Below are 72089 nucleotides of genomic sequence, written 5' to 3' on the forward strand. Positions count from 1 at the left end.
AAGTATTCCTCCCACCCCATCCCCTCATCATCTCTCTGTCCCCCGTGGCACCAGACAGTCACAGGAGTAGTGACTTTGTACGACCCCGTTCCCGTCTGCAAGTGCGCAGCTGAGGGTGGCAGTTGGCAGGGAGGGCTGGTGGGGGAGCGCCCAAAACGGTGTGTCTGCCAAGTAGAGGGGCTAGGGGGAGCCCCAGTGGCAGCTGGGAAGGGTGGGGCGGCCAGCTGTGGAGGAGCAGGATGGTGCTGGGGTGACTGGGAGATGCCACCAGACCTTGAGCACTGCACACATACATGCGTACACACACACACACACACACACACAAACAGGCTACATGCAGATCATTATAAAGGAGTGCAAACACATTTAAGATTTCTCTCTTACTGTCTTTCTCTTAGTGTCTGACATCTATAAACACCCTCTCTAACACACAAACACATCAGCACCAGGGCAGGGTCAGGCAGTGGCCCTCTAACCCCATCTCCAGTCTGGTCATGTGCTCCGGCCACACATCTGGTGCACCATCTGTAGCTCTCCCCCCTACTGTGCGTGACAGGTAGTACCTCTGGAGGGGGAGCTGAGCGGGAAGGTAATTTTTGGTGCAAATGTACCTGGGACCTCTCCTGATACATCTGGAATGCAGGGTGTGGTGGGAACTTACTGAGCTAATAGTGTACAGTAAATACATGAAAAGATATTCAAAACAAGAAAATCACAAACAGACGACATTGTCTATGTCGTTGCATTTGAAGAACAGACATTTGAAGAAAGACAATTGCATAAAAATCCAACACAAGTGTATTAAAAAAAATTCAAGCTATTTATTGTTGCAGTTTTTTCAGTGACATACTGTACAGTTTCACATCACAATGACACTTACAGTAACATCATGTTGGCTACAGGGTAAATGAAAAACAAAACATTAATTACAAGGTATGTACTAAAGCATACCAAGGTTAGTATCTTTGAGGGTGACTGGAAACCAATCACCATACTTCTATCTTCTCTATAATATGTGCATGATGTATGCATATTGTACAAATGTATATCAAGCCCAAGGTTTCATAAAATAACACAACCACAGTCTGTACAAGAGTGAAATGTTGCATGACATCATAGGAAATGTATCTCAAATCACTACAGCAAGACACTCAGTTTAGAGTATAACGTAACACTTTTATGTTATACTCCACATAACTCGTATTATTCTGTTGGTGGTTACTTACGTTATACTCCATAACTCATATTATTCTGTTGGTGGTTAACGTACAACATTACATTTTCTTAAATGACAAAAACATAAAAGTTTATTCAGGGGAGAAATGTCTTCCAACATTGTAAAGACGACTCATTCGGTCTGAAACAAGCTTATGTGGGGCTGAACATACTGAATGTACGACAGTCTGACCGGACAGTCTGTGGTCAATGCACTCCCTCAGACCCATTATGGGAATATTAAGCACGGGCAAAATGTTCAGAAAGTTGCAGATAAAAATGTAATGTATCGAGCAGACACTATTCTCCAGAGAGCTGTGTCCGATGCACATTAGACATGTTTGGAATATCCCCCAACTGAATTCACCTCTTATCCAGCTGTCAATAACAGAGCACACTGAAGCGCCAAGCCCATAAGATACATGCTTCTAAATTAAACTTTTAGGAGAAGCAGGGGGTACTGTAAGCATTCAGGGGCCCTATTAATAAACCGTCTCAGAGTAGGAGTGCTGATCTAGGATCAGGTCTCCCCATCTATTTATTCTTACATGTTATCTAAAAGGCGAAACTGATCCCAATTCAGCTGTCCTAATCTGAGACACTTTATGAATATGGGCTCAGTGCTTTGTGTTACACATAGGTTTGCAAAGGGAGGGTGTATTACTTGAAACATTCAAAGATGACCTGTAAACGACCAGACTTTTTTAAAACAATCTGTCAGAAGACATCTAGTGGCCCATTTGTGTAATTCAGATTATGACAAGTGTCTAATAATCTCTGGCCCTCTGTGTGGGTAATAACATGTAAAATATTTTTATCAGATGAGGATCGGCCTATTTTCTTTAAATTTCCACCTTAAATGACATACCCAAATCTAACGGCCTGTAGCTCAGGACCTGAACCAAGGATATGCATATTATTGATACCAGTTGAAAGGAAACACTTTGAAGTTTGTGAAAATGTGAAATTAATGTAGAAGAATGACACATTAGATCTGGTAAAAGATAAACAAAAAAACATGCGTTTTCAGAAAATTATAATTGTTCCATCGTCTTTGAAATGCAAGAAAAAGGCCATACATTCATATAGGAGTTTAGGTATAATTTAGATTTTGGCCACCGGGTGGCAGCAGTGTGTGTGAAAAGTTTCAGACTGATCCGGTGAAGCATTACATTAGTACACTATATTTTGTATCAAGTCTGCCAGGAGTTTGCACAAATGTGCCGAATTGGTCATTTTCAAGTACATAACTACAGAGAACACACAAAAATGCTATGGTAATAAAAAATTAAAGTTTACACACATCCAGGAATGTCATACATGATGGATAATTAGCTTCTCTACAGAATAAAAACACTAACCTTCACACATCTAGATGGCCGGGCGGGGTGTGTGCGGGGCCAGAGACAGAACCCAGTCCCCACATTTGAATATAAAAATGTATTTTATCAAACAAAACTATACTACATTTTATCTCTCAGACCCTCAGGATGACAAATCAGAGCAAGCTTACTAAATGTAAGTACATGATTTACCTTCAGAGGTGAATGTATCAAACCAGTTGCCATAAGTGTTTTGTTGTTGTGCACTCCCCAAATAATAGCATGGTATTTTTTCATTGTAATAGCTACTGTAAATTGGACTGCAGTTAGATTAACAAGAATTTAAGGTTTCTGCCCATATAAGACATGTCTATGTCCTGGAAAGTTGGCTGTTACTTACAACGTCATTCTAGTCACATTAGCGCACGTTAGCAACAACCGTCCCGGTTTAGGGACACCGATCCCGTAGAGTTAAAAAACATATGACAAAGCTGTTAAACAATTCTAAATATAGATAAACTAAATGAATACCATTCATTGGTGTTTAATATGAGGGTTTCAGCATGAAATTTCCTTTTTACGAACTTTTATTTATTTTATGTCAATATGTTTGATTAATGTTTGGGCATCAAACTGGTGGCAGTTGTGAAAAAAGTAAATCATTAGATTAGTGAAAAAATAATGTAATTGTTGATTAGATGCTTTTTGTCATTAATTAGGTTATTTTCTCTTGAAAAATATGGTAAAATAAAAAAATGTCATACACCAGATAAGTCCAGAGAAATGTGGTGTTTGACATGGTCAGCCATGGTGTTCCTGGAGCAAATTAGGGTTAAGTGCCTTGCTCAAGGGCAAGTAGGCAGATTTTTCACCTTGTCGGCTCAGGTATTCAAACCAGCAACCCTTCGGTTACTAGCACAACGCGCTACCTGCCGCCCTACTATCTAATATAAAACTCATGGACAATATGGTCACAGATATAATAAATGAACACTATAAACGAATACAGTTTTTAAAAGTTATTCAAGTATTACCAAAGTTACAATAAATTCTGTTAATTACTAAAATTACGCAATATTCCGGTAACTTTGGTAAATTACCGGTAGCTTTGCAACCCTAGTTACACACATACTGTAGATCTCAAAGTCAGAATACAGCCCCACTCACAGGTCATGTTCTGTTTCCCAAAGAAATAATGTTTCACCACTGATGCTCCAACACAGATAGGTGTTCTCAGTTTGTTTGAGGGCTTTCTATGTACAATCCATTCATAAAACCAAAGCCTCCGATTTGTTCACCCCAAGCACATATTCAATGTACAGGTCATTGAAGAAGCAAAGGGAAATCAGGGGGTACAAAGAACAAACAAAATAGCAGATGAAAACAATGTTAATCACAGCTTACATCAAGAGACATAACACTTCAGGAGGAAAAAAGAAACAATATTCAACAGTACTCCAAATTCTTATACAAAATTAGCTCCATCTAAAAAGCATAACATACATGTTTACGTCATCATCACATATGTTGACCTTGACAAAAAACATAGCCTTACAGAATTTTGTTTCTGGTGTAAAATCTCCTCACTCCATCCTCGTCCCACCCCTCCACTTCCCATTGGCATTATTGCTTCTTATGAACAGGGAGCTATTGGATGGAGAAACATTGCCCTACAAGAGTGTGAAGTTCAGTTCTGTACACTTCTGTCCTCTGTGATATAGACAAAATCAATTTTACGTGTAATTTTTTGCCCTTTTCGCAATCTGCAGTGCTCTGGATAAGGCAGCTCTGTTTGGTTTTAAGGCAATGCTGCTTTGAGACTATTAACTCAGACCAGAAGGGGAGAAATGGAAGTGAACACAATCATCTCATTACATAAGGCCCAGACATAGGGGATACAAAGGGCAAAGTGTGTGTGTGTGTGTGTGTGTCTGCAGCCGTTATAAAAGTCCAGATAACAGTTGTACAGAGGTCAGAGGTTAGAGGTCAGAGCAGGGCTCTTGGTGACTGACTGACTGCCATGACCATCTTTCATTGCTGGTAATTTCCATATTGACCCTGTGGAGGGAGGAAGGGAGTACTGTAAATGGACATCTTATTTACTTTTCATCCGAACATCTGAACAAACAGGCATTTACTAGGGAAATGCTAATATTTACATATTTAAACAGGATGCAAACAAGCACATCTGTAGTAGCTAGTTATGAACCTTTTGTTACAGATAAAGATGCAGACTATTCCTGTGTGTGGCTGCATTGGCTATATTTAACCAGCAGGTGGCAGCATGGCCTCAGAAAAGCTCAACAGGAGGGAAGTAACTTCATGTCAGTTATACTGTAGCAGTAGGCAAAATGCTACTCTCCGACTTGCACATTTCACATAAGAGGCCCATGTTTTGTATTTTGCAGGAGCATTTCTAAACAGGGGTCGAAAGTGGCTGCTCTTTAGGAATAAAAGTTTAGTTACACATTGATTTATTTTGCTTAAATTTGACTTACTTTGATCATATACTATTCTACACAGTTCATAATTACATTTACGCATAAAAAAACATTTAAATGCAGTATATTGCATGAAATGGGATGAATAATAACCCAAGGCATGAGGAGTTGTACTTTTGATTGATTTAGTCAATTCCAAACCATCAACATTTTATTTTTAAGTTCCCCTACAGAATATGCTTGATATGTTTGAAGACCTCAAGAATATAATTCGACCCCTGGTTACAAAAAGAGGTAAAGGTGGAAATCAGATGTTTAAATAGAAGACAGGAGGAGAAACATGACAAATGCAAATCAAGGCTAGGCGAACGGTCACACGTCCAGATTTTACCATTACCTTTGCTTCTTACAGAACTAGTCAGGGGTTCAAATCCCTGGGTCTTTATTTCCTCATGTGTCCCTGAATATTCAAAGATAAAGAATCAAAGTGTTGCTGTGGCCCCCGCAAAGGACCACAGAAAATACAGGGCAACACGTAGCTCTCCCCTCCCCTTCAACAATCTCAAAAGTCAGTTACGTTTAGGGAGGAGACACTACATTGCCCTCGCATTGCACTGCTCTGGTCTGACTTGCTGTATTATCCAATATTATTCAACTCGTCTTAAACTCCCCATACAACGTCAGCATGCACAAGACACCCACTCTCTTGCTTATGGACACGCCCTGAACAAACTTCACGTTACATTTTTAACTAAATATCCATCTCTAGCCAACATATAAAAGGACACAATAAGAGTCACACACAGATAGAGGTTAGGCCTGCCTACTCATGGACTCATACTCACCTGATCATAGCCTGGGTATGGGCGTTGCTGCTGGGCCTGAGGGGGGCCGGGCTGGGGGCCCCGGTAGGCTCCGTACTGCTGCCCCTGGCCCTGGGGGTAACCCTGGGGGTACTGGCCTGGGGCTCCCTGGGACGGACCTGGGGAGGGAGGACAGAGCAGAGAAAAAGGTTATGATGTCTGACTGAAACATGATGCTACAGTTCTTCACACCATATAGGACCAGTTAAGAAGACTAGTCTGTTCAATAACAAAAAGCACACAGTCAACCTGGGAGTATAACAGCGCGCTTGATTCACTGACTTTGTTCTGTTTGATGTCCATTATGCCACGTCTTGTTCTTGAACCATTGAGTGTCAATTAACCTTCATCTCCCCAATAGACATATCCACTGACAACCAGACAGCCAGCCAGAGGCATGGCAGAAAGAGACTGGTGGGTAGTAGTAGTATTAGTTGGGCCCTGGCCCATTTGCTAAAGTTTGGCTCCACATTAACACTGGTCTACTCTGCTGTGTAATGAGAGTCTGACTTGCTGGAGCTAGGTGTTAAGTTTTCTAATGAAAGGAGACATCAAGGAGATTCAGTGGGCCCTCATTAGATAAGCGAAGCCTCATTAAAAAACACTCCATCAGACAGCCTCTGTATACTACCACTGCACTGCAGCTACCTTACCGCCGCGTAGCGCCATATCAGGCATTTTAACAGCTGATCAGTGATACGATGACTGACTGACTGGGCCAAGTCAAACGTCATTAGGTGCTCGTCGCTGCCGCAAAGCTTAACCTTGTGTGGCCCGCCTGCGAGAGCGAACAAGCGTGAGCGCATGTGAGCCAGATGGCGCCCAACTCATAGCCTCTGCCTCTCTCCACCAGCTCATTACTGACATGAGAGAAAGGCCTCTGGTTCAGAGAGAAAGGAGAGCTGACAGGATTTTAAAAACGAAAGAGGGGGGGCTGTGGTTCCCACACCCACAATGCCAAGGGTTATTACCCATAAGCGTGTCCTATTCCTTTCACTCTCTCGCCATCTCTAGCTTTCAGAGAACAGAGACTTTCTATCACACAGTAACTAGGCCTGTACAGTGACCCACCATAGTACGAGAGGAACACCGAACACAGCGCCAATGTCTGCCAGCTACCGCTTTTGATCAACGTGCCAGTATGTGTAGCCTTGATTGCGCTGCTGCAACATTGAAAGTGCACCATTTCAATTAGCAAAACAGTGGTGTGGTTCAGTAAAACATACGTGAGGCTCTGGGTGAATGCCATTTGTAATCTTGGACTGATTTTTCAAGATAATGAAAAGGAAAGTAAATGGTGAATCCTACAGGATGAGTGTGGACTGACTGCCAGAGGTCATCAGAGTAGTGGCACACACCAACATCTTTTTATTTCCCATTTCAGTAAAAGAGAAAGTGTACAAAGTAACAGGCTATGGAAAAATAAAACGACAAAGAAAGAACGAGAGCGAAAAGAAATAGAGCGAGAGAACAAGATGAGTAAGAGAGAGAGACCGAGATAGCAATATCACTGAATCTGTCTTTGTCTTATGTTCCACCCACCGTAGCCCTGTTGCGGTCCAGGGTAGCCTTGCTGTCCGGGGTACTGCTGCTGTGGTGGGTAGCCCTGCTGCTGGGGAGGACCTTGCTGGTAGGCCTCCTGCTGCTGGCCATACTGGGCATTACCTACAGGGGGAAACAGAGCGACATTACGGTATCTATGACATTACTGTACCTGAACCAGGTTTGACGACAACACAGCAGACATCAGTGCTTAGAGTGGCCAGAATCAGGCTTGGGGTCCATTTCAAGTCGAAAGGTAAACTGAAATTCCAATTCCAAATTTTTCCAGCATGATTAGAATTTCAGTTTACTTCCTGAATTGAACAAGCTATTGACCCCAACCCTGATCAGAATTTCTTTGAAAACACTGATTTTGGCTGTTAAACAAAGTTAACAAACCATGATCTTTTTCATAGGGGGACTGTTGGTTGGCTGCTGGGTCTCGCTCTGGCAGACATAACCCACAGGAGAAAAGAACCAACACCATGATTGGAATTTCATTTTACTTCCTGAATTGAACAGGATATTGACCCCAATCCTGATCAGAACGTTTTTTGAAAACACTGATTTAGGCTGTTAACAAACAAAGTTAACAAACCATTATCTTTTTCATAGGGGGACTGTTGGTTGGCTGCTGGGTCTCGCTCTGGCAGACAAGACAAGAACCACAGGAGAAAAGAACCAACACTGTGAGCATGCCCATTGAAACATTAAGTTTATTTTTGTTTGTTTTTATATGCAACATGGTTGTTATAGACTCTTTTTTTAGCATCCTTACCTGACACCGGCTATGAGCCATTAATAAAACAAAGCTGGAGCGACAACATTTATGAGAAATGAAATATATGTGAGTGAGAAATCATCAACGATTAAAAGTAGTCACGTGCATAGCGGTGAGGGACATGAAGCCAGAAAACAGAGACTAGAACAAACTCAGAAAGCTTCAGCTGGCCAGGGAAGGCTAAACAGAGGAAATAACACCGGTATAGAAAGTGTATTTGAGTTATGTTATTAATTGTAAAAAGCTAGCATTTAGGCTACTGCAGTTATCAAACACAATAGCCTTTGTCACATTTGGAAAGAAGTCTCAGAAATGTCTCTATAAAAGCAGAAGCAACACAAAAGTTCCATAAGTCATGTGTTTTTAGCTTAGCTTCTTCCTGTTCCCCTGTGAGTACATTTCTGTGAAGCTACATAGATACCTCCTTGGTAGTATTGTTCTGAGGGATCAAAGCCTTGATCAGGGAACGGTGGCTGTAGTAAACCACCTAAAGCATTATTTCACAAGGAGATAGGAAGACATGTTATTTCATGTCCATGTTTGAGGTGATAAGTCAATGAGGGGGAAAGTCAGGTAATTAAAAATATACAGATTGTTAAATATCAGTACATATTTTATATTGCTTCAAGCAATGTCTCTGTGTGTGTGTGGGTATCAAAGTTCATAAATATAGGTTTTGCAAAAGTGATAAGTAAACATTGGAATATTTGTTTCACTTTCTTTTGAGAATATACAGCTTTACAAGAGAATATTTAAATCCTGTAATTCCCATTAGAGTACAATTTAGCTATGAGACTGTGTCAAAGTTTGAGAGCACTGTGTCAAAGTTCGAAATAGAATGTAGACATCTCAGAAAGGTGTAAAAAGTGAATGATACATGCAAGAGAAAGTTATTAATTTAAGAATAATTGATGATGGGGATGCTATGATGCAAAATCACTATGGAGGGGTGGGAAATCAGTGGTGAAAAATCCCAGTCCAACTAGTCTCCTTTTCCACCAGGAGTCTTCAACACAACATCTGTCAACTCGTGTGTGGGGCTTCTGCTAAAGTAGGACCTCCACTTCTGCTAAAAGCACCACCTTAGATCAACTTCCTGGATTGAATCGCGCTACGCATTTGGAGCCACACCTCCACAAGAAAACGGTTCGACAGAATAACTAGCTATTTGTTTATCGAAGACGCATAGCACCGGTGGGATGGTGGGCGGGCAAACCAAACATTAGCTTCCTTCTTGCCAGGCTTACAGAGCACCATGACTGTCCAACTGACATCTTCCATTCTTTATTTCCACAAATGTTCTAGATAACTGCGGTGGAACCAAGATAAACCATTGATGATTCGTCTCGAGTGTAAAGTGGTGCTGAGCAATTCACTGGCTTTATCTGAGGGATGGTGTCACTGTCATACAATGTTGTTTTGGTACTCGCTATCCTCCTTCCTTCTACATGCCTCAACACAGCTTCTCTAAGTGAACGTTAGACGGACGGAGAGGTTTGGTTGGTTCTACGAGCGGTTGGTTGGAGGGTTGGTTCTCCTACCTTCTGAGGCTCCCTGTCCTGCGTGACTGTACTGGTCCCCATAGTAGTCTTCCTGCCCTGGGTACTGCTGAGGGGGTCCTACATACACACACACAACACACACAGGTTGATTCAAGGTGTTGTTGGGGCGGGAGTGGGGGGAGGGGGGGTAATTTCGGTGTGGAAAGGGGAGTGAGGTTGGAATTTGGGCCGCTTATTCACTAGAGAGCTCCTGGTCCTCAAACTATAGTTCAGTTGTCTGGGGCTGACAACAACCTTCAGGACACCTGGGTATTCCTTCTATGGTAATGGGGCTACCTGTGTCTACAAGCAACGACAGTAAGTGAAAGATAGTTCCACTTAAAAGACGAAGTGGAAAGGGGGTTACGGACAGGAGAAGAGGTTTCAGCCCTGTGTCAAGTCAAACCAAGCGCCTTGGCCCAGTGCCCACTCTGTAGAGCAGAGCGTACCTTGCTGTGGGGGTCTGTAAGGGGGCATGGGCCTTTGCCCCATCACGTGGTTCCCCTGGCCCATCATGCCCATGGGGTTCTGCTGGCCCTGGTAGTGCTGCCCGCCACCTCCAGGGGGTATGTTGTACTGCTGGGAGGGAGGCTGCTGGTGCATCATGGGGCCTGGGGCGGGAACAACACAAACACACACAATATGCCATTACAGAAATCAATTTGAAAAAAAAACTCAACAATAAAGCATCCATGGGTGGATGTCATCATCAAAAGATGTGATTGGGTAAAAGAGAAGGTCTGTCAAGGACACATTTGTTTTCCTCTTTCCTGTACCTTGGTTAGGCTGCATGTTCATGTTGGGCCGGGGGCCGTAGTTACCCATGGGTCCTTGGGTCATGTTCATCTGGCCTTGGGCAGGCATGCCCTGAGAGGAGGGCACAGCGTGGTTGTAGCCGCCCATAGAGCCATGGCTGCTGGGGGGCATGTTCATGGAGCCGCTGCCCGGCATGTTGGGGGGCTGGTTTGGACCCGGCCCAGGGCCCTGCATGGGCATGTGATTAGGCCCTGGGGGGAAAAGAACGACAGATCATTCAACCTTTAGGAAGATATTAGACCATACAGTACAGAGATCAAAGATTTTATTATTTAATTAAAACATTATTAAAGCTTTCCTGAGAAAGTATTTTCTCCCTATTCTAATATTTACAAGCATGTGCGCTGCAGAGCCTTGACAACTGGTAATAACTGGTCAATCTACCCTGCGGCAGAACAATGTAGACTAAATGTTAACAGTCTAGCCCGTAGGGCTGGGCGGTATACCGCTTCCCACACCAAACTCTGCCCCATGTTACTCAACGAGAGAGCAATTGCTCAACCATGGAGTCACAAGCACTTTCTTGCTGTTCACTCTGCAGTCTGCATGGTTAGATAGAACAAGATGTTGGTGACAACGATGCTGCTTTCCACAAATGTTCTATAATTACACTATTAGTTTGTGTATCTTACCGTCTGCAAACTACTACTAGTTTGTCTTTTCTTAGCAAGTTGTGGCTAAAAGAATGTGCATTAGCTGCTAATGCTAATCACTAGTTAGTACATTTAACAAGCCAAGAATCAGTGCAAACGCAGCTAGCTAATACAGCCTGGTACCAGTGCTGGTGTAGGCCTAGATAAGCATGTTGTTTGTGCATGGTATATTCTAAATCAGAGGAATAGGCAAAGCATGAATATGTTAGCTAGCTAGCTACATCAAGGCTGCGGTTCAAACACTATCCCCTCAGCCCTCAAATTAAGTGAACACTTCTGATGACGTATCATGACGTCTGACGAGTATACACTTGCAGGTTGAGGTAGGAAGGAATGATTTTAAATAGACCACCCTTGGCTGGAAATTCGTCACTCGTTCATCCCACGATGATTGTGTTATTGACTGTACGTTTGTTTATCCCATGTGTAACTCTGTGTTGTTTGTGTCGCACTGCTTTGCTTTATCTTGGCCAGGTCGCAGTTGTAAATGAGAACTTGTTCTCAACTGGCCTACCTGGTTAAATAAAGGTGAAATAAATAAAAATAAAATGGTGTTTTCAGCCACTGGTAGCTTGTGATTGCTTTATATTCGCTAGTCATTTATGAGTGCATGTCTACTTAAATTAAATATAGAATTATTAATATACGCCAACTGTACGATGGCTAGCAAATTAATTAGCTAACTAATATTAGCCTGCCTTGCTGGAACTTCTGAAGGAGGAAAATGTTTTATTTCTACAAATTCCAAAAGATAACCAAACAAAAACATATTTACGAGACGGGTTTGTGCCGTCATGTGCATTACTAGCACAATTTCTAACTTATTTGCATTCGTTTTTACTTACACTTGTATGTTGACTCCTCCATTGATGTTGTTTAAGTTTTTGCTGACTTTTCTTAGCGGATGTACAATCTTCGCAAATTGAATTATGGGGAGTTTCAGGCCCCGGAGTGAACATAATTGTACACTCGACTAAAAACAAGGGCTGAGGGGCTCACGTTGCAAACTTCCCTTGCTTGGCTAATCATTTGGACCGCACTCCAAGATGGCGACGGGGCTTTCCCCAAGGGCATAAGGCGAGGGTGTCTTTTAAGTGTTTGGACCGCAACCCAGGTAATAAAACATCTAATGTAACACCTTATTAGGGTCCCCTGGAAACACTGACCAACACTTCGGTTCCTACCCTGTCAATAATGATTCGAACAGTTCACCAATTAAGTAGGTCTACATTTTTCCCCCATACCATGCAACCTTGCAGAATTTTTTGGGTTTAAAGTTGGATTGAACAGTATAAAACAATCAAGGTCATGAACTACTCAAAGAACATTTTGAACTTTTATTATTCAAAAACATAACATCTTATCAAAATATTTGAAAATATGATTTTATATTTTGGCCATGTTGCCCAGCCCTACTCTCCCCACGCACAAACAAACAGGCATACAAACACAACCACAGTGAAGTGGAGTCCAAGACAACCAGAGCTCAGACGGGTGACATTGTTTAACAGAGCACCCTCCCCTCCTCTTCCAGCTCTGTGGTGTTGCTAGGCAACCCTAGTGAGTGAGACAGGGATAGAGGGAGGACGGAAGGTCACTTACCAGGCATCTGCCCGTTCATCTGGCTCTGCATGTGTGGGGCTGGGGGTCCGCCACTGACCATGCCCTCAGAGGCCATGTTGTGTCCGTGGGGGGGCTGGGGGCCCGGCGCGCCGCTCTGGTTCATCCCACCAGGGCCCATGGGCATGTTCTGAGTAGGAGGCTGCAGACAGACATCACAGAGGAGAAACACCAGCCGTGTTAAGATACATTTCTCAGCCATGTATAAGAGAAAAAGCGGTGGAAGAGGGAGGAAGACTGATGGACGGATGACCATGGGATCTTAAATGTAAGAACAGAAATGATCATGTTCAAAATAAAAGCAAATTATATTGAAAGTACAATATTTAAAGACTCCGGCCTTTCTTTGGATATAATATGTTATATAATCTCTGGATATGACATGTTATTCTATCATCTACTTCACAGCACCAGATTGCAGCAACAAGTAAGCCTATATAATAAAGCAAAACCTATCAACACAGAGTATACCTTTACACAGCACTGTACAATACTATTGCACTATTGTAAAGGCCATCAATATTAGCCTATCACCAGCAGTGTATCTCAGAGGTATCACATATGAAGTTTCACAACAAAAGTCCCTGTGTTTGAATATCAATCATATAGCCTCCAACGCACAGTATGAACATTGTGTGAACCAAGACACCCTATCATAAATTAACCCCCACTTCTCCACCCATACTCACTTCAAGCTTTACCTCTGGGGGAGTAGGGGAGTCACACTTCTGAAATCAAGTACAGAGCATCTAGGTGAACATTATACACCCCTTTGACCAACAGTAGGGGAGACAGGGCAAGCTTCCATTGGTGGCATATGAGGCATATATTATTACATTCAATCTCACATGCACCGCACAATCTATCGTCAGAGCTTGACAGGGTTAGATATACTGGAAAAAGGATGGGAAACCCCTACACTGGCTTCATTTCCTGTACTGGTGGATTTTGGTGGAGTTCCTGACTAGCAGTGTAATGCATATAAAAAGGCTTGGCTCTTCTTCAATTGCATTTCTATGCCCTTACTTCAAGTCAGGATCTGTAAATGATGATAACAGAATACATGATAGTTAAGGAGGGAGTATTGTTAGACCACTTCATCAAAGAGTCATGTTTTGGGCAGCCGGTAGCCTAGTGGTTAGAGCGTTGGACTAGTAACCAAAAGGTTGCAAGATCGAATCCCTGAGCTGACAAGGTAAAAATCTGTCGTTCTGCCCCTGAACAAGGCAGTTAACCCACTGTTCCTAGGCCGTCATTGAAAATAAGAATTTGTTCTTAACTGACTTGCCTAGTTAAATAACAGTAAAATATTATTTATTTATTTTTTTAATTTAAAAAGCCCTATGCTTAGTTTGAGATTTAAAATCACTGAACACAATCCTTGAACTATCGGGAGCCAAGAACAACACCGTATTTCTAATTGTACAGTGTCTGTACAACTTTATGAAATGTGTCAGAGTGAATCCAATTCAGCACCAATGAATTGTCCCTTTCTTGTAACATCACTGCCCTTCTCCGCCCTGGACCCATACTCACAGCAGGGAGCAGAGATTGCATGTTCTGATTGGAGTCTGCTATTGTGGCCAGGTAAACTAAATTTCTGTGGAGCATCTGCTGGTACCTGTTGACAGAAAACAGATACAACACATGTTAACATTTAAAAAGGCAGGGAGAGGAGCCATCAATACACTGCATAAAGTCAGATACATGATAGTATGGAGCCTGAAAGCTCATCAGGTATGGTGATTTTGTACATAAAGTATAACTTACTGTGAACATTCTGCTGTCTTTCCTTTGCTCTGGAAGTCCATTATACATTGAATCAGCTGATTGTTTTCATCCAGTAACTGAAACATGCCAGAGCAAAACAGGAAGAAAACTTAAAGTGTTCAAATGCTAAACAAACCATACAACATGCACAAGGACTACTTTTAATTTCCACTGAACTTCACAAAAACCCATTTACTTGAAGAACAGTGCAGATACAAAGTTTGGTAACAGAATGATGGTTTCTGCTGTCTGTTAGCAAACTAGTCATGTGTAATTGTTAAAATTTGTCTATGTGCATAGTTGTATGGGTTGTCTAATTTAGCAATCATTGGTTTTTGTTTGGCATACATTTTAAAGTGAAAAATTATTTATGAGAATACAGTAAATACAATGTAAAAAGGGTTGGGGAATTGTGATGCATACATGGAAACAATGTTACTTGTACTAACGTTTTTGAACCATAGACAGTAAAACTCCAGAGGACAAACTGTTGTTCCAATCCAGACTACTCATAAAATCATATTATTTTACTTGAGAGTAGAGTAGTACATGAGGTTAATGACAACATTGTAACTAACTAGTTGGTGAAACTGCCTTTGCCTTTTTCTCTACCTAGTAACAAAGCATTTGTCAGCTAACGTTACTGTTCTGTGTGCCAGCTAACAAAAGAAGCTAACAATCCAGCTAACAAAACACTAGTAGGCCTCCATTCATATCAGAAACAAATGTAATGTTAGTCCATCGAATCGACAAAAAAGAAAAATCGTTATTTTTAGATTTGCTGACTCCCGCGAAGTTCATATTGACCGCGCTTTACCCTAGCAACATTGTTACCAATCTATTTCCCTTTACTTAGCTAACGTTAGCTGCCTATAGTTCGACCTGTGCACTGGCTAGGCTAGGTAGCTAGCAGCAGCTGGTACTATCCGCATCCATTCTGTTGTCGTGCGTGATAAAGATGAATTACCTTTTGAATTCCAGTGGGTGTTATATCACCCTTTGCACGTTGTCTATGAGGTGCAAACGCCACCGACATGGTGATCTGCTATTAAGCGAAATAAACTAAAACATAGAACTAAACAGCTAAAAAATATGTAGAAATCAAACCAGGCAGTTTCGAAGATGAACTAGTATTCTGCCAGCAGCACAAACATTGACGTCACTTTCGTATGGTAATGAGGAACCTTCAAAATAAAATACCGCATTTCAAAACATTGCAAGGTGAATAGTAACCAATTCAAATGAAATTGCATTTTTTATCAATGTCTTTGATTAATCTGGGTCTTTGATTAGTCAAAGACCCAGATTAGTCATTCTTTGTGGATTTGTCAGAGCACAGATTACTTTTGTCTTTCTGAAGAAAATGTAGTACCTTTTCACTGTGTTTCATTTCGTATGATAGAACACAGCCTGCTTCAGGAATTATTGGACCTTCTTTAAGGTAAAGCCCACACTTGATTTTGATACTTGAGTGCAGTCGAAATACCAGTGCTTTACATGTAGTGTGTACGATTTCCCAAATTGATAATTATCTGAAAATGCTATAATACTACATAATTCAAAAAGCTGTATGTTACATATGCAGGATATTTTATTTGTCAGTCCAAACTTCAAATTCCAAAGACAATCAATCAAAAGTCTTCCATCTCCACTTACTAAAGAGGATTATAACATATTAAGCAATGACAACAAGTGACCAAATAATTGACAGATACTATGATCTTTTGGAGTCACATCAAAAGGAACAATTTGTGTTAATGTCCCCTGCGTCTTTTGAGAGTCAGCAATTACAGTCTGTTTAGTGACAGCAAAGAGGTTATGCCAAATGTGCCTGGAACAGTGCGCAAATGGTGGTGTTTTCAACATGTGATAGTGCCTTTGAATTTAAAAGTCACATTAATGCAATAATTGCAGAAATTGCATTACATTAAATCTTAAAATTATGGATTCTTTAAACCAGGATGAAAGAGAATTAAAGGATGCACTACTTCCACTTCAGAAATACCTGGCATTACAGTTTCTGGCAATGCATGGATTGGTGGTGGATGTGATACTAAACTATAATTTTCTCATAGGTGCTCCCATTTTAGAAAACAGTCAGACGGTAGTAGTTGTAATGTCTGTGTGCTTATTCTCTAAAGCAGTCGTATTAGAGTGCAACGTGAATAAGTTGTCACAATGGCATGTGAAAGTATGTTTTATATGAGTTATCAGAGAGAAAATGACTACATAATACATTTGAAACTATTTTAAACTTGCTGATCTTGATAGATAATACATAATGAATATCTTTCAATCTTTTCTCTGGTGTTGGTTTTGAAAACTTGGTTAATAGGCCTTTACAGTATACTGCTAACCTTGATAGAAAAGCAACACAGAGGCCTATAACTCTCCGTTATTGTTCTGAAAGCTTTACTATACTTTGTACTGTCAGCCTTGTTGTCTCTTGTAATGCATTTTAAACTCTATAAAAAGTAGCTTTGCTGACCTTGATCAATAATCATGAAAATCTTGCTTGTAAATAATCTTGTCTATGATATCCTTTTTTTAATTAGTTAACAGCCTTTACTGTATACTGTTAACTTTGACAGATAAGAAGCATAAATCAGCCTACAACTTGTAAAAAAAAGTGTGATTATACTGTGGCCTGGTTAATATTCATTACATGTAACTTGTAAATACATTAGATTTTGTTTTGATAAAAAAAGTTAGGCTTATATATAGCATACACAATAGCTTTTAATATACCAGTATTTGTAAACTTTCAAAAGAAAATGTCATATTAATGGGCTCCCAAGTGGCGCAGCGGTCTAAGGAACTGCATCTCAGTGCTAGAGGTGTCACTACAGACCCTGGTTTGATTCCAGCCTGTATCACAACCAGCTGTGATTGGGTGTCCCATAGGCCCAGTGTTGCTTGGGTTTGGCAGGGGTAGGCTGTCATTGTTAGTAAGAATTTGTTCTTAACTGACTTGCCTAATTAAATAAAGGGTAAATAACTAATATTTTAAAAACAAAATTCCTCAAATTATCAATACATTTTTTCAAAGCTTTGCAATTCTGTACTGCACTAGAGTGCGAAACAAATCGATATTCCCAGTTTAGTATGTCTTTGCAGGGCAAATCTTATTTTGAAAAATAATGTCACACGATCGCGCTGCCAGCATAATATCCTGCTGCTAGGAGAAAACTAATAGAATAGGACGCTGTTCTGTAATGTATTAGCTCGTCCATTAGAGGGGTGAACGAAAATCTCATTAACATATTTATCTTCGTGAGATATTTAAAAATAAATTGAAGTAATAACTGAAACATCGAAATAATACCAACATGTCAATACATTGTATCATTGTTTAGTGGGGTGCAATTAAGACATATAGAAACAAAACAATATGTTCAACCCTTTTCTAGTAGTGGAATAATCCAAACTCAACCCAGGGGATTGGAAAATACAATGCTCCGGAAAGGGACCAAACAGCGCTGGAAACGTCTGTATCAACCCTTACAATGGTCCCGAACCACACGTATGAAATATTTTCGAGTTATGGAGAGTGAAATAAAATGTTGCACTAAGATAACTTTTAATGGTGGGTATTTTCTTAGGGAAATGCTCAAATTTTAGCTCGTCCAAGTTCAGAGTTCAAGCGCATGCGCTCTGTGAGTGTACACACGCTAAATTGGCTAGAAAACATTCACTAGTTGAGTAGCTACACACATTTCATTGCATTTGTTTCTAGCAACAACATAATGGCAGCAAGATATGACAGGGCGATCACTGTGTTTTCTCCTGACGGCCACCTTTTTCAGGTGGAATATGCGCAAGAGGCTGTGAAGAAAGGCTCCACCGCTGTAAGTTTATGAATCTGATAAGCAGCTAACTAGATCACTTTTTGTGACTTGGATGGAGAAAATTGATGGTTTCCACTAGTAACCACAGCCACAAAGTCAAAATTGTCTATATTACAAAAATGCGAAAAAACAAAAAAGTGCTTTTTAACCATAATTTAAGGTTGGTAGTGTGGTTGAGGTTAGTTCGGTTTCAAATCAGATTTTAAATCAGGGGTGGGCAAACTTTTTGCTCGAGGGCCAAATCGGGATTTTGAAATTCAACGGTATTATCTAACAATCAGTGGCGATTTTAGCATGGCAATCTTGGTGTGGGCCAAAAAAGAATGGGATGCATGCCAGCAAAGCCACTACACAACACTCAACAATACATTAATTGCACTATAACGGTGACAAATGGTGCCCACAAACTGTTGGGGCCTACATAAACCTGTCCCAACAGCAGTCCCAACTTCTTCCCACTGCTACACCTGGCTATCAGCGTAGCCTTGTCTGGCAGTGGAACAGTTAATTCAGCCTCATTTACTGCCTTTAAAAAATCATAGCTGATATGGCTGACTTTCTTAAACAAATGCGCTTTCTAATGACAATTGAGATGTACAAGCTATGGCATAAGGGGACGACAAGCGGACAAGAGGCAATCCGTAATTTTGGTTGAGACATTAATAAGCGAGCTAGGACGGACATAATCTATTTGTTTAGCACTTTTGAAATGTACAGCAACAGAGTTCAGAACATGTGCTGTTAGTGTTCTCCCTGTACATGAAGTCAGTGTAGGATAAATAAAGGGGGCTTGTAAACTAGGGATGCACGATATATCGGTATCGGACGATATTAGCATACCTATATAACGTAGGTACATGATGTAATGACGCCACGTAAAATGTAGTGTGAGATGTGCAACACAGCATTCCTAGCCTACAATGTCTGCTGTGTGGATCGAGCAGTCATTTGAAAGAGGAAGAACATTTCAGCAAGACCACTCAAAGGCGAAATCCGTTTACGCCAAGATAATGGAATTCATCGCCCTTGACAATCAACCGTTCTCTGTCGTGGGTGATGTTGGCTTTCGCCGACTGGTCAACCACTGGTACACTAAGTATGCACTATTTTTCAGATGTTTCCCTACTGGAGTTACACATGAATAGTGTCACTGCTATTAGCTTCACGACTGACATTGGACTAGAAATATCAGCCCCATGAGCAAGCACAGTGGGTTGTCGAGGATTTTGTACTGAGGAAAGCCGTATTGCATGCTCATGAATGTCATACCGCTGCTGCCATTTCAATGGCATTTGAGAACATGTTTGAAACTTGGATGAATGAACACAGTGACAGTGCGCCCCGAAGAAGAGCGTCCACGGACAGACAGAGCTGAAACGTTACTGCTTGACATGTATGATGAAATCAAATTTTGTTAGTCACATGCAACAGGTGAAGACCTTAATTGAAATGCTTACTTACGAGCCCCTAACCAACAATGCAGTTAAAAAATATCAAATATGAATAAGAAATAAAGGTAAGTAATTAAAGAGCAGCAGTACAATAACGAGACTATAAACAGGGGGGTACCGGTACAGAGTCAATGTGCGGGGGCACTGATTATTTGAGGTAATATGTACATGGAGGGTAAAGTTAATAAGGTGAGTATGCATAGATAACAGAGCGTAGCAGCGGTGTAAAAGAGGGGAGGCAATGCAAATACTCAGGGTAGCCATTTACATTTTAGTCATTTAGCAGACGCTCTTATCCAGAGCGACTTACAGTAGTGAATGCATACATTTCATTTCATGCCCCCATGGGAATCGAAACCACAACCCTGGCGTTGCAAACACCATGCTCTACCAACTGAGCCACAGGGAAGCCATTTGATTAGATAGTGTTTAGTCCCAGGTTCCTTAGCTTTTTGATGAGCATCGAAGCTAATGACTGATGTGGTGTACTCCTCAATGCTATTGGAAACCCTGAACATATTCCAGTCTGTGCTAGCAAAACAGTCCTGTAGCTTTTTATTTAAAAAAATAAATGCATTTAGGGGTGGATCAGCTTAATATTGCGGAAAGAATATTGCTTCCGTCAATGTAATTGTCTGCATCATTTCCAATCCCCCATTTATTTTTGGGGTAAATATATATCCATACATACATGCATGCATAAATATGTACATACTTATATAGACATGCATACATTTTTAAAGAATATACCTTTTATTATTCCCCGCAAACCCTACCATCGATCGCCCAATTGGAGTAAACTAATAAGCACTTCGGCTTTTACCTTCAATTTATTCATCTTATACACATTTTACAGACAGTCTATTTTACAATAGTTATTTTTTGTTTGTTTTTAGTCCTTCCTCTATTTCTGATGTCCATCCAGTTTGATTTCTATTTTGTAACTGTGCTATATCTCAAATATTCTGAACCTATATACGTTTTACATTGTTTATCTTGTTATTAGTCCCACCCTTCAGCTCCATTCAACCCTTCCCATCTATCCATCAACATCATCCATTTTGGATTTCTATTTACATTTTAGTCATTTAGCAGACGCTCTTATCCAGAGCGTCTGCTAAATGAGAGTAGTGAGTGTATACATTTCATTTCTTTTCATACTTTAACTGTGCTGTGATGCTTCACAAAACAATTGAACCTTTCTATTCTCATAGCTTCTACAGATAAATGTAAAATATTTTTTTGCTAAAATAATTATTTATTGATTTATGGCTTTTCAAATCACCCAGTATTGCTATCTGCAGCGTTAGTTCTAGGCAAATGTTAAAATTCTTCAGCCATTCCTGGACCTGTGACCAAAAACGAGCTACATATGGACAATACCAAAATAAATGATCTAATGACTCTGCCTCCTCACAGCAGAATCTGCAGAGCTGGGAACATTGTATCCCCCATATATACAGTGGGGAGAACAAGTGTTTGATACACTGCCGATTTTCTTTATAGGTTTTCCTACTTTCAAAGCATGTAGAGGTCTGTAATTTTTATCATAGGTACACGTCAACTGTGGGAGACGGAATCTAAAACAAAAATCCAGAAAATCACATTGTATGATTTAAGTAATTAATTTGCATTTTATTGCATGACATAAGTATTTGATACATCAGAAAAGCAGAACTTTATATTTGGTACAGAAACCTTTGTTTGCAATTACAGAGATCATACGTTTCCTGTAGTTCTTAACCAGGTTTGCACACACTGCAGCAGGGATTTTGGCCCACTCCTCCATACAGACCTTCTCCAGATCCTTCAGGTTTCGGGCTGTCGCTGGGCAATACAGACTTTCAGCTCCCTCCAAAGATTTTCTACTGGGTTCAGGTCTGGAGACTGGCTAGGCCACTCCAGGACCTTTAGATGCTTCTTACGGAGTCACTCCTTAGTTGCCCTGGCTGTGTGTTTCGGGTCGTTGTCATGCTGGAAGACCCAGCCACGACCCATCTTCAATGTTCTTACTGAGGGAAGGAGGTTGTTGGCCAAGATCTCACGATACATGGCCCCATCCATCCTCCCCTCAATACGGTGCAGTCGTACTGTCCCCTTTGCAGAAAAGCATCCCCAAAGAATTATGTTCCCATCTCCATGCTTCACGGTTGGGATGGTGTTCTTGGGGTTGTACTCATCCTTCTTCTTCCTCCAAACACGGCGAGTGGAGTTTAGACCAAAAAGCTCTATTTTTGTCTCATCAGACCACATGACCTTCTCGCATTCCTCCTCTGGATCATCCAGATGGTCATTGGCAAACTTCAGACGGGCCTGGACATGCGCTGGCTTGAGCAGGGGGACCTTGCGTGCGCTGCAGGATTTTAATCCATGACGGCGTAGTGTGTTACTAATGGTTTTCTTTGAGACTGTGGTCCCAGCTCTCTTCAGGTCATTGACCGGGTTCTGCCATGTAGTTCTGGGCTGATCCCTCACCTTCCTCATGATCATTGATGCCCCAGGAGGTGAGATCTTGCATGGAGCCCCAGACCGAGGGTGATTGACCGTCATCTTGAACTTCTTCCAGTTTCGAATAATTGCGCCAACAGATGTTGCCTTCTCACCAAGCTGCTTGCCTATTGTCCTGTAGCCCATCCCAGCCTTGTGCAGGTCTACAATTTTATCCCTGATGTCCTTACACAGCTCTCTGGTTGATTGTGTGTGGACAGGTGTCTTTTATACAGGTAACGAGTTCAAACAGGTGCAGTTAATACAGGTAATGAGTGGAGAACAGGAGGGCTTCTTAAAGAAAAACTAACAGGTAAGTGAGAGCCGGAATTCTTACTGGTTGGTAGTTGATCAAATACTTATGTCATGCAATAAAATGCAAATTAATGACTTAAAAATCATACAATGTGATTTTCAAGATTTCTCACAGTTGAAGTGTACCTAAGATAAAAATGACAGACCTCTACATGCTTTGAAAGTAGGAAACACTGTCGATTTTGCAGGTTATCAAATACTTGTTCTCCCCACTGTATATAACATTCTATTAGTTGCAAGAATTTTGTATAGTAATTTAAATTAAAAAATTCTAAGTTTTGAATCCGGCGTTGTTTTGCGTATCAATTCATAAACCATGTGCCATGGAATGGGCACATCGAAAAATCTCTTCCCAACTATTTTGCAATTTATATGGCACAGCTATCAGTTTTTTGGTCCTTAAATGAAATTGGCATATGTTTTTATTTATCACACTTTTCTTTAACCATTTATGTTCTTTAATACATGGCCGACATACAAGTTCCTTACTTTTTTCCCCTTCTACTTGCTTCTTCCATTTTTGTGGTAATGCTGCAATTAATTGGTTGTAATTTTGGGTAGAGCAGACATTTCCATATGTCTGTGTTAGCTGCATGTGTGACATCACTCCACCAGTCCTATTTATAATATCATTCACTAAAATTACTATATTTGAATTTAACCACAATATTTGTTATTTGTTCTGTCTTTTCAGGTGGATTAAACTGAAATTGCAACCAACTTTCTAAGGCTTGTTTAAAAAATAAAGATATTTTGGAGATTATTTCCTTTTCAAACAACCGAAAGTGGGCAGGTGTAATCTGAATAAAGGGAAAAAGGCCCTTCTTGAACATAGGATGAGACATTTGTACCAATTTACTAGAAAACCAGTTTGGATTTAAATATAATTTTGGTATGACTGATGCCTTTAGTGAGAGGTCTAATGCCTTAATATTTAGTAATTTCTGCCCTCTGAATTCATATTCATTATATAAATGGGCCCTTTTAATTTTATCTGGCTTGCCGTTCCAAATAAAATGGAATATTTTCTGTTCATAATATTTAAAAAGCAGGTCACTAGGTGTAGGCAAAACCATAAGCAAATAGGTAAACTGTGATATGATTAAAGAGTTAATCAGGGCGATTAAAAAAAAATATATATATATATTTTTATTTTTTTCCACAAATAGACAGGTATTTTCCTTTCCATGGTAGCAAGATCTTATCTATTTTTGCTAACTTTCTATAAAAATGTATTGGAGTGAGATCATTTCTTTCTTTTGGGATTTGTATACAGAGTATGTCCACATCTCCGTCAGACATTTAATTGGTAAACTACATGGTAATGTGAAATTAGCATTTTTGTGTGATCCAATACCTAATATAGTACACTTACCATAATTTGGTTTTAATCCAGAGAGCATAGCAAAAGTATCTAGATCCTCTATGAGGCCGTGGAGAGACTCTAATTGTGGTTTTAAAAGAAAACATGAATCGTCGGCGTACAATGACACCTTGGTTTTTAAGCCACGGATTTCTAATCCCTTAATGTTACTGTTTGATCTAATCTTAACAGCTAACATTTCAATGACAATAATAAATAAATATGCCGATAGTGGACAACCTTGTTTTACTCCTCTAGATAGTTTAAAACTTTCTGAGATGTAGCCATTATTTACTATTTTACACCTAGGGTTACTATACATAACTTTAACCCATTTTATAAGAGATTCCCCAAAATTGAAATATTCTAGGCATTTATATGTAAACTCCAGTCGTACTTTATCAAAAGCCTTTTCAAAATTGGCTATGAAAACCAGGCCTGGTGTCCCCGACTATTTCATAGTATTCTATTGTTTCCAGTTCTTGTCTTATATTATCTCCAATGTATCGTCCATGTAAAAAACCTGTCTGATTAGGATGAATAATATCTGACAATACTTTTTTTAATTCTATGCGCCAAGCATTTTGCATCACAACACTGAAGTGTAAGAGGTCTCCAATTTTTTAAATGGACTGGATGTTTATATATACCATTTGGGTCCTGTTTCAGTAATAATAATTTGGCCTTCACATGAGTCTTTCTGTACAGATGTTAATTTTACATTATTATTAGGGGGAAAAAATCCATGCAATTAGTTTCAGTTAGTGGAGATGGAGGAACCTGAAACGAAAACATATTCTTAAAGTACTTTACTTCCTCTTTCAAAATATCATTTGGTGACTCATGCGTGACTCCATTTGTAACAACTTTTTAATAAAACATTTTTGGTAGCATTTCTATATTGAAGATTGAAAAATAATTTGGTGCATTTTTCCCCATATTCCATCCAGTTCGCTTTATTTTTTATAATATATTACACTGGATCTATCTTGAATAAGTTCCTCCATTTATTTTTGTTGCTTAGCATCTGCTTCATCTGACCACTTTTTATTGATCGAGTCACTGGTGCGTCCTGCTTTAATTTTCGCTTGTATGCAGGAATAAGGGGAATGGAAATATGGTCAGATTTGCCAAATGGAGGGCGAGCTTCGTATGCGTCTCTGTGTGTGTGGAGTAATGGTGGTCCAGAGGTTCTTCCCCCCCCCCCCCCCCCCCCCCCCCCCCCTGGTTGCTCATTTAACAAGCTGATAGAAATTTGGATTTAAGTTTCCCTGCATTAAAGTCCCCGGCCACTAGGAGTGCCGCTTCTGGGTGAGCGTTTTCCTGTTTGCTTATGGTGGAATACTGTTCATTGAGTGCGGTCTTAGTGCCAGCCTCAGTCTGTGGTGGTATGTAGACAGCTACGAAAAAATACAGAGTGTGGTCTACAGTTTATCATGAGATACTCTACCTTAGGTGAGCAAAACCCTGAGACTTCCTTAGATATCGTGCACCAGCTGTTATTTACAAAAATACATACTCTGTCACCCTTTGTCTTACCAGACGCCGCTGTTCTATCCTGCCGATACAGCGTATAAACAGCCAGCTGTATGTCAAGGCCATCAGACTGCTAAACAGCAATCACTAACTCCGAGAGGCTGCTGCCTGCATTGAGACCAATCACTGGCCACTTGAATAAATGAATCACTAGTCACTTTATACAAAGCACTCTAAATAATGCCACTTTAATAATGTTTACATATCTTACATTACTCATATCACATGTATATACTGTATTTTATAACATCTATTGCACCTTGCCTATGCCGTTCAGCTATCACTCATCCATGTACTTACATGTACATATTCTCATTCACCCCTTTAGATTTGTGTATTAGGTAGGTGTTGGGGAATTGTTAGATATTACTGCACTGTCTGAACTAGAAGCGCAAGCATTTCGCTGCACTCGCATTAAAATCTGTGACAAATAAAATGTATTTGATAATGTCATTGTTCAGCCATGACTCCGTGAAGCATAAGATATTCCAATTTTGAATGTCCCGTTGGTAGTTTAATCTTCCACGTAGGTCATCGATTGAACGTTTGCTAGCAGAAATGGAAGGCAGTGGGGGTTCATTTGATCACCTACAATTTCTCGGAAGGCAGCCTGCCCCTTTTCTCCGCCTTCTCTTCACGCAAATGACGGGGATTTGGGCCTGTTCCTGGGAAAGCAATATGTTATTCACGTCGGGGGTGAGTAATCGCAATTCTGATGTCCAGGAGTTATTTTCGATCATAAGACGGTAGCAGCAACATTATGTACAAAATAATTTACAAACGACGCAAAGAAATAAACAAAAAAAACAATTGGATAGGAACATGTAAAACGTCAGCCTTCTTCTCCGGCGCCATCTTATTGAGAATGAAACGACTGAATGAACAACGAAACAGCACAGTAAGTGAAAGAAATAGGTTTTGATGTTTTACTGCTAATGGGGACATATGTAAATGTCAACAAACATTTTATTGTGTGTAACCTTTTATTTAACTAGGCATGTCAGTTAAGAACAAATTATTTACAATGATTGCCAAACCCGGATGACGCAGGGTCAATTGTGCACCGCCCTATGGGCCTCCCAATCACGGCCGGATGTGATGCATCCTAGATTCGAACCAGGGACTATAGTGACTCATCTTGTGCTGACGTGCAGTGCCTTAGACCGCTGCGTCCGTGTTAACTATTTAAATTTAACTGTACTAGAATGCTTAAAAGGCCATAAATGTTTTTTATATCGGTTATCTGTATTTCTAGCGGGTTTTTTGGCAAGGAAAATATTTGGTATCGGCCAAAAATGTAATATCGCTGCATCACTAATATAAGAATTTGTACTTGCCTAGTTAAATAAAGGTAAAATAAATTATGAAATAAGACTAAAATAAATATATAAGCAGACAATGAAAGCTCTTACAATATTTGATCATTACTCTAAAACAGGTTATAGGCTACATGTGCACCACCAAGTCAGAACAGTAGGTGAAATTAAGAGGGGTAAATAGACCAAATTATTAGGGTGAGGCACATGGGCTACTAACATTTTATTACACAACATACACTTAGTATTACTGTCTTAGCTACAGTATGTGTATTCCATCATTTATGCAGCAACATACAACACATTTTTGGATGCCCCTTGCTGTGCTCACTTGAACAGGAAGGTGGCGTGGCGGTCCTTTGTGGGAAAAGTCTGGCATTCTCTGGATTTATGGTGCTTTCAAAACAACTGGGAGCTCTGGGGAGGGGGAAAAAAAACAAGGTCGAATCATGATGTCATTGATCTTCAGGTCGTAGCTCTAGAAAGAGGCCGGATTTACAATTCCGAGTTGGATTTATGTATTTTCCCTGTCAGAGCTTGTTTATTCCCGACTTCCCAGTTGTCTTGAACTCACTGAAGTCAAGTTTTTGCAGTTCCGAGTTAAGTTGTTTTGAGCGCTGCACAAATCATGCTTCATTGACCGCATGGCCAAAGTTGAATCTTTATCATTTTAAATTTGGAAAAGAGCCCCTTAATCCCAGATTTGGGACTACACAGCCACTCCACTGAATAGAAGGCTAGTGATTGCTTTGCAATGCTTGCAGTTAGCCACTGTCACTGATTCTTTCCAAACCACTCATTGTTGAATTTGCGATTTCCAACTTGTTGTAATGTTTACGTTTAATGGCCGATGCACACCAATACATCTTATCTATAATTTCTCTTCATTATTTATCTTTATATGACAAGGATTTAAAAGGATTTGCCGGTAGATTGTCGACTTGATTCATGGTGATGACTGCTAGCTAAAATTCTGAAAGTATGATCAGTCCAATCAAATCTGCTGTACATATAACGGGATTTGATGTCATTTTATCTGTCTTTGAGCCTTCTTGGGCGGGCACTTCTAGAATAATTATATTTCTTAGCAAAGTATGTAATGGTCATAAGCAAATTTTCTCTGTCAGGATCAAGAACAAAGTCCTGCTGGTCATTAAGAAAGATACACGGGGTCATATCAAACTGTACATCTAGTATTTTCTGTGCAGCAGTATGTATAAATTGCTGAAATCTGGCAATCTCTAAACAGCTCCAAAATACATGCATATAGGTTCCACTTTCAGAGGTACATCTTTTACAGTTAGGAGAAATGTCTGTGGAGTCTCATTGGAGTGGAATAAAATTTAATTAGGTTTCTTTTGTTTTTACATTAGTAGGCAAGCAGTATACCCTGTCGCAAACCTTCGCCCAAAACTCATCACTTATAGTCAGACCAAGGTCCTTTTCCCAGATTATTTTCAAAGGAGTAAAGGAGGAGCCTCCTTTCTCAGAAAGAGTCTATAAATATAGGAGATTTTGCCTTTAATGGATTGTGCTGTAGCAAGAAGGGATTCAACCTCATTCAGCTGAGCTCTAAACCTCCTCTTGGAAGTAAATGAGTGTATGACATGTTTAATTTTAAGATATTTAAACAAATGGGATCTTGGCACATTGAATTCACTGCAGAGCTCTTGAAAGGATTTCAGTGTAGTGGTTTTCTGATGAAATAGGTCTGAAAAGGTCCTGATTCCTAGAGTATGCCGAAGATTAAAGTTGGCATCATTCAGGGCTTTTGGCAAGTCTGGGTTGCCTACTATAGGCGAGTGCGAACATATTTGGGAGGAAATGCCCAGGTATTTCTTACAGTCGCTCTACGCTAGTAGGGTGCTGTAAATCACAATGGTTTTGGCTATGTTACTCACTTCACTAAAGTTATTAATGAATATAATTTTGCTTAGGGGCAATGAACCACAGGATTGGGCTTCTATCTGAATCCACGTTGACTCTTGTCTGTTTGTGATCCATGTTAGCATGTTGCGGATTTGGGCAGACCAGTAATACAATTGAAGGGAGGGAAGGGCAAGACCACCTTTAGATTCAGGTTTCGATAGAGTGGAGAACTTGATCCTAGGTTTTTTTTTTATTGCCCCATATAAATTTGGTGACGCTTTGGTTAGTTGTTTTGAAAAAGGAAACTGGGAGATAGCATGGGAGCATCTGAAATAAATAGTTCAGTCTAGGGAGGATGTTCATACGGATGACATTAATTCTTCTGACTAGGCTAATTGGGAGGGAGATCCAGGTTTGGAGATCATTCTTGATTCGATCCAGGAGTGGAAGATAATTTTCCTTGAAAAGGCGCTTCAGATCTGGTGTTATGAAGATCCCCAAAGTATTGAAACCCCTGTCTTCCATTGAAATGGACATAGTGTCTCCATAGAGCTGGTGAGTGTAAGATTGAGAGGACAGTCAGTGTTAAAATATATCTTATATCCAGAAAACTTGCCATACTGAGCAATTGTGTCTAAAATGGGAGGAAGGGATTTCTCAGGGTTGGATATGTAGAGCAAGACATCCGCTTAAAGTGAAATCTTATTCTGCAGAGAGACCCATAATACTTGGATTGCTCCTTATCAACTCTGCCAGAGGCTCCGCCCCCAACAAGTAGAGCAGGGGGGACAGCGAGCACCCTTGTCTTGTGCCACATCCCAAAGGGAATCTGTCAGAGTTCAGTCCGTTAGTAGTCACCATGGCATTTGGATGAGAGTATAGGGACTTAATCCATTTAATAAAGTTTGGGCCCATATTGAACTTTTATAAGAATGCGAACAAAGCTCCCCTCCATCCTGTCGAACGCCTTCTCAGCATCCAGTGAAGCCAGCAGGACAGGGGTCTTCTGTGCGTTTACTTGTTCAATAATATCAAAAAGACGGTGAATGTTATCAGAAGAGTATCTGTCTCCAATAAATCCAGTTTGGTCCGCTTTTATTATTTTGGGAAGAAGAGTGTTTAGTCTTTTGGCGAGCAATTTGGTTATTATTTTGTAGTTGAAATCCAACAAGTTTATGGGCCGGAAGGACGAGCAGGATAGAGGGTCTTTGTAGAACTCTCTGGGGAATCCATCTGGGCCTGGGAACTTATTAGGTGGCATGGAGGTAATTGCCTCCAGGATCTCCTCAGGAGTGAAGGGGGAGGTGAGATCTTCTTGGTCGGTCTCTGATAGTTTAGGTAGCGAGAATCCCTCTCTAGGATGGAGTGGAGTTATGCCTCTGTATGTTTTCTCTCAGAGGTGTATATAGTTTGCAGTAAAAATTTGGGTCATATGTGACCTTTTCCTCTGCCGTTCGGATAGCCATCATTGTACGCTCTGACTGCTCTTTTTAAAAAAAATTGGTAAGCAAGCAATCTACTCAGCCTATTGCTATACCCATGGTAATTCTGTTTTAGTAAAAATAACTTTTATTTTTTTTGTTGATCTCCCGAGTATAGTCCAAATTCAGTTTGGCTTTGGCTGCTTTAAGTTGACTCCAGGAGGTGCTGTCTGGGGATTGTTTATGTACTTTTTCACAGCGTTCCAGCTCCCTCTCAAGATCTAGCCTGTGTGCTTCCATTGCTTTTTTCTTAGAGGAAGCATATGGAATTAGATTACCTCTTAGTGTGGCTTTGGCAGAGTCCCACATTGTGGCCGGAGAAACAGGAGAATCTTTGTTGTCTTGTGTGTAGTTGTCTATCCATGTAGTTACCAATGTATGGAACGCTTCGTTTGATAACATGAAGGGGTTGAATTTCCAGCTCTTTGACCTCGGAATGTTTTTGCGGAGGTGGACAAAGGCGCGATCTGAAAGTGCTATGGGTCCGATTGTACACGTGGCTGAATTTATGAAACTCTTTGGGATAAAAATGTAATCTATACGGGAGTAGGTGTTATGGACATTAGAGTAGTATGTATAGTCCATAGTTGAGCTATTAGTCTCTCTCCAGATATCTATCAGTCCCATCTCTTTAGTAAGAGTTCAACATCTTTGCATATCTAGGATTTGTGGTGGGGACTTGTGATGATTTGTCTAGGGTTGGGTTGAGGGTACAATTTAAAATCTCAAGCCAGCACTCCAAAGGAATCACAATGCTCATTGAACAGGGTTATCATTTTTGACATGACAGCAGGAGTATCTGTGTTTGGGGCGTATATGTTTAAGATAGTAATTGGTTGCCCACACAGTGATCAGTTATCAGAATAAATCTCCCCTCCGGATCAGATATGTTTTTGTCAATTATGAATGGAACATGCTTATGGATAAGTATGGCTGTGCCTCTACTGTTTGATTTGAAAGATGAGAAATACACCTGTCCCACCCAAGCTCTGTGGAGTTTGGCATGTTAAGCATCACATAGGTGTGTCTCTTGTAATTTACATTTACGTGATTTAGCAGACGCTCTTATCCAGAGCGACTTACAAATTGGTGCATTCACCTTAAGATATCCAGTGGAACAACCACTTTACAATAGTACATCTATATCTTTTTTTTTTTTTTTTTTTTTGGGGGGGGGGGGGGGTTAGAAGGATTACTATATCCTATCCCAGGAATTACTTAAAGAGGTGGGGTTTCAGGTGTCTACGGAAGGTGGTGATTGACTCCGCTGTCCTGGTGTCGTGAGGGAGCTTGTTCCACCATTGGGGTGCCAGAGCAGCGAACAGTTTTGGCTGGGCTGAGCGGGAACTGTGCTTCCGCAGAGGTAGAGGGTCCAGCAGGCCAGAGGTGGATGAACGCAGTGCCCTTGTTTGGGTGTAGGGCCTGCTCAGAGCCTGAAGGTACGGAGGTGCCATTCCCCTCACAGCTCCGTAGGCAAGCACCATGGTCTTGTAGCAGATGCGAGCTTCAACTGGAAGCCAGTGAAGTGTGAGGAGTGTAATAATGCAATGTCTGCTTTTTTAGAGCATATAGTATCTTTTTCCGTTTTATTGCATGACCTAGACCATGGCAGTTCCATGTCAATAGATTCAAGGTACTAGTCATCATCGAACAATAATCGAACTTTAGTGCAAGTCATCTCTGGCTAAAGGTGGGAAGTAGTTACAGCTGCGTTCACATAAAAGGAAAATAAATGGTGTACATAAAATAACAATCTCTGAACATCCCAGCCGAGTTCCCAAACAACTCGACATATGCCGTTGGATCTATTACCCCCCCCCCCCCCGACTGAGTCTCAATTCTGCGTTCCGAAAAAAAACGGGAACAGTTAGCAACGCACGTCTCCCCCCCCCACCAAATAAATGCCTCATCCTCTCCGCCCTGCATTGAGTAAATTACAACGTAGCCCCCGGCCAGACCACATTAAAAGAGGGAGAAAATAAAATCAATAGCCCAGCCTACATATACCTGCCCCAAGGGACATAGGGAACCACAAGTAATAATAGCACAAAAAAGAGGGAAATAAAGTAGGCTGAAACGTTAGTAGGCCTAGGTTAGGCTATAGAGCCTATCCCTCTCAGCTAAAGGAAAATAAATATAGATTAGCCGGCTATAATGACATTTAGCGGGGCGGGTGGGTCTTTGGAGGTTGGCTATATGTTGTCTTACCTCCTTTAGTAATAACAGTAATTGCATTTAGTCATTGGTCCATTTCTCATTGACCAGGATTCTCTTTCAAAAAACGTTTTGCATCTTCGGGAGTTTTAAAGTGTCGCAGGGCTCCTTGGTGAAGAATCCTGAGCTCGTTTGGGTATTTGAATCCCCTAAAGATGCCTCGGTCAATGGAGTATTTCTTCACCTCGTCAAACTTTCAGCGTATTCCAGCTGACAGGTCCTGGTGTAAAGTGAGTTTGGCATTTCTCACTGTAATGGTGTTGATTTTCGCCACCTGTAGGACTCGTTCCTTGTCGGTGAATCTCAGGAAACGTATGGTGATTGGGCGTGGTGGTTGTCTGGCTGCTGGTGGGGGCCTCAGTGCTCGGTGGGCTCTCTCGAGTTCTATGGGCCTGTCGGTGGACAGGTGGAGCCACTCGGGAAGTTTGTCTTGCAGGTAGCGGATCAGTGGCATGTTTCCCTCTTCTTTTTCGCACAGATTTAATAGAACACAATTATTCCTTTGCCCCTGTTTTCCAGGTCCTCTGTTTTCTCTTCCAGATGCTCTATTTTCTTTTTAACATATGCTATTGTTTCCATGGCGTCTGTCAATAAGTATTCCATGGATAGGATTCGCCCCTCTGCCTCGTCCAGGCGCCCCGCGTTGTCAGGCAAAGCATTTAAGGATTGTCACCTTGCCCCCTATCGCACTGAGCTGAGAGTTAATGGCAACTAATTTAATGTTGAGTTCTGTTCGTTGGGATCTCAGCTCAGAAAGGATGTCTTCGACGGAGTGAGAGGTTGGCATTTGTTGGGTCTCGGAGGGGGACGGGTCCGCTTGCTCCTGGCTTATGGTGCTAGCTTTTTCTGAAGCTAGCTGCTTCTTGGAGGCTTTTTCCGCCACAAGTGCTCGAGTCTGGGTACAAATGTCACCTGTAATGTTGCCTTCTGTAGCCACCATGACTTTTTGACTAAAGCTAAAGGAGTTTAAACTTGAAGTGGAGGTAAGACTAGGAATTGGAAACTACTTGTGCGGAGCTCTTAGTTCATGCGGCCATCTCGTTCAAGAGTCACGTGATCCGGGGTGGGCACTTCTAATGTAACTCTATGGCAGCACCCAAGGGGCTAGAATTTTCCCCTTGAGTGACAGAACTCTGAGCCAATCACGGCACAACGTTCCGTATTTTCTGCTGGCTTGGCCCACCACCGAAGAAAGCACCGAGCTAGGCTAAAACACCTGCGTTTTGGAGCTGCCTTACCCAACAAAAAAAATACTGTTTGTATGCGGCATATATATGCAAACTATGTGACGTGTATTAATGCTAAAATAACAGGCTCTGCCCCACATGCCCTGAATGACGGGTTGCCACTGCTAACAATACACAGCAATACAAACATCTAAAAGTAAAATAATGGAATTTTAGAAATATTAGGACGAGCAATGTCTGTGTAATACAACTAAAATATGTGTGTGTGCGCGCGTGTGTGCGCATGCGTGCATGCATGCATGCATGCATGCATACATAACCCCTTGAATGAGTAGGTTTCTTTATTTTGACTATTTTCTACATTGTAGAATAATAGTGAAGATATCAAAACTATGAAATAACACATGGAATCATGTCGTAACCAAAAAATATATTTGAGATTCTTTGAAGTAGCCTCCCTTTGCCTTGACACTCTTTTCATTCTCTCAACCAGCTTCATGAGGTAGTCACCTGGAATGCATTTCAATTAACAGGTGTGCCTTGTTCATTTGTGGATTTATTTTCCTTAATGCGTTTGCGCTAATCAGTTGTGGCTACAAATGATAATCAGTTGTGTTTTGACAAGTTAAGGGTGGTATACAGAAGATGGCCTTATTTGGTAAAATACCGAGTCCATATTATTGCAAGAAAAGCTCAAATAAGAGACTGTCGTTGCCCTTTTATCATTATTTTAAGATATGTCAGTCAATCCGGAAAATTTAAGAATTTGAACTTCAAGCGCTATGATGAAACTGGCTCTCATGAGGACTTCCACAGGAAAGGAAGACCCAGAGTTACCTCTGCTGCAGAGGACAAGTTCATTAGAGTTAACTGCACCTCAGATTGCAGCCCAAATAAATGCTTCACAGAGTTCAAGTAACAAACACATCTCAACATCAACTGTTCAGAGGAGACTGCGTGAGTCAGGCCTTCATTTTCGAATTGCTGCAAAGAAACCGCTACTAAGAAACCACTACTAAAGGACACCAATAAGATGAGACTTGCTTGGGCCAAGATACACAAGCAATGGACATTAGGCCAGGTGGTAATCTGTCCTTTGGTCTGATGAGTCCAGATGTAAAATTTTGGTTCCAATCGCTGTGTCTTTGTGAGACGCAGAGTAGGTAAACGGATGATCTCCGCATGTGTGTTTCCCACGGTGAAGCATGGAGGAGGTGGTGTGATGGTGTGGGGATGCTTTGCTGTTGACACTGTCAGTGATTTTATTTAGAATTCAAGGCACACTTAAGCAGCATGGCTACCACAACATTCTACGGCGATATGCCATCCCATCTGGTTTGGGCTTAGTGGGACGATCATTCAGTTTTCAGCAGGACAATGACCCAACACACCTCCAGGCTGTGTAAGGGCTATTTGACTAAGAAGGAGAGCGATGGTGTGCTGCATCAGATGACCTGGTGTAACCGATGTGAAATGGCTAGTTAGTTAGCGGTGGTGCGCGCTAATAGCGTTTCAATCAGTGACGTCACTCGCTCTGAGACCTGAAGTGGTTGTTCCCCTTGCGTTGCAAGAGCCGCGGCTTTTGATGGGTAACGATGCTTTGTGGGTGTCAGTTGTTGATGTGTGCAAGGGTCCCTGGTTCGAGCCCAGGTTGCGGGCGAAGAGAGGGACAGAACCTACACTGTTACACTGGCCTCCACAATCATCTGACCTCAACCCAATTTGAGATGGAAAAGCAGCCAATGAGTGCTCAGCTTATCAGTCCTCCGGGGTGAAATGAGCACCGCATACAGTAGATGCGGTGCTCAAAATACTTCATACTCCAATTCACTCGCTTCAGCCGGACAAACCGTGCCCACTTCAAAGTGCCCACTTTGCATGTCATTTTTTTGGCAACAAATTAGTCGTTATCCCTTACCTGTGGGCATTATTGCCCTGGCTACAAATTATGAAAAACAACTACACCGCTCACTTGACTACCGCTACCAAACGCACAGGAGAAGAGGCCTTGCAGTTTTTCACAGGAATTAGTTTATTTCTTCATGGATGTACATAGTAGCTCATCAGCGCCAACACTTGGTTTGGAATTAAATTACATGCTAGCATGGCTAGTAGCTAACGTTAGCCAGCTGGAACTAGCACTGGGTCTCCATATGATGAGAAATAGTGCATTGTGGGTAGTTACCTATGTAAATATGTAAAAACGCTAAAACATAACTATGTTTTGTAGTTATAGGTAGTGAGATCGTGACTACAACTTTGACACACTGTTACTTTGAGTAAAAACTCATGCTTCCTAACCTTAAAAAAGAGATGGTCAAAATGGGTGGGGTTTATGACTCTGGCTGTGGTAACTAGTGAGGTCCCAAATTGATAGCTGTAGCTTGCTAACTCAGTTAACTAGCTAGTAGTTGCTAGTAAATTATCATTTTATATTATTTAATGCTGTTATCTGGAATATGTTTGCTTGCATAATTTTAGTGTGATAGCTTAGTAAACTGTTACAGAGTGCATGTCCTGTTTGTTTAAATAACTTTCCCCATTCATTCCTCTAACATTAGGTGGGCATCAGGGGCAAAGACATTGTTGTTCTTGGAGTTGAGAAGAAGTCAGTGGCCAAGCTGCAGGAGGAAAGAACAGTCTGCAAAATATGCACCCTAGATGACCATGTCTGCATGGCATTTGCAGGTACCTATAAACTTCATTAATTTGCTTGAAATTGAAACCTGCTGGAAGCTTAGGTCTTATTTAACCAGCTGTCTGTCAGGCTTGACAGCAGATGCCCGCATCGTGATCAACAGAGCTCGTGTGGAGTGCCAGAGTCACCGGCTCACTGTGGAGGACCCAGTGACCGTGGAGTACATCACACGACACATCGCCACCCTGAAACAGGTAGGATAGCCTACATCGCCATACTTAAACCGGTAGGCTCTGTTCCTCGAACTAAGAACAAACAGCCCCTAACGGCTTGGCATAGAGTACCACATCATGAGTCATAATACACACAACATCTAGAGGTCAAACAAGGAAATGGTTCCAATCGCTTTTTCACCATAAAACATTCTCCATAGAGAATTTTAGAAACACTTTGAATTAGGGCTGTGTTTCATGTAGGCTTATCCTGGCGTGACATTTTGATAACCGTGTAAATGTATTTACGACAGTGACTTTTATCAATATTTGCCTGTATTCCCCCCCCCCCCCCCCGCCGCCGACTCGAGACAAAGGTAATAATCTCAGGATTAACTAATTAGGCAGGTAGCCTAGTGGTTAGAGTGTTGGACTAGTAACCGAAAGGTTGCAAGAATGAATCCCCGAGCTGACAAGGTAAAAATCTGTTGTTCTGCCCCTGAACAAGGCAGTTAACCCACTGTTCCTAGGCCGTCATTGAATTTGTTCTTAACTGACTTACCTAGTTAAATAAAAAATGTAGTTTAATATATAAATTGGCCTAATTTCTTTAAATTGACTATTCTGTCAACTGTCTTCTGCAAGTTTTAAATTGACACAACCTGTTTAGCAAAGGTGTCATCTAGTGATGACGTACATGAGCTTGCAGGGATGTGTAGTCTTACATGACTTCTACTTTGATGCTAAATAGCACTTTCAAATCTGAGAGTAAATAGAGCTGAATATATTGATAAGTCATCTTGTCTGAGCGAGATTTACATGCTTATCAAAACTCACGTCAGGGTAAGCCTACATGAAACACAGCCCTTATTTGAATAAGTGTTTCTAAAATTCTCTGGGGAAGCATTTAAGGTGGACAAACGATTGAAACCGTTTCCCTTTTTGACTGCTAGGTTTTATGGGTATTATAACACCTCCACTGTGGGGCTCTATTGCCACCCATGAGACACAGACATCACTCAACAATTGGACAGACTTCACTTAAACAGGAAGTCACAGCCCTCTGTAAGTCTCAAGATGGCACCCCCCCAACCCAAAGAAAGCCATCCATGTGTGCCAGAAAACAGTAGCTTGTGGGACTTGTATTTTGATGTGGTGGAGGAAGTGAAAAACACCTTTGGATATTTTTTCCAATTAATAACATCATAAAAACAATTGTGACTCAACTTTAGGTTTTCGGTGATGAGTTAATACGCAACAATCCTATCTAAGAGCGAGTTCATATGATGCTTGACTGAATGGTCTTTTGAAGGTCAGTTGTGTTCATAACCGGTTTTTGATATTTTAATTCTCTAGCGCTACACTCAGAGCAATGGACGCAGACCGTTTGGCATCTCTGCCTTGATCGTGGGTTTTGACTGTGATGGGACCCCCAGGCTCTATCAGACTGACCCCTCTGGAACTTACCACGCATGGAAGGTCAGCCAATCCACAAAGATTCCTTACCTTTCTCCACAGCCAAATATGTTAAACTTTCTTCACAGCTATAGTATTCATGAAGTGTATCGTTGCAAAAATGTGATAATTTCGTATCCTAAATGTTCAGGTCTTTTTTTTTTTTTTTTTTTTAAGTCAACATTAGTAAGAGAACATTTTTCTGTTGATGTGAATTTAAAATGTTTTACTTTTGTTTAAAAATACTGAGGTACTGATTTGTTTCCCATCCCTTTGTTCAGGCAAATGCGATTGGCCGTAGTGCTAAGACCGTGAGGGAGTTCCTGGAGAAGAACTACACAGACGAAGCCATCGCCACTGACAATGAGTCGATAAAGCTGGCCATCAAAGCCTTGCTTGAGGTGAGGTCAAATGCTCTCATTTATTTTGGTAAATTCCAAACTGACCCCTAACCCCTACTTCTTAGGCACTTCTTGATCTGAGGCAATTGAATTGGTGTATCCACTATGGCAAAAATGCCACCTAGCCAATTAGAAAACAAGATAGAGCTACACAATTAGCATATAATTTATACCTACAAGAATTCTGGATGTTACAAACATTTAGGGGGAAGGGGGACAATTTGCAATTCAGCATAGGTTTGCACCTGAGATCCATCATGCATATTTTTATGCGTACACCTTTGAACTATGTCTACAGGTGGTTCAGTCTGGTGGGAAGAACATTGAACTTGCTGTGATTAGAAGAAACCAGCCACTGAAGGTAAGGGTCTTGGTCTCATGTCCTAGTAATTTACTGCTTTGCACATGTATTTGTCTATGGGCTAATTGCTGTATTTTTTTTACTCCATGTAGTTATTGGAGTCCAAAGAAATTGAGACCCTGGTGACTGAGATGGAGAAAGAAAAGGAAGACGAGGCAGAGAAGAAAAAACAGAAGAAGTCTACTTGAAGTCATAATGAAACTCTGGCTTTCATTTAGCACTTGCTTAAAGGCAGCATATTTGGTCTGCAAACATCAACACGTGTTTACAATCCCAAAGGTTTACAAGCCCAAAAACAGCTTTCATGTCACACGCTAAGGGCTGAATCTTAACTTGATGTATGTTGAATTAGTCACACATCTCACATTGCCATCATTGCATTGTTTATGTTGAAATCTAAGTCAAATGTATGGATCTCAAGTTAGGATTCAGACCTACAATGAGGTCTGCCCACTTAAGGTAACAGTATGTTGTTTAACTTCTTTGAAGTGAATGTTATTGGATCAAAATACTTAATAAAGTCAACTTGTTTATGTACCATCTTTGTTTTTATTCACAAGATGCCCTATTATCTTCTGACTTCTATTGCATTATGGTGTTAGTGTTATTTTCTTTAGATTCATTGTTATCTTTGTGCCGTGCTGGTGCTAAAATAATCATTTTCTGCAGGCAGAAACCGAGCACCTTATCACAGAATAAAAATAAAATAAATATATATATATATATATAACACAAACATACAAGTTTTGGTCACTTAGAAATGTCCTTGTCTTTGAAAGAAAATCTTATTTTTTTTGTCCATTTAAAAGAACATCATTGATCAGAAATACAGTGTAGACATTGTTAATGTTGTAAATGACTATTATAGCTGGAAACGGCAGATAATTTTTATATGGAATATCTACATAGGTGTACAGAGGCCCATTATCAGCAAACATCACTCCTGTGTTCCAATGGCACGTTATGTTAGCTAATCCAAGTTGATCATTTTAAAAGGCTAATTGCTCATTAGAAAACCCTTTTGCAATTATGTTAACGAAGCAATAAAACTGGCCTTTAGACTAGTTGAGTATCTGGAGCATCAGCATTTGTGGGTTCTATTACAGGCTCAAAATGGCCAGAAACAAATAACTTTCTTCTGAAACTTGAAACTCGTCTATTCTTGTTCTGAGAAATGAAGGCTATTCCATGCAAGAAATTGCCAAGAAACTGAAGATCTCATACAACGCTGTGTACAACTCCCTTCACAGAACAATGCAAACTGGCCCGAACCAGAATAGAAAGAGGAGTTGGAGGCCCCGGTGCACAACTGAGCAAGAGGACAAGTACATTAGGGTGTCTAGTTTGAGAAAGACGCCTCAAGTCCTCAACTGGCAGCTTTATTAAATAGTATCCGCAAAACACCAGTCTCAACGTCAACAGTGAAGAGGCGACTCTGGGATGCTGGCTTTCTAGGCAGAGTTTTAATTTTGGATTGGAGATGCTTAATATGAGTCTGGAAGGAGAGTTCACAGTCTAGCCAGACACCTAGAATATGTGGACAACTACAAATACCTAAGTCGGAACCGCCCAGAGTAGTGATGCTAGTCGGGAGGGCGGGTGCGGGCAGCGATCGGTTGAAAAGCATGCATTTAGTTTTACTAGCGTTTAAGAGCAGTTGGAGGCCACGGAAGGAGTGTTCTACGGCATTGAAGCTCGTTTGTTAACACAGTGTCCAAAGAAGGGCCAGATGTATACAGAATGGTGTCGTCTGCGTAGAGGTGGATCAGGGAATCGCCCGCAGCAAGTGCTCTCCTCTCCCTCAGTCATTTAAAGTAACTGTCCAGTGAAAATCTCACTTTAATATTCTGTTAACTCATACCCAAATAATATTATTTGGGTATGAGTTAGTTAATATAAAAAATTATTTGGGTGTGAGTTAGTTAATATTAATAAAGTTAATATTCTGTTAACTCATACCCAAATAATGTTGAGTTGTTATACTCATATTGTCCAAATCATAAATTGGAGAACCCCCCCCCCCCCCCCCCCACCTCAAACAGACTATTTCCTCATAGAACATGACGACTGAGCTGGCCAATCAGCAGTCTACTCCCATTTTTTTTTAACCAACATTTCATTCATATTGTAATTATAGGTAATATTTCATAGAAATCTGGAAACACTGGACAGTTATTTAACATTTTTGCGTTGGACCAAGCAAAGGTTATTTTGGTGGTCCAAGAGATGCCTCTTCCTTCCCTTTTATTTCACCCTAAATTTGCTTATCAAGCAACCGCTGCTCTGAATTTTTAAAGACACAATTATGGCCGGTGGTGTGGTAGGCCTGCTTAATGGAATTCTGGCCTCAGACCCCAGTGGGAAACTTCACTGACTTTAATCTGAAGCCTTTGAAAAGTGCTGCCGAGTTCTGCTGAAAAGCCCCGGGGGGGTCCTTGTGACTCTCACCAAAGACATAATAGTGAATGGTAAAGTCCTTAATTTAGTCAACTCCCCCAGCCAGGATTTCCTGAGTGCCCTGGTAAGAGTGCCCTGGTAAGAGCAACCACAATTTGTCTACAAATTTTCTTGTTTGTGGGGGTTATAAATCGGTGGGAATTAAGTTAATTTCAGGAGTATCCTCTTATAGCCATAATATATATGTATAGGTTTTAAATGTCACATTATTTATCAAACTCAGTTCTTAAACGTTTATTTTGTATTTCAATGAGTTGTACATTGAAGCTCTGTATGTCAGAAGCTCTTTTAAAATGATTATGCTGATGGAGACAAGACGACCAGAAGTTTAAAATTAAAAAAAAAAAAAATTATACTTGGGGTAGTGATTTTAAAGTGAAGCCAAATTATATGGGAGCATCAAAATAAGCTACTACTTTAACTTTCTCCAAGTTCACTCAGGTTAATCTTCTCAGACAGAGGTTATCTGCACTGAACAAAAATATAAACCCAACATACAGTTGAAGTCGGAAGTTTACATACACTTAGGTTGGAGTCATTAAAACTTGTTTTCAACCACTCCACAAATTACAATTTAAAGGTAATCCTATCAGATACTAATTGAGTGTATGTAAACTTCTGATCCACTGGGAATGTAATAAAATAAATAAAAGCTGAAATAAATCATTTTCTCTACTATTATTCTGACATTTCACATTCTTACAATAAAGTGGTGATCCTGACTGACCTAAGACAGGGAATTTTTACTAGGATTAAATGTCAGGAATTGTGAGAAACTGAGTTCAAATGTATTTTGCTAAGGTGTATGTACATTTCCGACTTCAACTGTACACCAAGATTTTACTGAGTTACAGATAATATAAGGAAATCAGTCAATTGAAATACATACATTAGGCCCTAATGCGTAGTCTATGGATTTCACATGACTGGGAATACACATATGCATCTGTTGGTCACAGATACCTTAAAAAATAGGTAGGGGCGTGGATCATAAAACCAGTCCGTATCTGGTGTGACCAACATTTGCCTCATGCAGTGTGACATCTCCTTCCCATAGCTGTTGATTGTGACCTGTGGAATGTTGTCCCACTCCTCTTTAATGGCTTTGCGAAGTTGCTGGATATTGGTGGGAACTTGAACACTCTGTCAAACTCATCGATCCAGAGCATCCCAAACATGCTCAATGGGTGAAATGTTTGGTGAGTATGCAGGCCATGAAAGAACTGGGACATTTTTCAGTTTCCAGGAATTATGTACAGATCCTTGGGGCCGTGCATTATCACACTGAAACATGAGGTGATGGCGGTGGATGAATGGCAAGACAGGATCTCGTCAAGGTATCTCTGTGCATTCAAATTGCCATCGATAAAATGCAATTGTGTTCATTGTCTGTAGCTTATGCTTGCCCTTAACCCCACCACCACCATGGGACACTGTTGACAACATTGACATCAGCAAACTGGTCGCCCACACGACACCATACACACTTTTTGCCATCTGCCCGTTACAGATTATACCGGGATTCATCTGTAAAGAGCACACTTCTCCAGCGTGCCAGTGGCCATCGAAGGTGAGCATTTGCCCACTAAAGTCGATTACAATGCCAAACTGCATTCAGGTCAAGACATTAGTGAGGACGACGAGCACGTAGATGAGCTTCCCTGAGGCGCTTTCTGACAGTTTGTGCAGAAATTCTTCGGTTGTGCAAACCTACAGCTCAGACGATGCTGCAGGTGAAGAAGCCAGATGTGGAGATCCAGGGCTGGTGTGGTTACACGTGGTCTGTGTTTGTGTGGCCGGTTTAGACCTACTGCCAAATTCTCTAAAATTACACAAGGCGGCTTATGGTAGAGAAATTAACATTCAATTCTCTGGTGGACATTCCTCTAGTCAGCATGCCAATTGCAATCTCCCTCAACTTGAGACATCTGTGGCATTGTGTTTTGGACTTTTATTGTCCCCAGCACAAGGTGCACCTGTGAAATGATCATGCTGTTTAATCAGGGATGTACACAAATTTGTGCATAACATTTGAGAGAAATAAGATTTTCTTTGTGTATGAAAAATGTCTGGGATCTTTTATTTCAGCTCATGAAACATGGGACCAACACTTTACATGTTACGTTTATTTTTGTTCAGTATAGATCCAACTCGTCAATAGACCGAGAGCAGCAGCTTATGATTCTAATGCCAGAGGTGACTGCTGCTGAAAGTTCTTTTTGAACTGCTTATGGGAAGACTTCGGTCGTGTTCCCCAGCTCAGACATTGCATGCATCAACCAATGGTTGCGTGACATGTCATTGACTTTGCTCTCGGGCACCAGATTGCTATAACCGTACGATGTGTTCAGCTGATACTTAAAATACCTATCTAGGCGTTGTAAGATGTGGCATGCTTCAGCAACGCCTGGGCAGAGGAACACACCCTTTGTTTTTCGCTCGTTGTCGTTGCCCATAATCAGAGCGAGCTACTTTGCCTTGGGACAAAGCCCATCTCTCTCATCGCTGGCTGTTCGTCATTAATGCAGAAAGTAATGGCTCCACTAGAGGTCATATACGGAGGAACGAGGCCCGGGGGCATGTGCTCTCCAAGCAGGAATGCACAGTGCCCAAGGCTGTAGACAGAGTGCATTACAGAGTGTGTTCACACACACTATTAATGTACCTCACAAACCAATTGCATACACACAGTAAACAATATAACATGTACGTGTACGCACAAGCATCGCAAACCAATTGCATACACACATTTATTACGCATAGTAAACATTTTCAACTGAACACACTCTCAACCCAGAGTATTTATGCATTAGTCAATAGACTTATGTTACCTGAATACAGAAAACATGTTAGAAACAACCTCTAGTATGAGTCTGCTGTACTTTGTATAATAACAAAATCCATGTAGCTTCCTGTCGTGTTGATTTCAATTCACATACAGTGCACATTGCAAGCAGTGCGGGCTGGGGATCTGCATTTTGTCATTCTAATGTGTTACCCTGTGGCTGTATTTCATCCCCTCTTGGGATGTTTAAATTTATCAGTGTGGAATGTCCCCGGGTCTAGATAAGATAACTGCTTCAAGGGCAAAACACACACCCAGAGACACACAACCCTTGGGAGCTAAGGTTATATCAGTCCTCTTGTCGGGAGTGCTTCTGTTCATTGGAGCCAGTACCACTTGTCACCAGAAGGGTGCAGTGTTGCATAGAAGCAGTACATTCATAATATCAGTTACACTTTCATCTCACTTTTGTCCTAAAGACTGACAGTATGAATGAGTCTAGTCACCTAGCCGAATCTACTGGCTTCTGACATGTTTTTGTCTCTCTGCGCTTTAACATACAGCCTCAAAGGCTCGAAGAACAACTGAATTCATCGAGAGAAAGGGATAGAGAGAGAGAGAGAGAGAGAGAGAGAGAGTTGTATTTGCTGAAAACTGTCAGATGAAAAAAAACAAGGGTTATGTCCTGCAGGCATGGCCAAGCTGTCAAAGTGTGTTGGGTCATGAAAGGCTACACTCTCAACACTGTCCCTTTTCTGTTTGTCACTTTTCGACAGATATATACACCATTATCCATGCATAGCCTGTCTGATCCGCTGGCCTTTACTCATTCCCTGCAGGGTTATGGTCATACCACGAAGTAAAGGATGGACAAATTGGCAGTATATATGTAGGCCTTAGACATATGTGTAATCACATGTGTGATCCCCTATTATATCTCTGGGGATGCATTGACTAAAGAATCATATTCACATATTTATCTCACATCACTAATTCATAGGCCTACAGAGTATCTATCTTTGCTTTGTGAACACACCCTCCATCTTTGTTACCACAGTTGCTAACATACACATTGGTGGTAATGGATACAACAAACTTCATTGATAGCCTTGGCCTTTGTGAGTGTTGAATGTGTGTCGGAACACTAACAGTTCAGTGTTTACAGACTAAAGGGCTGTTTTCCTCTTACCTCGTGTCACCTGACAAGTTTTTTGTCTCACTGGATAAAATATCAGTCCATCCTCTTCTAATTGAAAGAGGATACTATCACATACACAGAAAGAGAGAGGGAGGGACAGAGGGAGCGACAAGAAAAACTAGAGGTGGTAAGAAATAAAGGGAGAGGAAGGAGATAGAGGCAAGAAGGAGCAGACAGGGCTAAGTAAACAATTCTCATGATGCCACAGGGCAGGAAGCAGTAGCCCGGGGGTCTTGGCCTCTCAGGGCCATGGCAGAAGCCAGTCACACACATCACATAGCATTACACTGGATGGGGTTACAGCAAAATGTCAGCCGACGCATAAGAAGGAACCATCGGCCCATATGATAATTTGATGGCCTTAAGGGGGGTGCAATCTCGCATTCCCACGATTCCTCTCTTTCCACCCACACCCTTTTTTATTGTATTTTTGAATCAATTTTTTCTCTCTCTTTTTCATTATTTAATGTTTCAATTGTACTATGCACTCTAGTTGCCAAGCATACTCATGATTGTAACATGGTAAATGTGTCGTTAGTGTATTTCAGTGACGAATGTATGTAGTATCCTCTACCACCTGTCCTCACCCACATGAAAAAATACTATAGTGTATACTATGGTAGGAATACTATAGTATTCACTGTAGTGTTTTTGCAGACTTTACTGTAGTATTGACAGTTTACTATAGTTGAAATACTGCAGTAAAAAAATTATAGTATATACTATAGTAATTACTGTTGTGTTTTTGTGGACTGTAATATACTGTACTATTAACTGTAGGGTTTTTGGGGATATTACATAAAAGAGCAAATGTTCTATAACCTGTAGGTAGGTAGGACTAGGTTCTGAACGGAGAGCTCAGAGCTTCTGCTCTTTTCTATAAACATAGGGAACACAATATTTGGTCTATACTTGGCATGTAGGTTTCTCATTTACGGGTGGCACAAATTGGGATATGGTGGAAGGGAATGGGCAGGGTATATGCAAATTAAATACTAGTATTTACTATAGTGTATTTTTTTTGCAAACGAGTGTTTATGCAGACATTTCTGTAGTATTTACTAGTGTTTTTTCCTTAATACTGTAGTATTTACTATAGTATTCCACAGTATATTACAGCATTCTATACTAAGTACTACACATGATCGAGGGATACTACAGTGTGTAGTATAGTATACTACAGAATTCTATAGTAAGTACTGTAGTATTCTATAGTAAACTGTAGTATTTTTTCTATGGGCATTCCCAATGGAAATGTTCAGGGCTATTGGTTTAAAGGGTCCTCTGACCTGACTGTTAGATGGCTTGATTCAGGGCCTGCTACCTTCTCTGAATGCTCTCCCTTTGTCTCACTCTCATATTATCACCACCACAGATTCTGTGTCCTTCTATTACTTGTGGGACGTATTATTTCCTTCCCAGTCATGAGAGTTTGTCATACTTGAGGCCTTTAATTAATAAATGGAATAGGAGAGTTGAAATACATAGCTTCAGTCTGTCGTTTTGACTGTCATGTTGTTTTTGGAGCTCTGTCATTAAGGTATCATATGAAAATGCTTAATATTATGTTGGTCAGTGTGTGTGCACGCTTGTGTGTGTGTGTGTGTGTGTGCGCGCGTGCGTGCGTGCGTGCGTGCGTGTGTGTGTGTGCGTGTGTACGTGCAGATATCTGAGTGCCTCTGACAGGGAGGACAGGCCTGAAGGCAGGTCTCAGCCCTTCAGCACCAAAAATGACACATGACTGCTTTGACTTTTGTCATCTCCTCCCTGCCCCCAGCCCTACTACAACCTACAGAAAGCCTCGAACAAACACTGAGGCAAACACACGCGCACACACACACACACACACACACACACACACACACACACACACACACACACACACACACACACACACACACACACACACACACACACACACACACACACACACACACACACACACACACACACACAATGTATACTGCTTAGGTTACATTATCTTTGTCCTCTGGACATGGACCCTCCTTGCTGGATGACATTTGGGCTTGTGCAGCACTGAGGTTACCTTTATTTGCCCCGAAGTTAAAGATGCCTGTCTTCAGCATGCTATCGCAAAAAAGAAAAGATTTCAAGAATAAAAAAACATGTGACGAGCAAAAGATTTCCAAAAGCACTTTGATCAGAGGCATCAACAGTCGCGCACTAACTTGTTAAGCAGTATGTAAATTTGGTCTGATACTGAATAAAGTTGCCAGAATGGCATGAATCCATTGTGCTGCGATGATCAAAATAAAAGAGGGCTTCATGTGCTGGAGGGCAAGAAAGTCACAGACGTAGTTTTTTTCCGTTTTTTTTTCTCACAAAGAGAGCGGGCTGATGGGAGGCAGAGAGGAGATGGAAGGAGGGAGGTAAATTAAAGATTGAGATCCTTCCAGGCTTTCCCCTATCTAAATTAGCAGAATAGAAGGAAATGAGATGTATAATTAATATCAGGGTTATATGGCTGGGATGTGATGAAAACATCAGCATTCATTCATTCACTGTCTGATTGGGTGAATTCTCCAATTACAACTGGGACCTTATATAGACGTTTCAAAGCCAAAGGTATAAACTTTGAACTATTGAATAGATTGTGGCAGTACCGCTGGAATGCATTTCGATGAACAATCTAACCTATGGTGTCTTTTTTTTAATGCAATTGCTTGCTAACGCCATACTCATCCCTCCCTTCCTACCTCTCTCTCTGTCTCTCTCTTTCTCTTTTTCTCTCTGACACTCAGTGAGATGAATAGGCGCTGTCACTGAGACTCTTGTAGCCTGTCAGCTTTTAAACAAACAGTCACTGAAAGGATCACTTTCACAGGAGAGGCCTCAGTGTGAGTCTGTGGTGAGATCATTAGCCAGCCTCTCAGTCACTACCCCTCCACTCATACCTGTCTATGTGGGAAGATTTATTCTACCACTGAAGCCGTATGGTGCAAATGTTACCTCACAAGCAGAATGAGCATATCTCACTCCTGTCCTCAGCAATGTTATCACAGGTCTAGTGAGAGTGCCTTTCATTGGCAGTAATTATCACCAACAAAAATAGCTGATTGTATGATTGTGTTCATTCAGAGTTCATAAGACCTTTTGAACTACACTGTCTACTTATTTACAATGTCTACTTACTTAGGCCTCTGCCTATTCACAGACTATGTGCTGTGTGTAGGGTTAGGAACTCAGTTGGGGTCTCAACTTACTGTTGAGTGTTGGAAAGGTAGAATTCACAAGGTGCAATTTCGTAATTTGGTAGTGCATCAGCAGTTTTCCACTTGTTATGTCAGTCATTGACAGTCACTCAATTAGCCCATGTCAGCAAAACAATTTTGGATTACTATGTAAGGTAGTCTAGCCACCCACATAAAAAACACTACAGTTTACTATTGAATACTACAGTACTTACTATAGAATTATGTCATAAACTATAGAATACTGTACTACACACTGTAGTAACCCTCAATCATGTATAGTACTTACTATAAAATGTTGTAGAATACTATAGTAAATACTACAGTATACTACAGACACAAACACTACAGTAAATACTACAGTAATGTCCGCAAAAACACTACAGTAGACCTCTGGCAGTCTCTATGGGGGTGCCACAGGGTTCAATTCTCCGGCCGACTCTCTTCTCTGTCTACATCAATGATGTTGCTCTTGCTGCTGGTGATTCGCTGATCCACGTCTACGCAGGCGACACCATTCTGTATACCTCTGGCCCTTCCTTGGACACTGTGTTAACTAGCCCCAGATGAGCTTCAATGCCATACAACTCTCCTTCCGTGGCCTCCAACTGCTCTTAAATGCAAGTAAAACTAAATGCATGCTATTCAACCATCGCTGCCCACACCTGCCCGCCCGTCCAGCATCACTACTCTGGACGGTTCTGACTTAGAATATGTGGGCAACTACAAATACCTAGGTGTCTGGTTAGACTGTAAACTCTCCTTCCAGACTCACATTAAGCATCTCCAATCCAAAATTAAATCTAGAATCAGCTTCCTATTTCGCAACAAAGCATCCTTCACTCATGCTGCCAAACATACCCTCGTAAAACTGACCATCCTACCGATCCTTGACTTCGGCGATGTCATGTACAAAATAGCCTCCAACACTCTACTCAGCAAATTGGATGCAGTCTATCACAGTGCCATCCGTTTTGTCACCGAAGCCCCATATACTACCCACCACTGCGACCTGTATGGTCTCGTTGGCTGGCCCTCGCTTCATATTCGTTGTCAAACCCACTGGCTCCAGGTCATCTATAAGTCTTTGCTAGGTAAAGCCCCGCCTTATCTCAGTTCACTGGTCACCATAGCAGCACCCACCCGTAGCACGCGCTCCAGCAGGTATATTTCACTGGTCACACCCAAAGCCAATTCCTCCTTTGGCCGCCTTTCCTTCCAGTTCTCTGCTACCAATGACTGGAACAAACTGCAAAAATCACTGAAGCTGGAGACTCATATCTCCCTCACTAACTTTAAGCACCAGTTGTCAGAGGAGCTCTCAGATCACTCCACCTGTACATAGCCCATCTGTAAATAGCCCATCCAACTACCTCATCCCCATACTGTTATTTATTTAATGTATTTATTTTGCTCCTTTGCACCCCAGTATCTCTACTTGCACATTCATCTTCTGCACATCTATCACTCCAGTGTTTAATTGCTATATTGTAATTACTTCGCCACTATGGCATATTTATTGCCTTACCTCCCTTATCCTACCTCATTTGCACACACTGTATATAGACTCTTTCTATTGTATTATTGACTGTATGTTTGTTTATTCCATGTGTAACTCTGTGTTGTTGTTTGTGTCGCACTGCTTTGCTTTATCTTGGCCAGGTCGTAGTTGTAAATGAGAACTTGTTCTCAACTAACCTACCTGGTTAAATAAAGGGGAAATAAAATAAACAAATAAAAAAAGAACGAGTTAGTTTCGGTGGGAAAATGTCTGTTGAAACGAAGGTACATTCCTGAATTTGGAGAGGGAGATAGCTGAATGTTCTTGTCCTTGCTTTACAAAAGGATGTGAGTGGTCAACCCCCACCAGTTCCCTTCTCCCCCTCTCTGCAGGTGAGAGGGGGTCTGGTTGAAGTTTTCCATTGCAAAGCTGATCTGACCCATTCGATACTCACAGGACAGTCATGACAGTATATACTACAGTTTGTATACTATAGTAAACTGTAAAATGTTTTGCCCGCAAGGTGGGTGGGACCCCAGAACAAATCTCGCTTTAGGCCCCCAAAAGCCTTGCTTATTTATGTCCACTCACATACTTGCCTTCGAAAAGTATTCAGACCCCTTGACCTTTCCACATTTTGTTACGTTACAGCCTTAATCTAAAATGGATTTTAAAAAAAAGCGTTATTTACATAAGTATTCAGACCCTTTGCTATGAGAGTCGAAATTGAGCTTAGGTGCATCCTGTTTCCATTGATTATCCTTGATGTTTCTACAACTTGATTGGAGTCCCCCTGTGGTCAATTCAATTGATTGGACATGATTTGGAAAGGCACCAACCTGTTTATATAAGGTCCCTTAGTTGACAGTGCATGTCAGAGCAAAAAAGAAGCCATGAGGTTGAATGAATTGTCCATAGAGCTCCGAGACAGAATTGTGTCGAGGCACGGATCTGGAGAAGGGTACCAACAAATGTCTGCAGCATTGAAGGTCCCCAAGAACACAGTGGCCTCCATTATTCTTAATTGGAAGAAGTTTGGAACCACCAAGACTCTTACCTACAGCTTGCCGCCCAGCCAAAGTGAGCAATCTGGGGAGAAGGGCCTTGGTCAGGGAGGTGACCAAGAAACTGATGGTCACTCTGACAGAGCTCTAGAGGTCCTCTGTGGAGATGAGAGAACCTTCCAGAATTTAAGAATGATGGTGGCCACTGTCTTGGGGACCTTCAATGCTGCAGAAATGTTTTAGGTACCCTTCCCTAGATCTGTGCCTTGACACAATCCTGTCTCGGAGCTCTACGGACAATTCTTTCGACCTCATGGCTTGGTTTTGCTCTGACATGCACTGTCAACTAAGGGACCTTATATAGACAGGTGTGTGCCTTTCCAAATCATGTCCAATCAATTGAATTTACCACAAGTGGACTCCAAGTTGTAGAAACATCTCTTGGATGATCAATGGGAACAGGATGCACCTGAGCACCTAAAGTTTATACATTTGCAAACATTTATAAAAACCTGTTTTCGCTTTGTCAATATGGGGTATTGCGTGTAGATTGATGAAAAAAATAAAAACATTTAATACATTTTAGAATAAGGCTGTAACGTAACAAAATGTGAAAAAAGTCAAGGGGTCTGAATACTTTCCGAATGCACTGCAGATCCACTTGATTTTAGTGATCTGACAGATATGGATAGGGTTCAAATAAGATTTTCACTATGATGCTTTCACCTATCAAATGAGATCAGATCTGTAATCATGTGAAGCAAATGTCCGACCGACAAAAAAGCCCCCTCAAAAAACAACCTTGACTTTTGAGAGAAAGAATAGCTCTTAGCCCTCACTCTCGCTTTCTCTCTCTCTCTCTCTCTCTCTCTCTCTCTCTGCACCTGCAAAGATCTAGTCTCTCATGTCTTCCGTGTGTCTCTCCACACAATGGAAGAGAGTGCTTAGCCCCTGGCGCCTCTCCCCAGCTGAGAGCCACCTCTCTCCAGAGGACACAGGCAGCCAAGGAGAGACAGGCAGGCAGGAGGAGAAACTGGCAGGGATAAGAACTGATCCTGGCAGATAAAGAAGGAGATAAGAGGAGAGGAAAGGGAAGGAAATGATAACTCAGCCATTAGGCTACCACCGCTGCCCTGTGTGTGTCCTAACATGACTTAATGGTGCTACAACAGACACTGCTACTGGTAATATTACTACTGATACTAGTAATTATAATGGTCAATGATACACATATAAGGAGGAGTAGGTATTGCAACTTGAAATACAGTGTGCTCATAAAGTTTTCAGACCGTTAGAATTTTTCCTCATTTTGTTTCGTTAGTCTTGATCCAAAATAGATTAAATAGTTTTTTTTCACCCTCGTCAATCTACACACAATACCCCATAATGACAAAGAAAAAAAAAGGTTTTCAGAAATGTTTGCTAATTTGTTAAAATTAAAAAACTTTAATATCACATTTACATAAGTATTCAGACCCTTTACTCAGAACTTTGTTGAAGAACCATAGGCAACGATTACAGCCTTGAGTCTTCTTGGGTATGACTCTACAAGCTTGGCACACCTGTATTTGGGGAGTTTGTCCCATTCTTCTCTGCAGTTCCTCTCATGCTCTGTCAGGTTGGATGGGGAGCGTCACTGCACAGCTATTTTCAGGTCGCTTCAGAGATGTTCGATCGGGTTCAAGTCTGGGCTCTGGCTGGACCACTCAAGGACATTCAGAGACTTGTCCCAAAACCACTCCTGCGTTGTCTTGGCTGTGTGCTTAGGGACGTTGTCCTGTTGGAAGGTGAACATTCGCCCCAGTCTGAGGTCCTGAGCACTCTGGAGCAGGTTTTCATCAAAGATCTCTCTGTACTTTGCTCTGTTCATCCTTGCCTCGATCCTGACTAGTCTCCCAGTCCCTCCCACTGAAAAACATCCCCACAGCATGATGCTGACACCATCATGCTTCACGGTAGGGATGGTGCCAGGTTTCCTCCAAACGTGATGCTTAGCATTCAGGCCAAAGAGTTCATTCTTATTTTCATCAGACTAGATAATCTTGTTTCTCTTGGTCTGAGAGTCCTTTGGGTGCCTTTTGGCAAACTCCAAGTGGACTGTCATGTGCCTTTAACTGAGGAGAGGCTTCAGTCTGGCTACTCTACCATGAAGGCCTGATTGGTGGAGTGCTGCAGAGATGGTTGAACTTCTGGCGCTCTGTCAGAGTGACTTTTTTGGTACCCTTCCCCTTATCTGTGCCTCGACACAATCCTGTATTGGAGCTCTACGGAATTCCTTCGACCTCATGGCTTGGTTTTGAATACATTTGCAAAAATTTCTACAAACCTTTTTTCGCTTTGCGCATTATGGTGTATTGCGTGTAGATTTGATGAGGAAAATTGTTTTATTTAATTAATTTTAGAATAAGGCTGTAATGTAACAAAATGTGATAAAAGTGAATGGGTCTGAATACTTTCCAAATGTACTGTATGCTCGGAACTATCTTAATCTAACACATTCAAAATAGGTCATCACAAATCTCCCTATGCTGCCAACCTGAATTGTGTCCACAGCCAAAGAGCCCTATATCTCTATAGTGTATACAATATATAAACTCAGCAAAAAAAGAAACGTCCCTTTTTCAGAACCCTGTCTGTCAAAGATAATTCTTAAAAATCCAAATAACTTCACAGATCTTTATTGTAAAGGGTTTAAACACTCTTTCCCATGCTTGTTCAATGAACCATAAACAATTAATGAACATGCACCTGTGGAACAGTCGTTAAGACACTTACAGCTTACAGATGGTAGGCAATGAAGGTCACAGTTATGAAGACTTAGGACACTAAAGAGGCCTTTCTACTGACTCTGAAAAACACCAAAAGAAAGATGCCCAGTGTCCCTGCTCATCTGCGTGAACGTGCCTTAGGCATGCTGCAAGGAGGCATGAGGACTGCAGATGTGGCCAGGGCAATAAATTGCAATGTCCGTACTGTGAACGCTACAGGGAGACAGGACGGACAGCTGATCGTCCTCGCAGTGGCAACACCTGCATAGGATCGGTACATCCGAATATCACACCTGCGGGACAGGTACAGGATGGCAACAACTAACGCCCGAGTTACACCAGGAATGCACAATCCCTACATCAGAGCTCAGACGGTCCGCAATAGGCTGAGAGAGGCTGGACTGAGGGCTTGTAGGCCTGTTGTAAGGCAGGTCCTCACCAGACATCACCGGCAACAATGTCGCTTATGGGCACAAACCCACCGTCGCTGGACCAGACAGGACTGGCAAAAAGTGCTCTTCACTGACGAGTTGCGGTTTTGTCTCACCAGGGGTGATGGTCGGATTCGCGTTAATCGTCGAAGGAATGAGCGTTACACAGAGGCCTGTACTCTGGAGCAGGATCGATTTAGAGGTGGAGGGTCCGTCATGGTCTGTTGTGGTGTGTCACAGCATCATCGGACTGAGCTTGTTGTCATTGCAGGCAATCTCAACGCTGTGCATTACAGGGAAGACATCCTCCTCCCTCATGTGGTACCCTTCCTGCAGGCTCATCCTGACATGACCCTCCAGCATGACAATGCCACCAGCCATACTGCTCATTCTGTGTGTGATTTCCTACAAGACAGGAATGTCAGTGTTCTGCCATGGCCAGCGAAGAGCCCTGATCTCAATCCCATTGAGCACGTCTGTGACCTGTTGGATAGGAGAGTGAGGGCTAGGGCTATTCCCACCAGAAATGTCCGGGAACTTGCAGGTGCCTTGGTGGAAGAGTGGGGTAACATCTCACAGCAAGAACTGGCAAATCTGGTGCTGTCCATGAGGAGGAGATGCACTGCAGTACTTAATGCAGCTGGTGGCCACACCAGATACTGACTGTTACTTTTGATTTTTAGCCCCCCCCCCTTTATTCAGGGACACATTATTCAATTTCTGTTAGTCACATGTCTGTGGAACTTGTTCAGTTTATGTCTCAGTTGTTGAATCTTGTTATGTTCATGCAAATATTTACACGTTAAGTTTGGTGGAAATAAATGCAGTTGACAGTGATGGGACATTTCTTTTTTTTGCCGAGTTTATGTATAGTTTTCCAACAATCAAATCAAATGGACCACAAACTTGTGTTTATATTTCAGTCTGTTTAGGTTTGTACCGTAAGTGTTGTTATGTATAAGTGAAGAGGAATGCTAGGCTGAGCCACCCAGTCAGGCCTCTGCTCCATGCTCCTGAGGGCAGCAGAGTGGAACAGCGGTTAGGGGAGAGATGGACCGCCTTCAGCCCTGGTGGGTCAACCAGGCCAGGGTAGGGTAGGCCACAGCTGGGGAACCCCAAGAACCCAAGATCTAGGCCAGCCTGTCGACCTGACTTGATTAACTACACATCCAGCTGCATGGATAGTGTATGGAATTGTTATACCTGGAGAGGGGCTCTGCTAATCCCAGAGTGTCTTTCAGACAGGGTGGGGGAAAAGGTTTACGGACAGAAATATGGCAGGCCAGGCCACATTATATAGTAATTTGCTGTTGGATTGACGTTTGTATTTATTACTGCTACCTGTGCTTTCTGCAGATTGTTTTTACTCACCCACCTATCAGGTGTGTGTTTCTGGTAGTATGTGTAATTTCAGCACTAGTATTTGTCCTGAGAAAGACCTTGTGTGGAATGGGGTCTCAGCGAGAGGAGAGTGCTTACTTTTTTCTCTCTCGTGCTGCTGGGGGCTATGGCTGTATTAATGCAATGCCGGGGATCTTTGAAGTTGTGACTTTATGAGACAAAAGCTAATTTCCTTCCCTTTGTTCATTATCTGGACTGACTTCCAACCGAGTGGAGAACACGCTGTGCTAATTATTCCATTTATGAGTCGTCTCTAAAGTGCGTAATGGATTTCACTGGGCATTTCACAGGTGGTGTGGGAGTGCATAGAGAGAGTCATCTCTTTGGGAGATTATCTGTCTGCCTGGGCCCTGACACTGACTGACCAATAGGAATCTGCTTTTAAACGCCCACACCAGTAGAAATCCACTATTTCGAGCTGAAAGACAATGACAAGAACTTACTCATGATGTAGCGAAACGATTTAAGTCAATAAGTCATCGTTTTAGTCGAAGTATGATATAGTTGGGCTTGAAGTGACATCCTAACTGCCCACTTCGTGCAAATGCGTGTGAATGTGGTGTCTTTTGCTATGATAAAATGTAGAAATTATTTTCAGCCTACGTTTTGTTTCAGGACTAGGTTTTATTTGAATGTTACAACCCACCAGCATGGCATTGTTTATTAATCAGAAACAGCTGAAAAGTTATACCTCTTTGTGACTGAGATGAGCCAAACAGCCTTGTGTCCACTTGCCCGCCTGAGCAATGGAGCAAATTAAAATTGGGGGTGCAAACTTATGTTTTTGGATCTCCACTTTTTACCTGAAAATGATCATAATCCATTGGATAATTTGTCAATTTTCACTTATTTATTTGCTAGTCTGTATTTAAAATATTGTAATGTTTTATACATTCGAAAGTCTCTCAGCCTATCACACAATGTTATGCAAATGAGTTGCTGTATGTGAGGATGCTGGGGCATGCTGTTGGAGAGTTTTGTGCATTTGTGCGGCGGGTCAGTGCTGGGGCGCACTGTCTGTGTTCATCCAAATAAATGACAACTTGATTATTTTTGGGGAAAACAGTCTCCTAGACGGTTTATACTAGTCAACAAACTGCGTGCGAGTTTCATTGGCCTTATAGGCTCGTTACAAATTGGTGACAGTGGTGGGATCAGCGTGTCAACTAGCTAACAGCAACTCGCAAGCTTGGCTAACTTTAGCTGGTTAGCTGCATGGGAAAATGGAGGGAAAAGTTGAACAACCCGGGAACTGCAATCAACAACCACCGATCGACCAACAGCCGGTGGTGGATCAGCCGGGTGCCATGTACAGGCGCATTGACCGACAGGTGTTCATGCCATAATCTTTCAAGGGAAAAGAAGGTGAATGGACTGTTTGGATTGAACAATTTGAGTTAGCAGTGCAAGTGAACGGATGGTGCGCGGCAGATTGTTTGAACTTTCTCATGCTGTTGCTGAGGGGAAATGCACAGAGATTTTGTTGTACTTTACCTCAGGATACCAAGAACGATTACAACAGCGTGAAAGTGGCTTTGCAGAGGCATATGCCATACCCAATCAGGAAGCAGTAACAGTGGCCAAAAAACGAGTATAGGAATTTGTGTTAAAGCTAGGTGTTCCTCTCTCTATCCATAGCAACCAGGGGCAAAACATTTTATCCACTCTTTTTATAGAGATGTGCAATCTTTTACAAACGAACAAAACAAGGGCCACTCCGTACAACACACAATCAGATGGTTTAGTGGAAAGAATGAACAGAAGTTCAATCAATATGCTGTGACTTTTTGTTGATGACAATCAAGTAAATTGGGATGAGATACTCCCTTATGTGATGATGTCATACATGGTTCCACAGGGTACACACCATACAGGGTGTTGTTCGGTACTGAAATTACCGGTTGATGTGGTTATGGGAACACAACAAAATGAAGGGAAACAGTATGTTTCTCAGTATGTGCAAAAGGTGGAAGGGTATTTAAGCACTGTAAGGGGAGCTGTAAAGAGAAATCACCTAAAATCCAAAGGTAAACAAAAGCAATAATTTTATCTAAAAGGCAACACCCCAGAGGTATGAGGAAAATTAATGTGTGGCTTAGAGACTACCAGAGCAAAAAGGGGTTGTCACTGAAACTGAGAAAGAAATTCAAGGGTCCTTTCAAAATTGCAAAGAAACTGTCAGAAGTGCTGTATGAAGTAATACAGTGTAATGGACCTTATCATGCCAGGTACACTACAATACACTCAAATCTTACTTTGGGGTTGTTTCAGAGCATGAGGTCACTGGCACGGGACAAGAGACTGAGTTGAGCAATGACTAATTTGTGCCTAGACTGACATACTACCCCTCAAGGGAAGAGGGTTCTCCAAGGATAAAGCAACCAATGTTGCCTAGGTTACCCTTCAGTAGAAGGGTGGGGGACATTGGGAGACTGTGGGCTCCAAGAGATGTTAATGTGTCAGCCGGAACGGAACTGGACATTGTCAGGACTGAAAGCTCAGTCGAAGACACAGAGACTCGTACCACGCAAACAGTCGTGAACACTGAGTTGCCCTGTGCACCTGCAAGAGAAAGTGTCTCCTTTGAGACGAGTCAAGCACCTGAGTCAATTGCAGCAGAAGATCACATGGGTCAGGGGGATAGACCACAAATAACTATTAGGAGACCTGTTTGGCAAGAGGGCTTTGTGTTGAATACAGTCAATGCATTCTGAATGTGTTTGCTTACTGTACACTTCTCAGAGGTTATTTTGTGTGTGTTTATACAGGTTATTAAACACAGGGTATGTTCAGGGGGTAGTTTCATGTTTTACACATTCAAAAGTCTCTATTCAAATTAGTTTCTGTATGTGAGGATGCTGGGGCATGCTGAGGGAGAGTCTTGGTGAGGCGTTTGTGTGGCGGGTCAATCCTGGGGCGTGCTGTCTGTGTTCATCCAAACAAATTTTACCTGAAGCCTGCCAGCAGCCTACCGACCAAAGGTTGCACTCTGTCCATTACAATATATAAACATGCATATTAGCTATCTTTCAATAGTTATCCATATTACCGGAGCTTCATTTAATTCTTTCTAACTATTTCTATGGCGGATTCGCGGCCGCAATTTATGGAAAATGCCAAAACTTTGGAGATAACACTAGATGGTGAAGTAAATAGGCCTGTGGTTTTCCCTAAATAAATGCTTATGACAATTTCAGCTCCAGAATCGGCCATAGAGCCAACCGGCTAATCTTTTGAATACGGTGTAGTTAAAAAAAACAGCATCAACAGACAACATTAACTAGCTAGCTAGCTAGATAGATAAGGTTAGCATGCTGTCAGTGCCCTATTTGTTGATGTTTATCAACTCAACGTGGACATTTTCACAACCAATTTGTAAATATGTATAATTAGTCTTCGCCATTCTTCGTGGGTGGAACCTAAATGTGCATTTCCTCTTTAGGACAGGAAATTATGTTGAAATAGTGGCGGCACATCCTCGGGGTGGGGTTACATTTCCCTAGTTTCAGCTTTCAAATCCCAGAATGTAGCTTCACATGAGGAGATGGAGATGGGGTCTTGCTCCATCCAATTAAGTTCCATTCACATCGTGTTGAGGGAACAGGAAGTACTAACTGACCACTTTATCACTAATCAAAAAGCCTTAATGAGTTCTTGTTTTTGATCCATCTGTTTGCTGTTCCGGCTCCAATAAACAAGCAATACATTATTATTAAATTGAACCTTTATTTAACTAGGCATAAAATGAGCTCGAAACAAACCATTTTTCAATATTTGAGTATGGGAGCATGTTTTTAGTGAGTTTATCTTTGCAGAATTAGTTTTGTATTAGCCTCGACTCCATCTGTTCTAGGTTTATGCAGAAACTAGAATCGCAGTGTGTGGTCTGGCAGCGGGAGGCTAGGTTTGTGTAAGTGAATGATGCAAAACAACTCACAGTGACTGATGGTCTTGCAAATATTTCTTATAAACACTTTGGATCAAGCCACTTTTATGCTCATTAAGGTTCAAAATCCTATGCTAAGTTTGAGTAGAGCATATACAGGTAACTGCCAAAATAAAGTAAACACTGAGTAAATTAGGGTTCTGCCAGCTCTATTATGGTGTGGGGTGCCTTTTCCAGGCAAGGTTTAGAGGGGAAGGTTTAGAGGGCAAGGTAAAAGGCAATAAATACACATTCTGAGTGATCACCTTCAACCTATGGTGAATCATTCTTATACTGATGGGAGTGGTCTCTTCCAGGATGACAATGCCACCATCCACTAGGCACAAGTGCTCACTGAATGGTTTGATGAGCATGAAAACGATTTAAACCGTATGCCATGGCCCTCTCAGTCACCAGATCTCAACCCAATTGAACACTTATGAGAGATTCTTGAGTGGCACCTGAGACAGCATTTTCCACCACCATCAACAAAACACCAAAAGATTACATTTCTCATGGAAGAATGGTGTTGCATCTCTCCAATAGAGTTCCAGACACTTGTAGAAGCTATTCCAAGGCCCATTGAAGCTATTCTGGCGGCTCGTGGTGACCCAACACCCTATTAAAACACATTATGTTGGTATTTCCTTTATTTTGGCAGTTACTTTTAGTAATGTATGAATACAGGCCCTGAGCCAGTGTAAGTCACCCAATTGTAACCTGTAACATAATGGGATTTCCATATTTATTACAAATAGGGCTTAGCAGAATATGAGGGAAATGGCTACAACATTCCATCTTCAAAAGAACGTGTGTCAAACTGTCACCCATAGGTACCACGACCTGAATGATCCCAGAAGATATGTAACCTGTAGCACAGAGAGGAACCTATCAGTGGGTGGGATATAGGCTAAATCCAAAGAGCTAGAGAGGTAATACAGGTGATACAGGAGAAACCAACCAGGCCCCCTCCCCTCTCTCTCTCTCGCTCTCTTTCTCTCAGCCCCTCCCTCTCTCTCTCCCTCCCTCCCCTCCTGCTTTGTTTGGGCTCATTTCATTCTGTGTGTAGCAGCCTCCTGGCAGGCAGGTCAAGGTTTACCCTACCATTGCACACCATTTCCCCATGCACTGCCTGAGGGAGGAACACTGAAGGCCTGAGGCAAGGGCAAGCCCAAACAGCTCACACAACATGGCCGCCATCAAACACCTCCAACCATACTTACAGGATGCTAATGCCGATGAGAGAGAGGTGAACAGCTAGGAGTATCTATAGTTCTATTTTCTTTCTTTCTCTTCATTCCTCCATCAGATTATATATTTCCAGCAGTGATTTCCTGTCACTAGTAGGGTATATTTCTATTAACAGACATGTTACAATAAAGGAGCTTCTCATTTGTTCCCTGTAGTGTAAGTGTTCATTTTGTGAGTCTAATACTAACCCTGGCTAGGAGCTAGTGCTGGATTTTTAGCTGTAAATGGAAAAGGCCTGTGGGCTTTTCATTTTCTGGGCCCAGACGTTCCCTTCATGGTGTCGGAGCCCTTGTGTTCACAGAGTTCATATTTGGCCGCAGGGCTTTATTTTTTATTTTTTCATCTCATAGCTTAGACTAACAGGGCTTCGACTCCCAGAGGAACCACTGCATAGCAACAGCAGAGATCAACAAAGTACGTTTGTTTACGTTGGCTGTGTCCGCATGTTGTCGACTTATACATTTCTCCCAGTCTCCCTCTTCCTGCCTCTCCTTGCCCAAGGGGAGCGGAGACCTCTAATTGGATCGTGTCCTAATTGAGCCTAATACTGGAGCTAACCGGAGCTGGGCCCCACGGCTAATGAAGAGAGAGACAATCAAAACTAAGCACTAAAACTTTGACTTTGTGTAGTTTGTGTGTGTGTGTGTGTGCCTGTGTCTGTGTCTGTGTGTGCGTTCTTCCTACTGTAACAAAACATCTCAAAGAAACAGTACTGTTTACTCATGGCTTGTGAGCTTATTGTCTCAGTTTCTAATCCATGTTTTAAATAAGAGTGTCTGGGCTTGAATACTATTTAACTGGTTTGAACACATTCATTTCAGAAGAATGACAGCAACAACCAAAAAAGTTATCTTCAGAGTTACAAGTCTACATAATCCAAAATCTACATTGTCCTCTTGTAACTTTTCATAAAATACATGCCCTTTTAATTCAATATTTTTTTCACCCCTTTTTCCCTCTCACACACAAAAGGCCAACCCGATGGATATAAAATAAAACAAAAAGAGCAGATGCTGCAGTTTGGATGGCCGCGGATGCATCAGAGAGATGGAAATGGAGCGCTGCTTTCATTGTGCTGGAGGGCCCGGAGAAGAAATGACTACTCCTCAAGCTACGATCTGGTAAACAAGACTGTGTTTATCTGTTAATACCTATTTTAAAAAGGAATTGTCTCTTTCAGGTCGGAAATTAAGATGTGTTTTGCTGCATGCTTAAATACACTCAATGGCCACACATCAGTGACCAACCGTGTTACTTTATTTTATCCCTTTTCTACCTGTTTGTTCATTTATTTCTTATTCCACTCTGATCTCTGGTGATTATTCCATGTGTAGCCATGTTTTTGGATTGGGGTCTTTCCCAAGGACATGATGGATGTCAGTATTCTTTCCGTTGTTGAACTAACAATCTTCTGGGCACAACACTCTATGCCCCAACAGGCCTCCATACGGACAGCTTTTTGAAGTCAGGGTGATAAAGGGGGGAAATCAGGTATTTTGGCCACATTGTACAGGCCTACCAAAGAAGGGGGAAATGTTCACATATGGCCTAGCATATTTAGAGCTGCTTGAGCATCCTCACTTGGTGATTGATGACACCACAACCATTGTTGTCTATCTTCATCGGTAGCCTGGTGGTTAGAGCGTTGGGCCAGTAACCAGAAGGGGATCGAATCCCTGAGCTGACAGGGTAAAACTCGATCTTTCTACCCCTGAGTAAGGCAATTAACCCACTATTCCCCAGGCGCTGAAGACGTGAATGTCGAATCAGAGGGGGAAGACACATTTCAGTTGAATACATTCAGTTGGACAGCTGACTAGGTATCCCCCCTTTCCCATCATTGTGGTCATCCTCCATCTTTGTGGTCGTCCTCCATCTTTGTGGTTGTCCGCCATCTTTGTGGTCGTCCGCCATCTTTGTGGTCATCCGCCATCTTTGTGGTCGTCATTCTACATCACAATGGGGCCTGATCAGTTCCAGTTCCACCTCTCAGCTCTGTAGTTCCATCTACATTAGAGAAGTGGTGAGAGGAGCTGGGATCAGTAAGACAGAGCCTCCAGATTGTTGTTAGGTGGTGCCTTTCCAAGGAGTTGCCTTAGCGGCAGCGCTGCAGGGCTCAGCCCATTGCTGTGCAGTGTCGCGGGCGGCCACAGGGGGGATGGGGTCTGGATGAAGACGAGACACTCCAGGTGGGCCCCCACTATCTCCCCCCCCCCTCCCCCAACGGAGGCGTTCTGTCATGTCTTTCGATCGGAGAACGGAGGACGGATCCAGAACAAACACAGCCTTCCAAAGCTCCAGCCCTAAGGATGTAGCTCGAAGGCCCAAGCCCTATTGGAGGATTGGCAACACATGAAAGACAGAAGGAAAAGAAAAAAAGACAGAGTGAAAGAGAAGAAAATATGCACTTGGTTTCTCTTATACAACTCAGATAATGATGTTGAGTTGATTTAATTTATATATTTGATTGGATAAATTTATCCAAACCGTGACTTACATACCCAAATAGCATCCTGTATGTATACCGGTATGTTGATGTGAGTATGTTAATGTTATTGACTGAGCAGTACCTGCAGCTCTAGCTCTTTAGAGTGTTGACAGTATTAGACACATGGTCAGTATGTCCATACCTCAGAGGGGAGTGAACAGTCAGTGTGTCCCCCACTGCAGTCTGGAGCTGCCCTGTGAGCTGTGAGTGGGGCCTGCCTGGTTGCAACCTGCAGCCGGGCTCCTCTGGGGCCTCTCGTCACCCCCATGTCTCGGAGGTGAGAGGGTGGGTGATAATTGAACGCTCTCTGGCACTTCTAACAAATGTATTGAAAGAGAGGAATCGAAAAACCTGTTAATGAGATTTCTCTCCCCGGGCAGCGCTCCGGGTTATTATTCTTATAATTTTCTTAATCTAATGAGTTACTCAAAGTTTATTTTCAAACGTGTTTCTCGCACTCGCCTCGCACCTGTTTTTTTCCAAATTGATTAGATTCTATTTTTCAACCGCTTACCAACTTTATTAATAAACAGATTGAGGATGCATTAGTGGGTTACATGTTCAAGGTTTTTAGACTTGTGCATCAAGATCCACTCACTAATTCAACTGAAAAATGTAGACAATAAATTATAGAATTCAATATTGTATTTTAATAATGCCCAGTGTGTGCAGTCTGTCTTTTTGAGATAGGATTCCCTAAAGGTTATTTAATTTGTATTTTTGAAACATAGCCTATTTTGAAAGGTACACTACATGACCAAAAGTATGTGGACACCTGCTGGTCGAACATCTCATTCCAAAATCATGGGCATTAATATGGAGTTAGTCCTCCCTTTGCTGCTATAGCAGCAAAGGGGGGACTAACTCTTCTGGGCAGGCTTTCCACTAGATGTTGGAACATTGCTGTGGGTACTTGCTTCCATTCGGCCACAAGAACATTAGTGTTGTCGGACACTGATGTTGGGCGATTAGGTGTTCCAATTCATCCAAAAGGTGTTTGATAGGGTTGAGGTCAGTGCTCTGTGCAGGCCAATCAAGTTCTTCCACACCGATCTCGACAAACCATTTCTGTTTGGATCTCGCTTTGTGCACAGGGGCATTGTCATGCTGAAACAATCTGTTGCCACAAAGTTGGAAGCATAGAATCGTCTAGAATGTAATTGTATGCAGTAGTGTTAAGATTTCCCTTCACTAGAAATAAGAGGCCTAGCCTGAACCATAAAACAGCCAAAGACCATTATTTCTCCTCCACCAAACTTTACAGTTGGTACTATGCATTGGGGCAGGTCAGACTGCCAGATGGTGAAGTGTGATTCATCACTCTAGAGAACGTGTTCCACTGCTCCAGAGTCCAATGGCGGCAAGCTTTACACCACTCCAGCCAGTGCTTGGAATTGCGCATTGTAATCTTAGGCTTGTGTGGCTGTTCAGCCATGGAAACCCATTTCATGAAGCTCCCAACGAACAGTTACTGTGCTGACGTTGCTTCCAGAGGCAGTTCGGAACTCGGTAGTGAGTATTACAACCGAGGGCAGACGATTGTTATGTGCTACGCGATTCAACACTCAACGGTCCCATTCTGTGAGCTTGTGTGGCCTACCACTTCGCTGCTGAGCCATTGCTGCTACTAGACATTTCCACTTCACAATAACAGCACTTATAGTTGAGCGGGGCAGTTCTAGCAGGGCAGAAATTTGAGAAACTGACTTGTTGGAAAGGTGGCATCCTATGACGGTGCCACGTTGAAAGTCACTGAGCTCTACAGTAAGGCCATTCTATTGCCAATGTTGTCTGAGATTGCATGGTTGTGTGCTCCATTCGTTACACCTGTCAGCAATGGGTGTGAATGAAATAGCTGAATCCACTCATTTGAAGGGGTGTCCACATACTTTTGTATATATAGTGTATGCATGGAATCAGGGCTAGGCTTGGGAATGGGCCACATGTGAAAATGGCCGCTCCTCTCCCTTCCAGCAGTTTCTACCCTCTATAGACAGTGAAGAGTTAGCCTGCCCTACATGGATGTTGGGCTGCAGGCAGGGGACAGCCTCAGGGGATCTGGTCTCATTAAGGACACGGCCCTGGGCACTTGTCTGTCCCACCGCTTCCTGTGGAGTTCTCTGTCCCACCGCTTCCTGTGGCACTGACCTCCTTTTCACCCCTGGGCCCGGTTTACAGCCTCCCTTCACTGCCTCTCTCTCTGTCAATTCAATTCAAGGGGCTTTATTGGCATGGGAAACACATGTTTACATTGCCAAAGCAAGTGAAATAGATATAAAACAAAAGTTAAATAAACAATAACAAAAATTAACAGTAAACATTACACCAGGCCTGGGCAATTATTTTCCATGGAGGGCCACATTAGAATATATTTTTGCCATCACGTGCCAGAATCATATTACAGGATTATACATCATGTGTATGACTGTGTTGACAGATATATCTACTGTAAATCACATCCAGATATGCTACTTATTTTACTTTTTTAACATGCACAGAAATAAACCACATCCATGTTCTCCTTTTGGTAGGTATTTTCATTATTGAACATGCAATGAACTACATACATTTACATTTTACATTTTAGTCATTTAGCAGACGCTCTTATCCAGAGCGACTTACAGTAGTGAATGCATACATTTCATTTCATTTCATGCATTTACTTTTATTTTTTTTGTACATGGAGGGAAAGGTACACTGCATTCAGCACCACGGACAGAACTCTTGCTAACGGGTATGCACAAAAACACAAGAAAGAGAGAGAGCTCAACATTACATTTAAACTACTCAATCAGTGTGAGGAGTGAAGTCTCTGATGGGCATTGACTAGAGCAGTGAAGTCAGGTATAGTTTCTGACGTTGCTATGTGCAGGATTGCTGAGAGGTGAGAGTCTGTAAGAGATGATCTGTGCCTTGACTTGTTATATTTCATCACTGAAAATGTCTGTTCACATACATAGGTTGACCCAAACAATACAAACATCTTCTGAGGATGACTCCTAATCTTTGGAAAGTTTTGTTCATCGAGAGATGCATAGAACCTCATCAGTGACATTGTTTGGAAAGTTCTCCAATCACTGCATTAGACTGAAGATCAATAAGCTCAAGTTGCAGGTCATTGGGAGCGTTATCCACATTGAAGGTGGAAGGAGAGGAAACCAACAGCATGTCATTTTCCAACACTTTTAAATCCTCAAAACGACGAGAAAACTCACCGTTCAAAGCACGCAGCGGCGATGTATACTTCTCCCGCTGGTCATCTGATAGGGAACAGACTAGTAGTGTCGGAAGGTGGGTGAGATTGTTGGCTTCTACTTGGCGGGTCAGGAGGAGTAATTTTCCCTTGAAGGCTTTGACAAGGCTGTACATCTGATGTGCAAAAAGGCCCTTCTTGTCACGACTTCCGCCGAAGTCGTTCCCTCTCCTTGTTCGGGCGGCGTTCGGCAGTCGACGTCACCAGCTTTCTAGCCGCCGCCGATCCATTATTCATTTTCCATTTGTTCTGTCTTTGTCTTATACACCTGGCTTCACACATCAATTACTTGTTTATTATTTAACCCTCTGTTCCCCATGTTGTGTTTGTGAGTGATTGTTTGTTGTATTTCGGTCCGTCTTTGTGGGCTCGTGTTTTACTTTGTATATTTGTCTTTTTTGAGTAAAGAACTTTGATTACGCATATCTGCTGTCCTGCACCTGACTCTTTACACCCGCTACGCATAGGACCGTTACACGTCCCTTGTAGTTTGGAATTCAGTTCATTCATCAGGGCCATGATGTCCACGGTGAAGGCAGAATCAGACAACCATTCTTCATCTTGCAGTTGAGGGAAATCCACATATTTTCCTTTCATTTGCAAAAACTCAGCAATCTCCGACTTCAGGTCCCAGACCCTTTTAAGCACCTTCCCCAAACTCAGCCATATCATGTTTGTGTAGTAAGGGAGATCTGCGTGACCCGACTCTGTCTCTTCCAACAGTGAGACAAACTGCCTGTGGTTTAAAGTGTTGCTCTTATGAAGTTTACCACTTTAGTGACTGTACCCACTACATGGCTAATTTTCAGAACACCTCCTGATGAATAATACAATGCAGGGAAATAATTTTCTGATCTGGGTTCAGCTCAGTTACTTGATCTTGTATCCTTTTCTAAAGGCCAACGTCTTTTCCTGTCAAGTTTGGGCACACATCAGTAGTCACACTGGATAACTTTTCAAAACTCAGTCCCAGCTTTGCCACACACTTATTAACCTCCTCCAATAAATCTTTCCCTGTGGTTGTGCTCTTCATTGACTGCACTGAAGCAAGCTCCTCTGTAATTTCAAAGTTTGGGGTTATGCCTCGTAAGAATATCAACAACTGCGCCGTGTCACATGCATGACTGCTCTCATCCAGGGCCAAGGAGAAATAGGTGAAATCCTTTACCTTGTCTTTCAACTGTTGTTCCATATTCTCTGCGATGTCCTCAACACGCCGTGTCACTGTTCGTCTTGACAGGGAAACATTTTCAAACTGCTCTTCTTGTCAGGGCAAAGTATTGCTGCAGAGTCAATTAAACATTCTTTAATGAATTCACCCTCAGCGAATGGCTGAGGGTGAATAGCAATTAGCAATTTTGTGGGACAGTACATAGCTAGCTCTCGCAATTCCGTCATTTGCTGTATGCAGTTTTGTGAAAAGTCCTTGCTGCTTTTGCAACTGAGAAAGCAACTCTTTCGATGCACTTGCCCTCTGCTCAGAAGACATATTCCTATTTTTCTCTGCATGCTTCGCCTGGAAGTGTCGGGACAAGTTGTAGTCTTTCAAGACAACGATACTCTCTTTGCACACTAAGCACACAGCTTTCCCTGATACCTCAATAAATACATGTTTCGATGTCGACTCATGCAGGAACACCCTACATTCATTGTCTACTTTACTTTTCTTTGAAAAACACATTTTTGCGCAATTTCTAGCTAGCTACTATTTGTAACTGTGACGTATGTGTCAGCCTGTCAGTCACTGTCTGCCCTCGTGCAGTTGTTATTTATACGTGCCTTCAAAATAAATGTCCCACAAGCGGTGGGAGTTAAATCATAACACAAAGGTGAGTATTCATTGGGCTTTTAATTTGAATAACAAATATGTTTTTCAAAACTTTACAATCGCAAATTCTTTATGTGATCTGAGCATGATTCCGCGGGCCGTATTGAATCAGGTGGCGGGCCGCATACGGCCCCAGGGCCGGCCTTTGCCCAGGCCTGCATTACACAAAAGTTCCAAAAGAATAAAGACATTTCAAATGTCACACTATGTCTATATACAGTGTTGTAACGATGTGCAAATAGTTAAACTAAAAAAGGGAAAATAAATAAATGAGTTGTATTTACAATTGTGTTCGTTCTTCACTGGCTGCCCTTTTCTTGTGGCAACAGGTCACAAATCCTGCTGCTGTGATTGCCTCTCTCCCCTTCCCAAGTCCCCGAGGGTGATCATGTGACTCACATGACCCCTGACCTGTCGGCCCCATTCCTCAGAACCCTTCCACCCAAAGCCAAGTATTTTGAGATTTTGGACATTGAGGTTTCTGCATTACGTGCATTTACATGACACTACAACATTCTATGGCAGGCATGTTATCTCTCCATTAACATTACATGAGGAATATTTAAACAATGCTATGTAACTGAATGTCTAGAATGTTTTTAAATGTTGGCCTAAATCTTTAAATATATGGCTCTGTTTCCACCCCACCTCTACCCCTCCCTTCCCTCCACTACCTCTCTGTTGGGCAGGAGACCGTTCTGTAGAGTCAGGGAAAACTTGAAGGTCATCTGTGCCCTCCAAATGGAGCCCACGTCCATGGACCGTCAAGGAAAGGGTTTGCGGCATGGCTGACAATGTGTCAGAACACTATGTCAGAAATGATCGACCCCTGTCGCCTACATAGAGTCATCATCATCATCATAATACAACATCATAGATAACCACAAGTGGAGTAAAATGTGACATTATTCACATAAACTGAGTTTAAATGTATTTGGCTAAGGTGTATGTAAATCAGGCTGTTGGGAGTTGATCAGGCTGTTGATTGTGGCCTGAGAATGTTGTCCCACTCCTTTTCAATGGCTGTGCGAAGTTGCTGGATATTGGTGGGAACTGGAACACACTGTCGTACACGTCGATCCAGAGCATCCCAAACGTGCTCAATGGGTAACATGCATTTGTTTATTTGTATTTATTAACCTGTTGGGGATGGGGGCAGTATTTACACGGCCGGATAAAAAACATACCCGATTTAATCTGGTTACTACTCCTGCCCAGTAACTAGAATATGCATATAATTATTGGCTTTGGATAGAAAACACCCTAAAGTTTCTAAAACTGTTTGAATGGTGTCTGTGAGTATAACAGAACTCATATGGCAGGCAAAAACCTGAGAAGATTCTGAACAGGAAGTGGCCTGTCTGACAAGTTGTTGTTCATCTTGGCTCTTTTTATTGAAGACTGAGGATCTTTGCTGTAACGTGACACTTCCTACGGCTCCCATAGGCTCTCAGAACCCGGGAAAAAGCTGAATGATATCGAGGTAGCCCCAGGCTGAAACACATTATCGCGTTTGGATAGTGGCCGGTCAGAGTACTCTGAGACTCAGGCTCGTGCACGAGGGCACGAGATGTTTTTATTTTCTCTCTCTTTGTACGTATACACGCTTTCCCGGTCGGAATATTATCGCTTTTTTATGAGAAAAATGGCATAAAAATTGATTTTAAACAGCGGTTGACATGCTTCGAAGTACGGTAATGGAATATTTAGAAATGTTTTGTCACGAAATGCGCCGTGCTCGTCACCCTTATTTACCCTTTCGGATAGTGTCTTGAACGCACGAACAAAACACCGCTATTTGGATATAACAATGGATTATTTGGGACCAAACCAACATTTGTTATTTAAGTAGAAGTCCTGGGAGTGCATTCTGATGGAGAACAGCAAAGGTAATAACATTTTTCTTATAGTAAATCTGACTTTGGTGAGTGCTAAACTTGCTGGGTGTCTAAATAGCTAGCCCTTTGATGCCGGGCTATCTACTGAGAATATTGCAAAATGTGCTTTCACCGAAAAGCTATTTTAAAATCAGACATAGCGAGTGCATAGAGGAGTTCTGTATCTATAATTCTTTAAATAATTGTTATGTTTTTTGTGAACGTTTATCGTGAGTAATTTAGTAAATTCACCAGCAGTGTTCGGTGGGAATGCTAGTCACATGCTAGTCACATGCTAATGTAAAAAACTGGTTTTTGATATAAATATGAACTTGATTGAACAAAACATGCATGTATTGTATAACATAATGTCCTAGGGTTGTCATCTGATGAAGATCATCAAAGGTTAGTGCTGCATTTAGCTGTGGTTTGGGTTTATGTGACATTATATGCTAGCTTGAAAAATGGGTGTCTGATTATTTCTGGCTGGGTACTCTGCTGACATAATCTAATGTTTTGCTTTCGTTGTAAAGCCTTTTTGAAATCGGACAGTGTGGTTAGATTAACGAGAGTCTTGTCTTTAAAATGGTGTAAAATAGTCATATGTTTGAAAAATTGAAGTTTTTGCATTTTTGAGGTATTTGAATATCGCGCCACGGGATTACACTGGCTGTTGAGTAGGTGGGACGCAAGCGTCCCACCTAGCCCAGAGAGGTTAAGGATCCCCATTAGCTGCTGCCTTGGCTACTCTTCCTGGTGTCCAGCAACATTAAGGAAGTTATATACATGTCACGAGTGCTGTCTTCGAATTCCCTGTCATAAATTAGCCAAGGCGCAGCGTGCCGGTAGTTCCACATAATTTATTTGTGAACTTGAACAAAACAATAAACAGGTGAAACTGAAACAAACGTGACGTTCTGGGGCTGCTCACACACAGCTGCACAAAAACAAGATCCCACAAAAACACAGGGAAAAACAGGCTGCCTAAGTATGGCATCCAATCAGAGACAACGATAGACAGCTGCCTCTGATTGGAAACCATACCCGGCCAAAACATAGAAAACAAAACATAGAATGCCCACCCACCTATCACACCCTGACCTAACTAAACAGAGAAAACACAGCTCTCCAAGGTCAGAGCGTGACATTACATTGTTGAATTCGCATACAGTACATAGAAACACTGGCTTTACTGAAGGCCAGTGGCATGTCATTAGTAAAGATTGAAAAAAGTAAGGGGCCAGACAGCTGCCCTGGGGAATTCCTGATTCTACCTAGATTATGTTGCAGGCTTCCATTAAAGAACACCCTCTGTTTTCTGTTAGACAAGTAAGTCTTTATCTTTACAAAAGATGAACATATGCACATCCAGGTACTTTTCACAGGTGCTGGGGTTGTAGGCAAACTCATGGAAAATAGAAAGGAAAATGCCGCACACTGCTGTTCATGCTCCCAGGTGATATTTATTTACAACAACGTTTCGACCCCTAGGTCTTCATCAGGCATCCATATGCCAGGTGGGGGTGGAAGGTCCTATATTTAGGGGCAGTACTCAGTGACATCACTTCCTGAAACAGGAGGTAAAAAATGTATAACATAGTTTCACAATATTACCATTCAATGTATCAAAATATATGATCATACACAGGGTTTGTGATCAATATTTACAATAATATACACTACTGTTCAAAAGTTTGGGGTCACTTAGAAATGTCCTTGCTTTTGAAAGAAAAGCACATTTTTGGTCCATTTTAATTAATAACATCAAATTGATCAGAAATACAGTATAGACATTGTTAATGTTGTAAATGAATATTGGAGCTGGAAACGGCAGATTTGTTTATGGAATATCTACATAGTCGTTGTGGTAAACCGTGGGGTGTTAGGTTGAGCGTGCAGAGATTAACACAGAGACAGGGAGGTTTTAGTCCGCAAACAACTTTACTATGACATAAAATAAACATAACAAAGAAAATCAAGTAGGTTTGTCTCGGCCCTTCTTCTCAGCTTTT

At 41.7% G+C, this 72089-nt stretch overlaps 2 protein-coding genes across 15 annotated transcripts; one reads left to right on the forward strand and one right to left on the reverse strand.

The window, feature by feature from the left end:
* Positions 1–799: 799 nt before the first annotated feature.
* Positions 800–15721, reverse strand: LOC106569176 (protein SSXT). 14 transcript variants are annotated; one of them, XM_082960892.1, is made up of 15 exons: positions 15532–15721; positions 14565–14641; positions 14331–14415; positions 13484–13522; positions 12777–12936; positions 10482–10712; positions 10155–10316; positions 9706–9783; positions 8586–8651; positions 7982–8029; positions 7783–7830; positions 7384–7506; positions 5824–5960; positions 5376–5438; positions 800–4595 (listed from the first exon to the last, which is right to left on the reverse strand). In XM_082960892.1, exons 1-14 carry the CDS (start codon positions 15598–15600, stop codon positions 5421–5423), a joined length of 1341 nt encoding a protein of 446 aa, XP_082817018.1. In that variant the 5' UTR covers positions 15601–15721; the 3' UTR covers positions 800–4595; positions 5376–5420. The 14 variants fall into 14 exon arrangements, with proteins under 14 accessions (XP_082817018.1, XP_082817017.1, XP_082817016.1 ...); XM_082960891.1 differs by lacking the exon at positions 5376–5438 and having other exon boundaries at positions 13484–13519; XM_082960890.1 differs by lacking the exon at positions 5376–5438.
* A 2508-nt stretch (positions 15722–18229) lies between these two features.
* On the forward strand, positions 18230–39235 carry LOC106569175 (proteasome subunit alpha type-7). Its single transcript, XM_014140233.3, has 7 exons — positions 18230–18412; positions 36193–36319; positions 36399–36523; positions 37838–37960; positions 38218–38337; positions 38636–38698; positions 38791–39235. Exons 1-7 carry the CDS (start codon positions 18311–18313, stop codon positions 38884–38886), a joined length of 756 nt encoding a protein of 251 aa, XP_013995708.1. The 5' UTR covers positions 18230–18310; the 3' UTR covers positions 38887–39235.
* Positions 39236–72089: the final 32854 nt, after the last annotated feature.

This window comes from Salmo salar, chromosome 14 (assembly GCF_965601325.2).
Source record: "Salmo salar chromosome 14, fSalSal1, whole genome shotgun sequence".
Taxonomy (NCBI): domain Eukaryota; kingdom Metazoa; phylum Chordata; class Actinopteri; order Salmoniformes; family Salmonidae; genus Salmo; species Salmo salar.

Coding starts and splice junctions, on each gene's coding strand:
- LOC106569176 (XM_082960890.1), bottom strand. CDS start 15,600: ATGTCGGTGGCGTTTGCACCTCATAGACAACGTGCAAAGGGTGATATA. Junction 14,642..15,531: donor CACCCACTGGAATTCAAAAG/GTAATTCATCTT, acceptor GGCATGTTTCAG/TTACTGGATGAAAACAATCA. Junction 10,317..10,481: donor GAACATGCAGCCTAACCAAG/GTACAGGAAAGA, acceptor TTCCCGCCCCAG/GCCCCATGATGCACCAGCAG.
- LOC106569175 (XM_014140233.3), top strand. CDS start 18,311: ATGGCAGCAAGATATGACAGGGCGATCACTGTGTTTTCTCCTGACGGC. Junction 36,524..37,837: donor ACATCGCCACCCTGAAACAG/GTAGGATAGCCT, acceptor TTAATTCTCTAG/CGCTACACTCAGAGCAATGG. Junction 38,699..38,790: donor GAAGAAACCAGCCACTGAAG/GTAAGGGTCTTG, acceptor TACTCCATGTAG/TTATTGGAGTCCAAAGAAAT.